This window comes from Magnolia sinica, chromosome 6 (assembly GCF_029962835.1).
Source record: "Magnolia sinica isolate HGM2019 chromosome 6, MsV1, whole genome shotgun sequence".
NCBI lineage: Eukaryota > Viridiplantae > Streptophyta > Magnoliopsida > Magnoliales > Magnoliaceae > Magnolia > Magnolia sinica.
Window position 1 is genome coordinate 44002237 of NC_080578.1, and position 72089 is coordinate 44074325.

The 72089-nt window shown below is 40.5% G+C and overlaps 2 protein-coding genes and 1 non-coding gene across 6 annotated transcripts; 2 read left to right on the forward strand and 1 right to left on the reverse strand.

Annotated features, from left to right (window-relative positions):
- Window positions 1-11249: 11249 nt before the first annotated feature.
- On the forward strand, window positions 11250-50015 carry LOC131248716 (uncharacterized). 3 transcript variants are annotated; one of them, XM_058249132.1, is made up of 7 exons: window positions 11250-11433; window positions 11586-12067; window positions 47803-47937; window positions 48405-48447; window positions 49296-49367; window positions 49524-49654; window positions 49752-50015. In XM_058249132.1, the coding sequence occupies exons 2-7, from the start codon at window positions 11724-11726 to the stop codon at window positions 49888-49890; spliced, it is 864 nt and encodes a 287-aa protein (XP_058105115.1). In that variant the 5' UTR covers window positions 11250-11433; window positions 11586-11723; the 3' UTR covers window positions 49891-50015. The 3 variants fall into 3 exon arrangements, with proteins under 3 accessions (XP_058105115.1, XP_058105114.1, XP_058105116.1); XM_058249131.1 differs by having other exon boundaries at window positions 11253-11433; window positions 11705-12067; XM_058249133.1 differs by having other exon boundaries at window positions 11261-11433; window positions 11705-12067; window positions 49524-49638.
- On the forward strand, window positions 14341-15141 carry LOC131248717 (uncharacterized). Of its 2 annotated transcripts, none has more exons than XR_009172369.1 (2): window positions 14341-14813; window positions 15008-15141. XR_009172369.1 is itself a non-coding variant. In XM_058249134.1 (2 exons), the coding sequence occupies exons 1-2, from the start codon at window positions 14417-14419 to the stop codon at window positions 15043-15045; spliced, it is 336 nt and encodes a 111-aa protein (XP_058105117.1). In that variant the 5' UTR covers window positions 14347-14416; the 3' UTR covers window positions 15046-15136. The 2 variants fall into 2 exon arrangements, 1 of the variants encoding a protein (XP_058105117.1); XM_058249134.1 differs by having other exon boundaries at window positions 14347-14714; window positions 15008-15136.
- Window positions 50016-58041: 8026 nt separating the features above from the next.
- On the reverse strand, window positions 58042-58148 carry LOC131250351 (small nucleolar RNA R71). The gene has a single exon (XR_009173272.1). It is a non-coding gene; the product is annotated as a small nucleolar RNA R71 (small nucleolar RNA).
- Window positions 58149-72089: the final 13941 nt, after the last annotated feature.

A 72089-nucleotide genomic window follows, 5' to 3' on the forward strand; every position in this document is an offset into this window, starting at 1 on the left:
TTTCCAATGATGTGGTCCACTTGGGATTTGGATCGATCTCATTTTTGAGCTGACCTAAATGAGCTAAAATAAAAAATAAAAATGATGTCACGGATATACAACACCTGTACCAAAGTGGGGACCTTGTAGCGCCCATGGCGGGGGCCTCACCCACTGAGCAGTTACCCACTTACCTAATCCATCCCTCTGAAATCCACCCTGACCTTCATCCCACGATTACGTAAATTAACCTACAACTAGAGAGATATATCCATCATTAATTTTTACAGGGCCGATGGTGATGATTATATGAAATCCACTCCACTCATTAAATAGCCCATGAAAATTAGTTAACAGGTTCGAAAATCGGGCTCATTCATGGTTTAGGTAGAACACACCAAGAAAAATAATTTGCAGGGGCAGCAATGTCTTGCACGTTGTTTCCAATTGTATAATTCATTTGAATCACCGTTGGAGACCCAGGCTTAAGAGAGGGTTAGTCACTGACGGACGCTGATTTCCTGCTAAAGCCTTCCCCAGTTCCCGCGCATGGATGCTGGGTGGGGTCCACCGCAATGTTTTTGAGATATCCACCCCCTCCATCCATCTGTTTTATGAGTTCATTTTAGGACGTGCAATCAAAACTGAGGTGTATCCAACACTCACGTGGGACATAAAGGGGAAACAGTGGGCATTCAGTGAGCACCGTTGAAGCATTCTTATGGCCATAAAAGTTTTGTGTCAGGCTATAATTTTAGTATTTTCACTTAATCCCATTGGGAATGACCTTTTAAACGGTTTGGATAGCATAGAAACATCAACGTGGAACCTAAAAAGGTTTCAACGGTGGAAATTTCTTTCCCCAATTTTCCCTCTCGTGTGACACACCTGAGTGTTGTATCCACCTCATTTTTATTTTACTTTCTAAAATGAGATCACAAAATGGATGGACGGAATGGATTTGTCATGTACATTGCAGTGGCCCCACCAAGCATACTTGGCAGGAACTTCCTAAAGGCTTTTAGCATGAAATCCGCGTCCGTCCGTCACTAGCAGGTGGATTTCACATAAACGTATATATAGTACTGGGGCTGCCTAAGCCAACTACTCCTTGCATGCTTGAGCGATGGACCTCATTTAATAAATCTAATGAAGGTACTTAATAATAATAATAATAATTACTTTGATTAATGACGAAACTCATTGGAACCTTCTTTAAAAAGGTTCTAAGGTAAGGGGTTTTGTATTTAATAAAATAAAGGGAAATTGATGGTACTGACCTCGATGTATGGTCAAATTCCTTAAAAAGATTCAACCATCCAAATATTTTGATGGTGGCCTTCTGGCAAGCTTCGAAAATTATTTAGATCAAAATGCCCTTTGTCTTTAAAAAGATTCAACCATCCAAATATTTTGATGGTGGCCTTCTGGCAAGCTTCAGAAAATTATTTAGATCAAAATGCCCTTTGTCCTCGATTCTTGTACGGTTTTTCAGTGAATAAGAAGTTACTTCGTATTTAATGACATGTACAGAACCCTTTTTTGAGCCTGGGCAAGGCCCAACTCATGGGGCCCACACTGATGTATGTGTATAATCCATGCCGTCCGTCCTTCTTGCCATGTCATTTTAGGGCTAGGGCCTAAATATCAGCCTGATACAGTGCTTGTGTGGGTCAGAAAATAGAAAATAATGGTAACTGTTGAAACTTTCTAGGCTCACTGTGATGTTTGTTAGAAGTGTACACTACCCATGTCAGGACTTTTTGGGCCCACGGCGAGCTGGCTGACAAGGTAGATGGATTAGATCACCCCATTTTGGGCCTTAAGCTGTGGTGCCAATGGTTTGGTAGAAGAGGAAGTGAACATGTGGATATCACGATCCATGTAACATGACAACCACGACCTATATAACATGACAACTACGACCCATGAAAACAACGACTCATATGAGCCCATATTGATGTATGTGTATAATCTATGCCACCCATCATTTTTGTAGTGTCATTTTAGGGGTAGGGCCCAAATATCAGCCTAATCTGATGCTCGTGTAGACCAGAAAATACAAAATAATGGTGATTGTAGAAACTTTTCAGGCTCATTATGATGATTCTTAGAAGTGGATACTACCCAAGTCAGGACTTTTTGGGCCCACGGCAAGCTATCTAACAAGGTGGATGGATCGAATCACCCCATTGTTGGGCCTTAAGCTATGGTACCAATGGTTTGGTATAAAAGGAAGTGAACATGTGGAAACCACGATCCATGCAACATGACAACCACGACTTCTATAATACGACGACTACGACCCATGCAAACCACGACCCATATGGGCCCACATTGATATATGTGTATAATCCATGCCGCCCATCCTTTTTATTGTGTCATTTTAGATGTAGGGCCCAAATATCAACCTGATCCAATGCTCGTGTGGGCTAGAAAATAGAAAATAATGTTGACTGTTGAAACTTTTTAGGCTCACTGTGGTGTTTGTTAGAAGTGGACACTACCCAAGTAAGGACTTTTTGGGCTCGCGGTAAGCTGGCCGACAAGGTGGATGGATTGGATCACCCCATTGTGGGCCTTAAGATATGGTACCAATGGTTTGGTAGAAAAGGAAGTGAATACGATGCAAACCACGAACCATGCAACATGACAACTACAACCTATATAACATGGCAACTACGACCCATGCAAACCACGACCCAAATGGGCCCACATTGATGTATGTGAATAATCCATGCCGCCCATCCTTTTTGTTGTGTCATTTTAGGGGTAGGGTTAAATATCAGCATGATCCAGCACTCGTGCGAGCCAGAATATAAAAAATAATGTTGACTGTCGAAACTTTCTAGGCTCACTTTGATGTTTGTTAGAAGTGTACACTACCCAAGTCAGGACATTTTGGGCCCACGGAAGCTATCCGATAAGGTGGATGGATCGGATCACCCCATCGTGGGCCTTAAGCTACGGTACTAATGGTTTCGTAGAAAATGAAGTGAACACGTTGCAAACCACGATCCATGTAACATGATAACCATGACCCATATAACATGACAACTACAACCCATGCAAACCACGACCCAAATGGGCCCACATTGATGTATCTGTATAATTTATGCCACCTACATTGATGTGTATGTATAATCCATGGGCCGACTGTAATGTTTGTTAGAAGTGGACATTACCCAAGTCAAGACTTTTTGGCCCCACGGCGAGCTAACTGACAAGGTGAACAGAACAGATCACCACATGGTGGGCCTCGACTCCTATTATTTAAAAATAAACAAGTGGATGACAACCCATTCGAAGGGTCGTGGTTCACATGCACTATAGATCGTTGTTGTCAACCACAACCCTTTGTGGATGAAAAACACGATCTATTGTGCATGTGAACCACAACCCTTCAAATGGATCATGGTTGTCATGTAGCAAGGGTCGAGGTTGTCATGTTATATGGGTCGTGGTTGTTATCTGGGTCGTGGTTGTCATGTTATATAAGTCGTGGTTGTCATGTTATGTGGATCGTGGTTGTCATGGGTTGTGGTTATCATGTTATATGAGTCGTGGTTGTCATGTTATATGGGTCGTGGTTGATATAGGTTGTGGTTGTAATGTTGTATGGGTCGTGATTGTCATATTATATGGATAGTAGTTATCATGTTATATGGGTCAAGGTTGTTATGTGACGTGTGCAGTTTGTGGTTATAACATACTAAGGGTCAATGTTGTTATGTTATAAGGATCATGGGTCTTGTTGTGATTTATGTGTTAAATCCAATCCATCCATAGGATTTAAAATTTTATTTAACGTCATGGGCCAAAAAATGAGTTACATCCAAAATATTTATGTCTCAAGAGGCTTTTAATGGTAGGCTTTCAATTTCACTGCTTTCTATGGTGTGGTCCACATGAGCCTTTGATATGCCGCATTTTTGGGCTCGTCCCTTAAAATGATCTTTCAAAATGAATGGACGACATAGATAAAATATATACATTATAGTGGGCTTAATAAAACCATTCATCTCTACATATATAAGGCCACGTAAGTCGAGTAATCCGACTTACTAAAATAACCTTCCTGAGGTCTCGGAAGTTCGGACTCCTCCGGCTAATGTGACTTACTAAAATGAGATCAAAATTACACGAGTCCCACAATTATGTATTTATTATATCTAAACCGTTCATCAATTTTTAGAAATTATTTTAGAGCATTAGCCAAAAAATGAATCATATCCAAAGCTTAAATGGACCACACTAAAAATAGCAGCAGGATAATGATTTTCACTGTTAAAAAATTTATAAGGCCCACCATAACGTTTGGATATAACACATCCCTCATGATGGGACCCACAAAACTTGTTGACGTCATTACAACAACTATATAACTATGTGGTACACTAGCCAATCGGCTTTCATGTCCCGGATACGGAAGCTGATTAGAAAGGATGCGGATTAGCTACTGACAGGTTGAGTAGCGAGACTGGCTACTGAAGTGACATCACCAAGTTCTGTGGGCCCCACCATGATGTATGTTTTGTATCCACATTGTCCATCCATTTTTAGAGATCATATTAGGGAATTAGCCAAAGAATGACTCAGATCCAAATCTCGAGTGGACCCCACCACAGAAAACGATGGGGAGAGTAACTCCCACCATTAAAAACTTCTAAGGGCCACAAAATTTTTTGATCAAGCTGATATTTTTGTTTTCCCTTATTTCGTATTTGAGTTAACACATGAATAGGTTGGATCTCAAATAAACATCATGTGAACCTTAGGAAGGTTTCAATGGTGGATGTTAATCTCCCCACTGTTTTCTGTGGTGTGATCCACTCCAGCATTGGATATGCTTGATTCTTTGGATAATACCCTAAATTGCTCTCTCCGAATGGATGGACGGTGTGGATACAACACATACATCATTGTGGGTCCCAAAGAACATGGTGATGTCACTTCAGTAGCAAGTCTCCTTGCTCAACCTATCAGTAGTTAATCCGCGCCCGATTAGATAGGAAACAGATTGGCTACTCCCCCTGCCACTAGCTGGTGCTTTGTGGGCCTCACCATGACGTATGTGTTTCATCCATGCCATCCATCCATTTTTATAAATCATTTTATGGTATTACACAAAAAATGAGATATATCCCAATCTTAAGTGGACCACATTAAAGGAAATGGTGTTTAATGAACATCGACCATTAAAAACTTTTAGGGGGCCATAAAAGTTTTGGATCATGCTGATATTTGTGTTTTCCCTTCATTTAGGTCTTTATGACCTAATCAACAGATTGGATGTCAAATAAACAGTATAGTGGGCCTATGAGGATTTTAATAGTTGATATCCAATCAATATTGTTTTCCTGTGGTGTGGTCAACCCAAGATTTATATCCCTTTCATTTTTGGTATAAAGCCCTAAAAGGATCTGTAAAAATGTATGAATGAAATGGATGACATGGTGTGGCCCACATAGCACTGACCACCAGCCACGGGGCTGGTGGCAAAGGGAGTAGCCAATCTATTCTCGATTAGATACGAACAGGTCGAATAGCGAGTCTGGATACTCAACTTGTTAGTAGCAATCCGCGCAGGTTGAGTAGCGAGTCTGGATACTCAATCTATCAGCAGTAATCCGCACCCGTTTTTCTTTCCCTCGCGCAAGCTTTTTCCCAACATAAGTTGCGCTCGAGAGAGGAAATCGGATTGAGTACTCAGTTGGGCCCACCTTGAATGTATGTGGTCTATCCATGCCGTCTATCCATTTGTCCATCTAATTTAAGGGGTTGAGCCCAAACTTGAAGCATATCCAAAGATTAATTAGATTATACCACGGCCAAAATCTGTAACCTTTGATCTATTTACACTGCAAAAAAATGGATTGTGGTTGTCATGGGTCGTAGTTGTCATGTTATATTGGTCATGATTGTCATGTTATATGGGTCCTAGTTATCATGGGTCGTGGTTGTCATGTTATATAGGTCGTGGTTGTAATGTAGTAAGGGTCGTAGTTGTCATGGGTCGTGATTGTCATGTTATATGAGTTGTGGTTGTCATGGGTCGTGGTTATCATGTTATATGAGTCGTGGTTCTCATGTGATATGAGTCACGGTTGTTATATATTCACTTCCTTTACTACCAAATGAAAGGATAGCCATTGGTACCATAGCCTAAGGCCCATAATAGGGTGATCCAATCCATCCACCCTGTCAACAAACTCACCGTGAGCCCAAAAAGTCTTGACTTGGGCAATGTCCACTTCTAACAAACATTATAGTGAGCCTGAAAAGTTTTAGGAGTATGTGCCACTGTAACCATTATTTTCTATTATGTGACCCACACAAGCACTGGATCAGGTTGATATTTGGGCCCTAGCCCTAAAATGACACATCAAAAAGGATGGGCGGCATGGATTATACACATACATCAATGTGGGCCCATATGGTCGGGGTTTGCATGGGTTGTAGTTGTCATGTTATATGAGTCGTGGTTGTCATGTTATATGGATCATGGTTTTCATGTGTTCACTTCCTTTACTACCTATCCAATGATACCATAGCCTAAGGCCCACATGAGGTAATTCGATCCATCCACATTGTCGGCCAGGTCACCGTGGGTTCAAAAAGTCCTGACTTGGGCAATGTCCGCTTCTAAAAATATCACAGTGAGCTTGTAAAGTTTCAACAGTCATTGTTATTTTCTATTATGTGGCCCACACGAGCACTGGATCAGGCTGATATTTGGGCCCTAATCCTAAAATGACATAGCAAAAGGGATGGGTGGCATGAATTATACACATACATCAATGTGGGCCTCGATGTATGGTCAAATTCTCGAGTCATGATTGTAATGCAGTACGAGTCGTGGTTGTAATGTAAGACCCGTATCCCAACCTGTACCGTTCCGTAGACTTCCGCGATCTTCCCGGTCGAATTTTGGTAACCTTCGACCCTTGACCGGTATTTACGCGCGACCCTGCGTCACATGCCGTCAACCCGAGTCGACTCAATGCAAGACTTGTACCCCTGTGACCGCGCCATCGCCGCGGTTCCGATGCCGCATCTCACGCGCCGAGACGATACCCGAACCAAGAGATGTTGGCTCGCGTTCAGTTCGAGAAAAAATACCCCGCATTTGCAAACCCAAGAGAAGATTTCAAATCATGCCCATCAATCGCATTAATTACACCTCATGTCAAGTATACATCACCCCATCCCTAAGCAACCCCTAAAGTCAACACTCTCTTACACAAAGTACACCCATCACTCACTTCACCCATCACCCCATCACTCACCCATCTCTCTCTCTCTTACAACCACTCTCTCTCATCTCTCTCTCCCTCACTCTCCAAGCAACCCACGTCCAAGCTTCCATGAGAGAGAGCATGTGTGGCCCACTTCCTATCTCCCATCCCCACCCTCCAAAACCAATCTCGACCGTTGAATCTCAACCGTTGGAATGTGTTGATAGAAGAAGAAATCCAAGAAGATCAAAGGTAGGTGTTTCATCATATCGGTTTTTGACTTAGGGCCCACTTGAAATGGGACTCATTTGATGTATGCGTTGTATTTTGAGGGACCCATAGTGGCGGGGTCCCTCCCATCTCCACCGTCCCCTTTTTCTCTCGCCTTCTCTCTCTCTCTCCATTGTGATGGGTGTGGCCCACTAGATCCACACCATTCAGACAGTTTCGATGTCGCTGGATAGTTTGGACGGTGCTGTGAAGGCCACACCATGATGTATGTTTTGATCCATTCGTCCAGCTATGGACCCACCATCACGATATATGAATTTTATCCTGTCCGTCCATCATCAGGACATGGACCCCAATATGCTGTATCTGTCCACCCAAACCGTTCATTTGCTTGGTCCCATGCAGCAGGCAGTTGCTGCTGCCCTGGACGCCAGCAAGCACCGTGGATCCACCATGATTTCCATATTTTATCTAACCGCCCATCCGCAGCACACAACTGCTGAGTAGACGTCACTGAGCTCTAAGGGTCCCACCAGCGGGTATGTGTTATATCTAGCCATCCTGATGTGGGCCCACCCTGCACGTGTCACACGTGCAGGTGGTGGGACGCACATTAATGTATTGTTTCATTTACACCGTCAAAGGTGCTTGACGTTGCTGAGGACCCCACCATGACGCATGTGTTTTATCCCCTACGTCCATCCATTTGGCAAGCTCATCTTGAGGCTTGGGACAGAAAATGAAGTAGATCTAATGATCAGGTGGGCCACACCGCGGAAAAACAGTGTAGGGAGTGAAAGTTCATCGTTGAAACCATGGGACCCACCTTCTGCTGGGAGCATATTGGTTGGTTTACCACACCGGCTATATAGCTGGTGTATTGACGTCACCAAACTCTGAAGGCCCCACCATGTCTGGTATATCATCCAGACCGTCCGTAGTTATGGGTCGTAGTTATCACGTTATATGGGTCATAGTTCTCATGTTATATAGGTCGTGATTCTCATTTTAGGGCCAAGGCCTATAAAATGAAAACTACGATTGATATAACATAACAACCACAACACTTATCTCATGACAACCATGACTCATATATCATGAAAACTACAACCCATGACAGCTACGACCCATGACAACTACGACCCTTACCGTATTACAACCACCTGATGTGACTTATGCTATTATATAGATATTGTTTGCATGACTATGGCATGACTTGTAATAACTTGGTGACTACATGGGATAAACATACATAAGATCCTTATTGTCCATCAGATGAAACGATCTATTTACACCGTGGATACTAAATTTGATTCAAATATAAATCTTAAATGGACCATAACATAGAGAATGAAGTAGAATTTTGAGTAAAATTTTCAATCTTAATTGTTTCCCATGGAATAGCCCACCTGACCATTGAATCATTCTCATCTTTGGGTCTCAATCTAAATATAAGGTGAGGCATCTAACAGATGGTGTGGATCTTATCCTCATGAAGTTATACCGTACAAAGTTAGAAAAGTAATGTGCCCATCCATACCTAAGCTAGCCTGACGTTTTTCGAATATGAGATGACTATCGATAGACTACAGGAGTAGGAAATGCAGGTTATATGGGTCGTGGTTGTTATATTATATGGGATGTGGTTGTCATGTTCTATGGGTTGTGGTTTATGGTGAGGGTTGTAGTTGACATGGGTTGTGGTTGTCATGTTATATGGGTCGTGGTTGTCATGGGTCGTAGTTGTCACGTTATATAGGTCGTGATTCTCATGTGATATGGGTCGCGGTTGTTATATGTTCACTTCATTTATTACTTAATGAAAGGATAGCCATCAGTACAATAACCTAAGGCCCATAATGGGGGTGATCTGTTCTGTTTACCTTGTCCGCTTGCTCGTTGTGGGCCTAAAAAGTTCTGACTTGGGCAGTGTCCACTTCTAACAAACATCACGGTGAGCTTGGAAAGTTTTAACAGTGGGTTCTATTGTCACCATTATTTTCTATTATGTGATCCACACGAGCTCTGGATAAGGCTGATAATTGGGCTCTATCCCTAAAATGACATAACAAAAAGGATGCACAACATGGATTATACACATACATCAATATGGGCCCCACTAGTTTGGTCCTTGTCTACGCGTAAAAAAGGATTCCTTATACATTACTTTTTGGCATTAAATATGACTTAACTTCTTATTTCCTAAAAAACCGTATAACTACTAAAATAAAGATAAGGGCATTTTAATCTAAATAATTTAGATAAGCTTGTTAGAAATCCACCCTCAGAATATTTGAAAGGTCGGATCTCGTTAGGAAATTTGACTGTACATCAAGGCCAGTATAGCCAATTTTCCTGAAATAAAATAGGAGAAGAAAAGAAGCATCTGAGTGTCCTTTGCTAAAAGTCCACGGTGGCTTAAAGAATGTTATTCTGCTTTTTCGAGCGAGCAAGTCTGGGATTTGAAAAATCTATTTTAGCCCCCCAGTTGGATGGTTAGGATTATCATAATCCATGCCACTTTTGCACCATGGCCCATTCTTTAGGGTGCCCTCAGATTTCTACGGTGGAATTTACCGGACGCGGATTGCGTACTACCCCCACCGGGATAATTAGAGACGGGCGGTCCTGTCAGGAGCTGTGGGGCCTACCATCATGTATATGTTTTATTCACACTGCACATCAATTTTGATAGGTCGCTTTAGGGCATGAGCCCAAAAATAGGCGGATCGAAGGCTCAAGTGGACCAAACCACCTGAAGCAGTGGGGATTGAAAGCCTACCGTTGAAATTTTTTTTGAAACGACAGAAGTTTTGGATCAATCTGAGATGTATGTTTTCCCTTCGTCCACATCTAAGTGAGCTTATGCACGGGACGGTGGTCCTTAGGAAGTTTTCAACTATTGGAGTTCAATTCCAACTACTTCATGTGGTGTGGTCCACTCTAGCCTTTGATCTATTTCCTTCTTTGTTCATACCCTAAAAAGATCTGTTAAAATAAACGGACGGCATGGATAAAAGATATACATCACGGTGGGACCCACAGAACCCCGACGGAACCGTTCGTCTCTACCTTGGTCCTGGGGGGTAATAGCCAATCGGCGTCCCGATTTACGGTGCGTAAAATCCTTTTCCGCTCGGCGGGAAAAGATCCCGTCCCTATCTGCCACCTTCTACTGTTACATGAACGAGTAGACAGTAAATCAGGACCGTCTGTAAAGTAAGTTCCGTCTTAAAGATGTAACATCAATCAGTCAGTGCAATTCAATCGTAGATTTCTTTCACCTATCTGCTTTTAGTTTCAACCATTAGATTTTTTAATTTTTTTAATTTTTCGTTCTATTTGAAAGCCGATAATAAGACACTTTGAAACATTCCATTTGTAAATTTTTTTAACCGTGGACCTTCATTAAAAAATAGACTATCATCTAAAAGTTCAAATCAACCATCAAAATTGAGGATGTACCATATTACGGTGAGACGAGACTGTCATGTCTTTCTCAGTATGCCTTTCAGCATTAAAAATCGCCACGTGTCACACATCCATAGTCCGCCGTACCTACATATGAGGGTCCCAATGATCAGATCTGCCCATGTTCTGTTGCCTATGCTCTACAGAAACTGTTGGAAAATTACAATAAACGGATGATTGCAGCTCGTATTTAATTATAAATATCAAAGGTTATGATCATCAAGGAAACATAATTTCGAGGAAACAGCAAATTCATGGTTGTAAAGTGAACATGGACAGTTAAAACCGTCGGATATCTAAGCATGTGGGTACCATGGGCAGCGACAGACGCTGGATTATGAGTCGCGACAGAGGAAAAACCCAGAAAAGAGGATAAAGAGACGCCGACCGCGACTCGCTAAAACTCGGCGCCGATTTCAACGCCAAATGTTTCTATCAAAACCGCGGCAAGAGAAGATGGGAAGACGATCTTCGCGTTAAAACGAAAAAGAAAAGAAAAGAGAAGAAAAGCTTGGTGCGTATTGCGCTACATCTTAGTATCTCTTTCTTCTTTCCTTTTTTTTTTTTTCCATGTGATAACTTCACGTATCTGCCGATTTTGTGATTTTCGCAGTTGATGTTATTCCATTTCTAGGTCAGTGATTTGAAAATTCTGTTTTTTTTGAGGTTTTGCTGTTTTCGCCTTTTGTTAAATCCGGCTTTCATTTCTACGCGGAAGTTTCAGAGCTGAGAGTTCGGGTATTTTGGATTTCGATGATATAACAAATTTCAATTTGCGACTGTAGTGGCAATACTGTAAATATAATGCAGAATGATGGGCCGGAAGGGAAAGGTGCTTTGGATAGAGAATCCGTCGTTTGCTCTGACATCGAGAAGCAGGAGAATTCATCGCGGGAGGAGGATGGATGTGCGAGCTCAAGTGGGGAATCTGTTGATAAAGATGTGTCGGCAGTGGCAGTGGCATCGATCGCCATCGTGATCTCCCGTGCGGATGCGTGCGATCAGTCCTCGGCAGTTTTGGATGTGATGGGGAATGGTAGCAAGCTTACGGGCGGGCTGGAGAAGGATGGGAGGGCTGATGGAGTGGCGGCGATGGCTCCCAAGAAAGGGTTTTTAGTGAGAATCGAAAGTTATCACGAACAATGCAGGTATGTTCTGTAGTATTATTTGTTTATTTTTGGTTCTTTTGTTGGTTTCTGGATTGGAATTGCATTGGTGTTGATGAAGGTTCTTGTTGTTGGATTCTTTGGTATGGCAATTGCTGTGCTCTTACTATTGTTCTTGATTGAGGTGTTGTGTTGTCGTTGTTGTTGGTTTTTTTGTTTTTTGTTTTTTTTGTTACAAAAATCAGATTGGTTGTTTGGTTGATTATTTATTGGATTGAATTTTACCTGATTGTAAATACCACCATGCTCCACAGTTGATGTCCATGCTGGCCCACTTTGTGGCTCATTCTGGCCTCTTTTCCAGGTAGCCCTTGTTGGAATATTCGGTTGAATCAAATAGACTATTTAAAATTGAAACCCAAAAAGAAAATAAAACTGAGATAGAAGACTTATAGAGTTGAGTTCAGGTGTGACGTGAGTCACTCGGCTTGAAATTGAATTTGCTCGCCTTGGACAACGTACCAAGTGCAACAGGTTTCCAGAGCAATTGACCTCCAAGATACGACTATGACCTGGTCTCAATGGTGCACTCACTGTATGCGGGCTCGAACCACTTGCAGTTTAACCTGAAAGTGCTGAGTTAACTCAGTGACGAACTCAGCAACCAACTCGTAAACTAGAAAAGGAACAAAATGAGTTTTTCACAGGAAAGCATTTTTTTTTTTAATAATTAAAACGCAATGGAAGTCCTTATATAGACTTCGGAGTGGTGCATTAAGCACCATTTCAAAAGGGTTTGGTCCGTTGGATTTAAACCCAACATGTGCAACCAACCGACCAGTCACATCTCTCTATTTCAAAATGAAAAGGCGCAAGTGCGAGTACACTGTCGCATGAGTACACCCGCGGCCGGCCTAGTGCACATGAGCACACGCACATGCACTCGCACTTGGCTCGGCGCATGCATGTGTGGTCATTGACATACATTAGAGTTATTAGCATAGGCGCACCCCCCCTTGGGATCAAATTCACATGCCCCTTGAATGTGGCTCAATTCCCAAGGCAAAAGCCCATCTTATATACAAGAAAACTTTCTTGGGCAAATCCGATGTGGAACTAAACTCACAACTCAAAAGCAACATAAATTTCAATTTTGGAGGGAAATCGAAATATTTGAAATTCTCCCCATTTTTTTCAAAAAAATTTGAAACAAAATACAACAACCCTTTCTACATTGAGATTGTTAGTAGGATAGACAACAAACCTACCATATATTGTTGTACTATATATTGCTGTAATTAAGGGCTGTAATTAGGGGATATAGATGCTGTAATTAGGGGATATAAATGCTGCTGTTATGCTGTAATTAAGGGCTGTAATTAGGGGATATAGATGCTGCTGTTATGCTGTAATTAAGGGCTGTAATTCGGAGATATAGATGCTGCTGTTATGCTGTAATTAAGGGCTGTAATTAGGGGATATAGAGGTTGCTGTTATGCTGTAATTAAGGGATATATTGTAAGTAGGGAAAATGATTTCTATATAAGAAAAGGACTACTCGATTGAGGGTCATTGAGCAAATCTGACATGGTATCAGAGCCACTCTCTACAACCTTATCTTTAGTCCAATCTTCGTGGTTCTAGGCTCTGGTTTTCTGGTTTCTTGGGTGCGGGTTTTGGTTTGCAGTTTTTTTTGGTGCATTTCGAGAGATTCTAGTTATGGCTAACAACTTCAACTCAGAAGTCTTTCAAACTCGGTTTACAGGGAAGAATTATGCTGCCTGAGAGTTTCAGTTTCAACTTTTTGTCATGGAAAAGGAGTTGTAGGGTCATGTTGATGGGAGTGATCCAGTGCCTACCGATCCTACGACGTTGGTTCAATGGAAGGTGAAAGATGCTCGCGTGATGACTTGGATTCTTGGGTCTATTGATCCACCGCTTATACTCAATCTAAGGCCGCACAAGACGGCTAAATCGATGAGGGAGTACTTGAAAAAGGTCTATCATCACGATCATTCCGTCCGGCGATTTCAGTTGGAAACTGATCTTGCTTCCTATTTCGAAGGTACACTCTCTATTCAGGAATATTTCTGTGGTTTTCAGAATCTTTGGGTTGAGTTTTCTGACATTGTATATGCCGACATGTCGACCGAGTCCCTCTCTGCTGTTCAAGCAGTTCATGAAGTTAGCAAAAGAGACCGGTTTTTAATGAAACTAAGGCCAGAATTCGAGTTTATTCGCTCCAACCTGATGCATAGGGATCCTTCACCATCTCTTTACGTGTGTTTTGGAGCACTTCTTCGAGAGGAACAACGTCTTCTTACTCAATCTTTGCTTCCACAAGAGAATGCTGTCGCATACGCTGCTCAAGGCAAATGGAGGGTTCTAGTCATGCGTACAGTTCAGTGCTACAGTTGCAAAGATTATGAGCATATTGCTGCCCATTGTGCTAAAAAGTTCTGCAACTACTGTAAACAGAAGGGGCACATCATCAAAGAATGCCCAACACGTCCTCAAAACCGACCCATGAATGCTTATCATGCTACTGCTACTGGCCACACTTTAGATGGGGTAACCAGCACTCAAAATCTTACTTCAGTGTCATCTTCCACTGCTGCTACACCTGCCCTTACACCAGAAATGGTGCAGCAAATGATTGTATCGGCATTTTCCGCTTTAGGGCTGCAAGGTAAGGGTACTATACGTACTATACCCTCTCAATCTTAGCTTGTTGACTCCGCTGCATCCAATCACATGACCAGTTCTCCTGATATGCTTAGCAATGTTCGTAAGTACACTGGTTTTTCTAATATTCAAGTTGCTAATGGCCATCGTTTACCAATTACTGGGGTTGGTGATATCGCACCATCACTTACTAATATTTTTGTATCACCTGGGCTTTCTACGAGTCTTATCTCGGTTGGACAATTAGTGGATGATAATTACAATGTTCAGTTTTCTCGTGATGGTTGTCATGTGCAGGATCCGGTGTCGGGGAGGACAATAGCGAAGGGGCCTAAAGTTGGGAGACTGTTTCCATTATACTTTTCCATTCCTAGTATCATTTCTTTGGCTTGTACTACTGTCTCCAATAATTGTGAAGTATGGCACAAACGCTTAGGCCATCCAAATAATGTAGTTTTATCTCATTTGCTAAATTCTGGTTCGTTGGGAAAAAAAGATTCTTTTTTGCCTCATGCTTTGTCTTTTGATTGTTTTACGTGTAAAATCGGAAAAAGTAAGATTCTTCCCTTCCCTTCTTCCGGGAGTAGGGTAAAGAATTGCTTTGACCTTGTTCATAGTGATGTATGGGGCATTACTCCTGTCATTTCTCATGCTCATTATAAATATTTTGTGACATTCATAGATGACCATAGTCGGCATACTTGGGTATATTTTCTGCGCTATAAGTCTGAAGTCTTTGCTGTTTTCAAATCGTTTCTAGCATATGTTGAGAATCAATTTACCACTAGCATTAAGACTTTACGATCTGATTCTGGTGGAGAATATGTCTCATGAATTTCTTGAGTTTCTTCGTTACAAAGGAATTGTTTCTCACCGCTCGTGTCCTTATATTCCTCAACAGAATGGCGTGGCTGAGCGCAAAAATCGACATTTGTTAGATGTTGCTAGGACCTTGTTACTTGCATCTTCTGTTCCTCCTAAATTTTGGGTTGAAGCTTTAGCTACAGCAGTATACTTGATTAATAGGTTGCCTTCTAAAGTGCTAAATTTTGACTCTCCATTCTATCGTCTGTATAAACAATACCCTAGTTTTCTTGACTTACACACTTTTGGCTGTGTCTGTTTTGTGCATCTACCTCCGCATCAACGTCACAAACTCTCTGCGCAATTTGTGAAATGTGTCTTTATGAGATATAACTTATCTCAAAAAGGATTTGTGTGCTATGATGCTTTTTCCAATAAATTTCATATATCTCGTAATATCGTTTTCTTTGAGCATCAATATTTCTTTCCTAGTTCTATTAGATCATCTCCCGCAGTTTCTGTTCTTCCTCACTTTGATGATTTGATGTGCCCTCCTGAACGTTTCAAGCCTGGTTTTGTGTATGAACGCCGTCGACCAACTCTACCCCTTCCTGAGTCTGATCTGCCACCTGATCCTGTTTTGCACCCTCCTCGACGATCTGGCCGTACTTCTCATCAACCGGATAGGTATGATTTCCCTCATACCTCCTTCACGGCTACCTTATCAACTGTGTCGATTCCTAATTTCTACTCACAAGCTGATAAACATGAGTGTTGGAGAAAGGCTATGCAGGAAGAACTTCAAGCTCTTTAAGAAAATCAGACTTGGGACATGGTCCCTTGTCCTTCTCATGTCAAGCTAATTGGGTGTAAGTGGGTTTTTTCTGTGAAACTTCGGCCTGATGGATCTGTGGACCGTTATAAGGCTCATTTAGTTGCCCTTGGTAACCGCCAGGATTATGGGGTTGACTATGAGGAGACCTTTGCTCTTGTCGCTAAAATGATAACTGTGCGTACTATTATTGCCATCGCAGCCTCTCAGGGATGGTCCCTTTGCTAGATGGATGTGAAGAACGCATTTCTTCACGGTGATTTATAGGAAGATGTTTACATGACCCCTCCTCCTGGCCTCTGCTCGTCATCAACGTCAAATGTGTGTAAGCTGAAGCGCTCTCTGTATGGTTTGAAACAGGCTCCCCGGGCTTGGTTTGATAAGTTCCGGGCTACCTTACTTTACCTTACTTCGATTTTCTTTCATCCAAAGCCAGTATGATTCTTCGTTGTTTCTTCGAACGACTTCTATTGGTATCATTCTTCTTTTAGTTTATGTCGACGACATTGTCATCACTGGGACTGATTCTGCCCTCATTTATCAACTCAAGCAAAATCTTCATGATTCATTCCATATGAAGGATTTTGGTCCTCTCCGGTATTTCCTCGGTTTGGAAGTTCAGTCCGATTCCTCCAGAGTTTTCCTGCATCAGCATAAATACACGGTGGACTTGATTTCCTTGTCTGGTTGGCAGGACTCCTCTTCAGTGGATACCCCTTTGGAAGTGAATGTTAAGTATCGACGTGAGGATGGGGATCTCCTTCTTGATCCCATGGTGTTTCGACAGTTAGTTGGTAGTCTCAATTATCTCACTATTATACGGCTTGACATCTCCTTTGCTGTCCAGCAAGTCAGTCAATTTCTACAATCTCCTCACCACCTTCATCTTGCCGCAGTCCGCCGAATTATTTGATATCTCCGGGGTTCCTCTCACCGTGGCTTGTTCTTCTCTACTGGTACTCCTCTTCGCCTTGTGGCTTTTAGTGATGCTGATTGGGCAGGATGTCCTGATACTCGCCGGTCTGTCACCGGGTGGTGTATGTTTCTTGGTGATTCACTTATCTCCTGGAAGAGTAAGAAACAGGATCGTGTTTCCAAATCTTCGACCGAGTTCAAGTACCGTGCCATGTTGGCAGCTTGCTCGGAGATTATGTGGCTCCGTGGCTTACTTGCTGAAATAGTTTTTCCTCAGTCTACTCCCACTCCTCTTCATGCTGATAATACGAGTGCTATTTAGATCGCTACCAATCCCGTCTATCATGAGCGTACCAAACATATTGAGGTGGACTACCATTCTATTCGGGAAGCTGTTGATACTCGGGTTATCTCTCTTCCACATGTCTCAAGCGATCTTCAGATAGCGGACGTCTTCACCAAAGCTATGAGACGACTACGTCATCAATTTCTTGTTGGCAAATTGATGCTTCTTGGTCGACCAGCATCGATTTGAGGGGGGATGTTAGTAGGATAGACAACAAACCTACCATATATTGTTGTACCATATATTGCTGTAATTAAGGGCTGTAATTAGGGGATATAGATGCTGTAATTAGGAGATATAGATACTGTTGTTATGCTGTAATTAAGGGTTGTAATTAGGGGATATAGATGCTGTAATTTGGGGATATAGATGCTGCTGTAATTAGGGATATTATGCTGTAATTAGGGGATATAGATGCTGCTGTTATGCTGTAATTAGGGGATATAGATGCTGCTGTTATGCTGTAATTAAGGGCTGTAATTAGGGGATATAGATGCTGCTGTTATGCTGTAATTAAGGGATATATTGTAAGTAGGGAAAATGATTTTTATATAAGAAAAGGACTACTCGATTGAGGGTCACTGAGCAAATCTGACAGAGATGTCATGGCGATTTCACTTTGGTTGGTCTAAGCAGCCCTTTTCAATCTACAATGGCATGTCCACTGCACTATGGTTGTCCAAGTAGTCCTTTCCACATCTAGGTGGCTTTCACTCTGGCCTAGGTTGCGCTTTCCATAGGTCACCCCTTCCATGACTTGAACCTAGCCAATATGCTAAAAGCCCTAGGAGTAATAAAACGTGTCTCGCTAGGCCCTTAAACTGGATTGAAACAGTCTATATAAGAATCTCCTCTTGATAGTGTCCCTCAAATGTAATGTGATTGCGATTTGGAGCAGCTGACCAATTATTTACACCTCATTTTCAGGTTATCGGACCAATTGGTGCAATTAATTTTGATGGTGCATCCAAACACACCTTAAAATATTAGGTGATGGGTTGACTAAGTGTAAAAGATGTTTAGCACATTGAAATGATAACAGATGATCTTTTACTTTTTACCGTTTGGATGGGGATAAAACATTTGGAATGGAGATGTTTCTATTAAGGTTGCATTTGAAATGGAGATGTTTCTATTAAGGTTGCATTTGGATGCACTCATGCACTCATAATGGCTGTAGATTCTTTGTTTGGAATCATAATCCTCATGAGAACATGATTGATTATCCAACTCATAACGATTCATCTAAGAGGCTCACATATTGGTGAATCATAGTAATTGATCAAATCTCCACTAGGACCGTAGGTCCTTTCAAGTCTACGGATAAGCGCAACAAGCATAGGAAGTGCAAGCTAATATTAGTCAGTTAAATCCATCTTGACTTCCTAGATCTAGTCAATGTATATACATGCACACACCTACACACGTGTGGGGACAATGTCCCATGATAGAGCCTCACTATACGCACAACAGTCACACCATGTATAGTGGCCCATGGATTAAGTTATCCTGACTTCTCCGCTTGCATTCTAGGTCTATGAAGAACTGAACAAGTTAGGCATCATGATGTATTTTACATAAAACTTCTCCTACTTGATTCCCTAGGGATATAAATACCTTGATGGAGTCTCCCAATGAATCCATCCTAATCACATCCATTCCATGTATACACAAAAACCATGAGCAATAAACAAAGTATTAATGAAGAAAGTATATATGATTTATTGGACTAGAAGGGCATATTTTCCAATAATCTCCCACTTATACTTTAGGTCCAATATGATACAAATCCAACTCCTATTGCATTAACATGCCTAAAGAAATCTTTGTTTGGTAGTCCCTTCATAAAGGGATCAGCTAGGTTATCACCAGTGGTAACCTTTGCAACTGAGATCTCTTGATCATGCACATACTGCTTAAAAAAGATGACATTTCCTCAAAATATGTTGCCCCCTTGTAGTTTTTGGGTTCATTGGCCTGAATTATGACAACAATATTATCACGGTAAAGTATAATAGGTGTATCCATGGAGGGAACAACATGTAGTTTCATAAGGAACTTCCTGAGCCAAACTACCTCTTTGCTACCATTGTACTCGTAACATATTCTACTTCCATGGAGTCAACAGTACACTTCACACTCCTCCAAGACACTGCTCCACCTTCCAAAGTGAAAACATAACTCGAAGTGATCGATAATCATCTTTATCTGACTGAAAAGATATATCAGTATAACCGACAGTTGACAACTTCTCAGCAGTAAAAACCAGAATGTCATTTGAGTTATTTTCAAATATTTCAAAATAGTCTTTACAACTATCTACTGTTCTAAACCAGGATCACTTTGATTGTTAACAATACTTACTGCACGACATATGTTAGGCCGTGTGCATTACATAACGTACATCAAGCTTTCAAATGCAGACACATATGATATTCTTTGTATCTTGTTATTTTCTTCATGATTTTTAAGACACTAGTTCCTAGATAAGACAACACTGTGCTTACAAGGCACCTCTTTCTTTGTTGAATCAAGCATGGAGAACCTTTCTAAGATTTAATGAATGTAGGCGGATTGGGATAGCCCAATTATTCTAGCATTTCTATCTTTGTAAATCCATATGCTTAACATGCAATATCAAACAGTTTGGCAAGCCAAACTTCTGTAGAGGTAAGCATCTCAACATCATCACCAATTATGAAGATATCATCCACATAGAGAAGAAGAAACACAATCTTACTCCCACTCACCTTAAGATGTATACAAGGTTCCTCTGAATTCTGAATGAAATTAAAGGCTTTTATGGCCTCATCGAATCTGCGATTCCAGCTGTGAGTTATTTGCTGCAATCCATAGATTGACTTCTGCAGTTTGTAAACTTTCTTTTTTTAACCTAATGGTGTGAAGCCTGCTGGCTAATATATGTATATATCCTCATTGAGGACACCATTAAAGAGAAGCTGTCTTCATATCCATTTGCTAGATATCATAATCATAATGATCAGCCAAGGCTAATAGAATCCTAATGAGTTTCAGTATAACTGTTGCAAAAAAAGTCATGTCATAACTTTTTATATGTAATCTTTTTCCACTAGCCTAGCCTTAAAGGCTTCCAACCTTTTCATCCACACCAATTTTCTTCTTGTAGTTCCAATAGGCTTGGTATTCTCAGGGAGATTTTTTAGGGTCCACACATCATTGGTACACATGGAATCCATCATAGATTTCATTACCTTCTTCCAATTATTGGCTTTGGCATTCGTAATAGCTTCGGTGTAAGACATTGGATCCAAATTTGGTTGAGCAGATTCCATACAATAGAGGTCTTCTATATGTAAGTAGTCTAATTGTCTACTTGAAGCTCTCCTGGTGTGAATACCTCTGCGTATAAACGGTTTGCTGCATTGCAAGCGCATTTGTAGGCAAATCATCAAGAGGAACTATAGGTTCCTACGCAAGCAACACTGTTTCCTTAATTTGAGCTTCATATTGCTAATGATCTCGTCTAAGTTAATCCATTGTTTCAAAACGTGTTTCATATATTTGCAACGCCGAATTCTCTTTTGAGGCAATTATATTATGTGGGAACAATTTCATCCTTATCAGAATGAACTATCTCATCAAGGTTAATGGGTGTCTCTATCAAATCCCTAAGGAAATCAACATCCTCTAAAAGGAATGCTCTCCCGGAATCAAAGACCTTTTGATGGGTTGGATTTTAAAACTGATGTTGCTTGCTTCATTTGGGATAATTGATGAAATAACAAAGCTTGGTTCTAGATGATAACTTAGTTGAGGTTAGATAATCTTAAGAGAGAGAGAGAGAGAGAGAGAGAGAGAGAGAGAGAGAGAGAAGAAGAAGAAGAAGAAGAAGAAGAAGAAGAAGGATCCTACCACACGGGTGTTATAGTTTTAGGCGTTTTTGTTCTTTTTTCTTATTTCAGGGGCTTTATTGCACTTTTTTTCATCTTTTTGTTATTTTTCTTGTTTTCAGGGGCTTTAGTGCACTTTCACTTTTTCCATAGCTTATATATATACGTCGTGAGAAACCGTATTTTCATTATTATTGAATGAATAGAAATTCGTCTATTTTTTTTCTCTTTATTTACGAGATTAGGGTTTTAGGATTGACCCTTGGGTGTTGAGGATTTGATCCCGATTTCAGGTTTCCTCCTTTCTAGATCTTCGAGGTGCAGGAAAAGGTAAGAATCATCCTCTTTCTTTTCTTATGATGATAAAAGGGCCTGTACTTTCTTCATCTCGAACCCTTAATTCTTCACCCTTTTTGTTCCTCTTTGGATATCCCTTTTCTAGTTTGAATGGAAAAGAGGGATGGTTAGTCAGTAGAATTAGATCCAAACTTGACCGTGGACTGACTGATGCTAAATCTGGGAGCATGATCCTGATGGAATAACCTTATCTTTGTGTTGAGATTTACCTTATCTCCTTGATTGGAAACAATTAGTTAATTGATGTATTTATTTGAACATTCTTTGACCTGATTATACATGCATCTAGGGTTAGGTCATCACATGTCCCTACATCAAATTTGGTATTAGAGAACAGTTTTAGCGTAGGTCAGTTTATTGTCAGTCTGTCTTTGTACGTGATCTGTACGTGATCAGCTCTGCGAAGGGTTCATATTTTGTCGAGTTTAGTTAGCCCTTTTTTCTAAGTTTTGTTGAGTCCCCATATAGATATAGGCCTATAAGGTAGTCGTATTGCATTGGTATCATCGTTTTTACCCCTTCTTGCACATAGATCTAGGATCATTCACTTGTCATTCTTGGTTTATGCCCATGCGCATTGGTCGTGGATTTGGTCTCCATTACACCATGGACTCCGATCAATTTGCTAAGGCTATGGAGGGCCTAACTAAAAAAATGGATCAACGGTTTCGAACCTTGAGGGATGATATCACGCAGCAGTTTGCGCATTAGGATGGTAGGTTCACGCGTCTAGAGGAGTGAGTTGTGCATCTAGAGGCTGGTATTCTAACCGCCACTGTAGTTGGAGCCTAGGCGACCACCGACACTGGGGTTGTCGATTAGTTCCAAGTTGTGGGTCCTGATCCGCCTAGGGATGGTTTGAGCGCACGTTAGGTCCGTGGGCTTGGCAACAGATACGATGGGGTATATCCATTACTACCTACACACAATCGTGATCTTATTCTTCCCTCCCAATGGGAGGGTCATGATGGGGTGTGTCGTCAGCACCCCTAGAGATATCATGAGCACAAGGGCTCTGTTTTTAGGGTCATGAAGGGCATCAAGGTTGACGCCCCCAGTTTTGATGGGAGATTAGACCCTAAAGTTTTTTCTGACTGGTTAGCAGACATGGACTACTTCTTTGAGTGGCACGGTCTGCTAGACCCACGACGAGTCGGGTTCGCCAAGATGAAATTGGTGGGCTAAGCAAAACTATATTGGGGAAATGTGGAACGTCGCCATGAATAATTTGGAGAGTGGCTAGTTCTCTTTTAGATTGAGATGAAAGAGTTGTTGCGAGAGAAGTATGTTTCCCTTTCTTACAGGCAGAGGTTATTGGATCAATGACACATTTTGAATGACACATTTTGCGCCAAGGATCCATGACAGTGATGGAATACATCGCCAAGTTCGATGAATATATGATGGGGTGCGATGTGGATGAGGACCATGCTGTGGTTCTCTCTCGTTTCCGTATGGGCCTCAGGCTTGAGCTTCAGCGGGAGCGCATGCTTCACGTGGTCACCAGTTTGGAATATGTTTACCAGGTGGTGCCAGAACTGGAGCACTGTGTGCACCAATCCAATGTGAGGGAGATTGATTTTCGACCTATTATGCCTACAGTAGCTCCGCAGGGAGTGAGATCCGAAGTCGGAATTTAACTCAAAGCTCAACCTGATACCCAACTAGTCAATAGAAATCGAAGTAATAATATGACTGGACCAAGTACTAGGCTCGCGATGCTAGGGTAGTGCTACTGCTGTGGTGGCATGGGTCACATCGCTGCCGAGTGTTCAAATAAGGGTGGACGCATTGCCTTTGTTTCCGAACACTCCATGGAAGAAGAAGTGGCAGATAAAGTTGATGGTGACCAAGATGATGAGGAGGTCATTATCCCCTCCCTTGACCCAGCTAGTGACGCCGATGATGATACTGTGAAGACTATCCTACTTGCAGTGGTGAGGTGTGCCTTGACTCAGATGAAGGAAAGCGAAGATTGGCGCATAATCACCATTTTCTATACTTACGCCAAGTGCGGAGAAAAGAGCTGCAAAGTGATCATAGACAGTGGGATCTGTGGCAATGTAGTTTTCCCAATTACTTTGAGTCGCTTGGGGTTGAAGCAAGTCCCTCACCCCAACCCATACAGAGTTTCCCTCCCTGTGACTCAGCGATGCCTTGTTCCGATTGAGTTTGGACCATACAAGGACAAGTTGTGGTGTGATGTGGTCATGATGGACGTTGGTTATATTATCTTGGGAAGGCCATGGCTCTATGACAAAGATGTGACAATATTCGGGGGTACGAATAATTTGTAGTTAAGCACGAAGGAAAGAAGCTTGTCTTGAGCCTGCTCCTTCCCAAATCATCAACAGGAGCGAAAGATGTTGCGTCCCCAGGCGGTCCGAAGAGTCAAAGGGCGCCTCAGTCGAAGTCTCTCCACATCATAAATGCTAAGGAGTTTGAGAGAGAGACCAAGGCGGGGACTATGGTGTACAACCTACCGGCTAGGGAAAGTACACCTGAGGTTGCTATGGGAATACCCCAGGAGGCTCGTCTGGTCCTAGAGGAGTTTCGAGATGTCTTCCCTGAGGACTTTCCAGATGAGCTTCCACCGATGCGAGACATTCAACATGCGATCCATCTCGTCCCAGGGGTGACCCTACCAAACCTCCCTCATTAAAGAATGATCCCCACCGAGTATGCCGAGTTGAAGAGGCATGCAGATGAATTGCTTAAAAAGGGATTCCTTTGTGAGAGTCTGAGCCCGTGCGTCGTGCCCGCGCTTCTTACGTTCAAGAAAGACATCACGTGGCACATGTGTGTTGATAGTAGAGCCATTGTTCTCAAATGCGTTGCATATGCGCATACTGTGGATCGAATCGCATATGCCATGATCCTGGCAAGTATGCTATGGCATACTTTTATATGCGACCAATATGTGATCGCATATGTGAGTATGCAATCGCATATTTCCTAATAACCAGAGTGGAAGCAATTTTTTTATTTTTTATTTTTTTAATTTGGAGAACTTTTGCCTATAAATAGACACTCATATCCCCTCCATTTTCACTATTCTTTACTCCAAAGCTCTAAATCTCTTACTCTTTCTCTCTTACACTAATCTCTCTACAATTATTTCAAGTATGTTTATTTTTTGTATTTTGTAAGTTGTGCTTACTTTTTGTAAATTAAGTTGTAAGTTATAACTTGTAAGTTGTTTCAAGTTATCCATTTTTCAGTAAAATTTCTTTGTTTGAAGTTTATAATAATTAGTTCTCTTTTAATGTAGCTTGATTGTTTTGTTATTTATTTTTTTTTTTTGAAAGATAATGATTTTATATATAAATAAGAGAGAATATAAAAACGGCATTACAGCAAAACAACGAAAAAACCGAAAGGGCTTCGCTGAGATAGCGGAAACCTTTACATATCAAGAAAAAGCAAATCTACATCCCTTGAGGAATCAACGTGGGTGCCCCATTCTATCACCAGACTTTTGGAATTGGACGCTACAGCCTCGGCAGAAGAACAGAGATTTCTAAAGCACCTATCATTTCTTTCTAACCAAACGGACCACCAAATAGCGAGAATGACCATTCTCCATAACTGAGTCTTCTTTTTCCCAATCTCAATGCCATGCCATGCTTTGAGAAAGAGATCCACCAAGCCTGATATGCAACATTTGATGTGGAATCGCCCAACAAGATCTGCCCAAACATGAGAGATAAGGGGGCAATGTAGGAGGAGGTGATCAACCGATTTCGCGTTCTTCATGCAGCATAGGCATATATAGGGGTGTACATCAGGCCGAACTGAGTCGAACTGGGCTTAACCCGGCTCGGTCACCAGCCAAACCCAGCCCGAACCCGGCCTGGCCCGGTCATCGGGCCAACATGTCCAGCCTGAACTCGGCCTGGTCAGCAATCGGGCAAGTTCGGGCCAGTTTCGAACCTTACAACAAGTTCATGGGTCGGGCGGCGTTCTCACTTCTCTGTCTCAAATGGTTAGGGTAAGGATTTAGGTGTATATATATATATATATATATATATATATATATATATATATATATATATATATATATATATAGTGGGGCCGAGTCAGGCTAGGTCGAGTCGTGCCGAACTAGGACCTGTTCGAACTTGGCCCGAACTTAGTTTCGAGCTGAAGAAAATGGCCCGTCATGGACCGAACTCAGTTCCGGGTTGGGCTGAGTCGAGCTTTTTCGGGCTGAGTCGAGCGAGTTAACCGGGCTAGCCTGGTTCGTGTACAGCCCTAGGCATATATTAGGCAGGACCATCGCTCTTTTCCTAAGGTTGTCAATAGTCAGGATCTTTTTGTTAACAACCAGCCAAGCAAAGGCCACTATCTTAGGAGGAGTTGAATAAAACCATAAATGGGCTAAGGAGTTATCTGTGATGGGGTTCTGATTGTAGAAAGATTTAATTGAGAAGTTGGAAGACTTCTCCCGACTCCAAATGATTATGTCAGCAACATCAATGTTGGGACTGAACTTGCAGATACACTCTAGCAGATTCAGGAGCTCGGGAATCTCCCAATCTTTAAGGTTTCTTCTACAGCGGAGATTCCATTCCATCTTACCATCTTTGAAGCAGTAGCAGTCAGCGACAAGGATATCTTGATTGGCGGCCAACCGAAATATCGACGGGAAAATGTCTTTAAGAGGAATTTGTCCAGCCCAGGGATCCTTCCAAAATCTGATTCTGTTGCCCTTGCCCAACTCCAACCCGACACCTTTGAGGACCTCTTTGTTGAGACGGGTAATGCCCTTCCAGATGGCGGAAGCCCTATAAGCTGACGAGGGATTTGTCCACCATCCCCCTGGGGATCTGCCGTATTTGGACTTGATGATAGTGTTCCAAAGACTATCGCTTTTCGAGCCTAATCTCCAAATCCATTTCCTGAGAAGGGCCCTGTTCATCTGCTTGAGATCCTTAATACCTGCTCCTCCCTCTTTGAGGTGCTTAAAAACCTGATTCCAACCCACCAAATGGAATCTTTTCTTATCCTCTTTGCCATGCCACAGGAAGTCACGCCTTAGTTTGTCTAAGGAAGCTAGAACAGAAGACGGGCATCTATAGAGCGACATAAAATACAGAGGGATATTTGAGAGAGCAGACTTGATGATGGTTAAGCGGCCTCATAGCGATAAGAACCAGCATTGCCATTTGGCAAGGAATTTGTCAACCCTATGAAGAACCTTGTTCCAAGTCGATTTGGGAGGAGAGCTGACGCACAACAGGAGGCCTACGAAGGAGGTAGGGTAGGAGCCTGTAGAGCAGCCAAAACGAGATGCAAAAGCTAGGGTCTCCTCTTCTTTCAAGTTTACCCCATAAATTTTTGATTTGCCCATATTCACTCTCAAGCTAGAAACTACTTCAAAACATCGAATTGCAGTGCGCAGATTGACCATCTTTACTGTGGAGGCATCAGAAAAGATGAGGATGTCGTCGGCAAACTGAACATGCGATATCAGGTTGATCATGCCTTTCATCCTAATGCCGCTGAGAATGCCTTCATCTTGACCTTTTTGTAACATCTTGGATAGGGCCTCACCCACAATGAGAAAGAGAAAGGGGGACAAGGGGTCACCTTGTCTTAGGCCCCTAGAGCTTTTAAAGAAGCCTTTAGGGGAGCCATTAAGCAGAATAGAGAAGAAAGGCGACCCAATGCATTCAACTATCCATCTAATCCATCTAGCACCGAATCCCATCCGCTTCATCATGTAGAGAAGAAAGCCCCAGTCCACGTGGTCATAGGCCTTTTCGACGTCTAAGCTACAGAAGATGCTTTTCGAGCCTGACTTACTGCTGGAATCAAGGCATTCATTGGCAATGAGTGCACAGTCGATAATCTGTCTTCTCGGGATGAAGGCGCATTGATTTGGAGAGATAATGGAACCTATCACCTTCTTCAGATGAATGCCCAGCACCTTCGCGAGAATCTTGTACGGGCCTCCGATCAAACTGATTGGCCTAAACTCGCTAAAAGAGGCAGCGCCCGAAGATTTGGGGATGAGGGTGATGACCCAGGTGCTGCGACCCTTTATGGGCAAGTTTTTAGTTGTGTACTTTGATGATATCCTCATCTATAGTACGTCTCCTAGCCAGCACATCGAGCACTTGAGGCAGGTCTACAACGCCTTCTGCGCAGAAAAGCTCTATGCGAATCTCAAGAAGTGTTCCTTCCTGATCTCCCGTGTTATTTTCTTAGGGTTCGTTGTATCGTCAGAGGGTATGTCTGCTTACCCTGAGAAAGTCAAGGCCATTGTCAATTGGCCTGAGCCGCATACCATACACGACGTGCGAAGCTTTCATGGCCTAGTTATGTTCATAGCTACGTTCTATCGGCGGTTCATCCGTGGATTTAGCTCGATTATCGCTCCCATCACAGATTGCATACGAAAAGGGGAGTTTCAATGGACTAAAGCCTCGGCACGAGCTTTCTCGGAAATTAAAAAGAAGATAACAGAAGCGCCAGTCGCCAGTCATGCGTCTACCTGACTTTACCAAAGCCTTTTAGATAGCGTGTGATGCGTCAGGAATTGCCATAGGCGGAGTGTTAAGCCAAGAGGGGCATCTTGTGGTCTTTTTCAGTGAGAAGCTGAAGGAGGCTAAACAACGCTACTCCACTTATGACAAAGAGTTCTATGCGGTTGTGCAATCATTGCGCCATTAGCGGCATTATTTATTACTGCAAGAATTCGTTCTGTTGTCTGATCATGAGGCCTTGAAATATTTGAGCTCTCAAAAGAAGTTGAGCCCTATGCATGCCAAGTGGGCACAATTTCTTCAAGAGTACACGTTTGTGCTTAAGCACAAGGCCGGAAAAGAGAATAAGGTTGCTGACGGGCTAAGTCGTCGTATCATGATGATACGGTCCATGAATATTGAAGTTACAGGCTTTGAGCAACTCAATGGTGAGTACTCAAACTGTCTTGATTTTGGGATCATTTATGCCTCATTGTCTAGTGACCTGCCCTCGAGGAGTGCGGACTTTTTCCTTATTGATGGATGTCTTTTTAGAGAGGACAAGCTCTGTATCCCACGAACATCCCTCCGCGATTTTCTAGTTTGGGAGCTGCATGCTGGAGGGATGGCAGGTCACTTTGGTCGAGATAAAATAGTTGCTCTTGTGTCTGATCATTTCTATTGGCCTAATCTCCAGTGAGATATGGCTAAGATTGTAGGGCAGTGTCGGACATGTCAATTGGCGAAGCAGAGGAAACAAAATACAGGTTTATATACTCTTTTGCCAGTTCCACATACCCCATGGCAAGATGTCAGTATGGACTTCGTGCTTGGGCTTCCCAAGACTATTCATAAGCACGACTCCATACTTGTGGTTGTTGATCGATTTTCTAAGATAGCCCATTTCCTACCTTGTTATAAGACCTCAGATGCCTCCCATTAAGTTATTCTTTCAGGAGGTTGTGCAACTCCATGGAGTACCTAGATCCATCATGTCTGACAGAGATACTAGGTTCACTAGTTATTTTTGGAAGACTCTCTGGCATCTTTTGGGTACGAGGCTTCAGTTTTCTTCATCATATCATCCCCAGTCAGATGGTCAAACAGAGGTAGCGAATCGTAGCCTAAGGAATTTGTTAAGATGTCTGGTTGGAGACCACCACAGGACCTGGGACACTGTTCTTCCCACAACAGAGTTCGCATATAATTCTTCAGTGAACAGGTTCACAGGAATGAGCCCGTTTGAAATTGTTTTAGGTCTTAGACCTCGTGGCCCTATAGATTTGATCCCCATGGCTACCCCACAACGTCCTTCAGAGTTAGGGGAGTCCCTCGCCTAGCATATACATGCATTGCATAATGAGATTAGGAGGAAGATTAATTGAAGTAATGAACATTATAAACTTTCTGCTGACACTCACAGGAGATTTAGGGAATTTCAACCTGGAAATGACGTCATGGTTCATATTAGGTCTGATCGGTTTCCGCCTGGATCCGTGAAGGACCTTCATACCTATAGCATAGGCCCGCAAAAAGGTTAGGGTCTATTGCTTATGTTGTTGATATCCCTGCTACTATGGGCATCAGTTCCACATTTATTGTGGAAGATCTAGTTCCCTTTCACGAACCATTACCTCTATCCTCTAGTTTTTTTGTTTCTTCCCAAACCCCCCTATATATGGACCTTGGCCACAACCTGATCTTCCTGTACTTATCTTACCTTCTCTTCCATCTGCACCGAGAAGAGACGAGATAGAGGAAATTTTGGACTTTGAGGCAGTTTCCACTCGCTCTGGGGGTTTCCAGAAATTCCTTGTCAAATGGAGGAACAGGCCCATTACAGATAACTCTTGGATCACAGAGACAGAGCTGCAGCGCATCGACCTCGATTTGCTCGAGAGATACAGGAGTTCACTTTCGTCAGGGGTGAATTCTTCCTACTCGGGGAGAATTGATGTGGACATCAGTGGTGTACCCTTTAGAGTGTACCAGAGGAGGAGGTGTCGATGATAAAGTACTGGAGCAGATGAGTTGATGTGAATGGACGTTGGGTCCATTAGACCCATTTTCTAACGCTCTACAAGTGCAGGAGCGGCATGACCGTACCCTGGCCATAGATCCACGGGTTGGATTTCACACTCTACCATACGGCTGTTTTAGTTTTAACCGTTTTTGTTCTTTTTTCTTATTTCAGGGGCTTTATTGTACCTCCTTTATTTTTTTCGTCTTTTTGTTATTTTTTTTGTTTTCAGGAGCTTTAGTGCACTTTTTCTTTTTCCATAGCTTATATATACGTTGTGAGAAACCCTATTTTCGCTATTATTAAATGAATAGAAATTCGTCTATTTTCTTCTTCTTTATTCAAGAGATTAGGGTTTCAAGATTGGCTCTTAGGTGTTGAGGATTCTACATCGATTTCAGATTTCCTCCTTTCTAGATCTTCGAGGTGTAGGAAAAGGTAATAATCATCCTCTTTCTTTTCTTTTGACGACAAAAGAACATGTACTTTCTTCATCCTGAACACTTCATTCTTTACCCCTTTCATTCCTCTTTGGATATCCCCTTTCTAGTTTGAACGGAAGAGAGGGATGAATAGTCAGTAGAATCAGATCCAAACTTGACCGTAGACTGACTTATGCTAGATCTGGGATATCCTCATATTCCCATGTCCTCCCTTTTTACTGTTTACGTGATCTTATGCTAAGGGGCATGATCCTGACGGAATAACCTCATCTTTGTGTTGAGATTTACCCAATCCCTTTAATTAGAAACTGTTAGTTAATAGTTGAATTTATTTGAACATGTTTTTTAACCTGATTATACATGCATCTAGGGTTAGGTTATCACATGTCCCTGCACCAATTTCACCAAGTATTGCCTATATTAGCCCCGTCAAGTGTTAACAATCTTCATTCACAACACTTGTTCAACTTTTCCTTCTTTTTCTTTGGGAGTTGTTTATCCACATTGATAATGGCTTCATTTTGCACATCAGATGCCTCGTCATGTTACTTGAATAAGTCCGCCACATTGAAAGTCGGTGAGATTTCTATGATATCTAGTAACTCGATTTCATAGGCATTGTTACCCAACTTCCTCTTAACTCGGCATGAACCAATCTTCTTAGACTTGAGCTTATTATAAGTTCCCCTTGGAAACCTTTCTTTGCGGAAATAAATCACAACTAAGTCACATTCATTTTATATCTTCTCACGCCGATGTTCATTTGCAGCTTCTTAGTACCTGGTAATCTTCTTCTTTATTTTAGCTTGCAAGTCTTGGACATGCTTGGTGGAAGCATCAACATCTTCGCTCACTTGATCTTATATTGGTAATGATATTAAGTCTCACTGGGATACATTGTCGCCTACAATACTTTTCAAGAGGTTACTAAGGGTCCTGTTGACTTCCTCGGTTTGGCTGTCTGTTTGAGGATGATATGCACTAGAGAATTGAAGCTTAGTCCCCAATCGCTTCTATTAAGACTTCCGGCCCACAAACTTTGAATCGCGATACAAAGTTTCCAAATTTCCCAAGCGGGAGAGTTTTCTGTAAAATCTTGCCTCTTGGATGAGAAGGCCCACCCAAGTAATTGAAATTGCACGTGATGGGCCAACGGGCTATGCATGGAAGCTTGACGGAGCTATAAAATGAAGGCTATGTCTTGGAGGAGGGGTGATTAGGACCAAATAAAATTTTAATCAATTAACATACATTTGCTTACTTAACTAATATGCCATTCAAGTTAAGTAAAGGAATTTAACACTAAGGCTTCCTAGTTATTAGTGGGTCCAATCATATAAACTACATTAGATATGCTAATGAGGCAACTAGTTTATAAACAAGATAGTGTACATGTGTGTCTGAGATGTGCTAACTATTAACTCCTAGCATTCATCTAATTGTGCATACATATAATTCATCAATTAGTCATAAGCATAATTAACAAGTGCTCAAAGACAATACCAAACACAAGCATGTATAATGGTTCAGTTTTCTTACTCTACTCTCGACAGACGCACTCAACACATGATTGTACTGGATTTCACTATCGGAGGTTTTAAATCAGGTTTACCTTTAACCTTTACAATCCTGCACAAGGATCGGCTCCCTCGAAGATTTATGTGGTTTTTTATAGGCTCGTCACGAATCTCAGTCCTACATAAGAACCTACACATACACACCCGTATTAGTGGCCAACACAAGGACTTGATTTATGTCCTACATAAGAACCAATGTCCTACACAAGAATCTAATCGAGTTTGACAATCAAACTCTTATATTCAATCCTACAGAAGGAAGGAGTGTGCATGGACTAGACAAATGACAACCTTACTTGTCGGATTGAGCCCCGTTGACGCGCCGTCTCGAGATGCTTCTTCAATGCTCTTCCGTGCTTTGAGTCAACTTCTCATTGCTCCCCCAATCATTGATGCTGATGTGTTGTCAATGCTTTAACTCCATGATCAAACGCCTTACATGTGATGCTCATTTGTTGTGATCAAGGTGATGGGAGGTTGGGTGAATCTCCTATAAATAATGGAATATTGTAATGCCTAAGGGATTCACCTAGAAGGGTTTTCTAGAGAGTTTAGACAATGATTTGACTATAGGTATAGTGTCTAATCTCTAGAAAGGTGAGAGTTCATCTACCTTTTCAAATAGGAGCATGGAATGCTCATTAAAATGAAGGATCACAAGAAGATTGACATGAATCTCTTTGGATAATGGTCTAGGATGTGTGGTATGAGTGGGAAAACACCTAGCATCTATTTGCACTGAAAAATCCCCTCAATTGTCCAAAGATCCAAAACAATGTTTATAACAAAACGCTTCAACGGTTCTCTAATGGCTAGGCTCGAGTAATTGAGCTAGGCCGAAAATCATCTAGTAAACTCGCTGGACTGTTTTGGCCCTATTCGATCGATCACTCGATCGCTTGAGAGGAATCGAATATTCCTCGATCAATCAAGCTCGTGCTTCGAGCGCTCGAACTAAATCACATTTAGGCCAGATGCTTGCTGGACCTTTTTTGGCCATGTTTGGTCGCTAAGACTCTTGGTTTTGGGCAGTTTGATTTCCAGCAGCTCGATACCTATATAGCTTATCTTATCATATTTCAATAAGCCGATCATCTAGAGGTTTAGGGTTGTTTTGGGTCAAGGGTTGTTGGGTCAAGGGTTAGGGTCACCAAGGCACCTCATATACCTATTCTTTGCTCCTTGATGCTCGAGCACACCACTGGGACTGTTGGTTTTAGGCAGTTTGATTTCTAGGAGCTTGGGACCTATCTAAGCTATCTTATCATGTTTCAATAAGCCTCCTAAGGCCGAGGGATGATCACACAACATTTACCTATTAAGGTTAGGATCATCTAGAGGTTTAGGGTTGTTTTGGGTTAAGGGTTAGGGTCACCAATACACCTTATATGTCTGTTCTTTGCTCCTTGATACTTATGTTCACTTGTGTCTTCGGTGTTCAGCTTCCAAGGGCTCAACCGACTCCCTGACACAATGACTCACGTGATTAACAAACAAGGTACACAAATCAGTGCACTAATAGTAACCATCTATAAGGTCCATAATTGAGACAGGGAGCTTTAAATCTATATCTTAAAGAGATTGAAGAAATTTAAGCAAATAAGGTTGGCTGCCTTGTATGAGAGAAAGAGATGACTAATTGATTCGACTCTTTTCTTCCAAGTGAAACATATATTATGGACAAACCCTTTTTTTTTTTTTTTTTGTAGATGTCAGTCATGAAGATCTTGTTTGCCATGTTATTCCAAATCGGTTACGTAATGGCTGTAATGGCTATTATAGAAAAAGCGAGTCATAACGGCCCCGTAACGGTTCTTTAATGGTCCGGAAATAATTTTTCCAAAAAATAAAAATAAAAGTGAAAAGGGCCGTAACGGCCTGTATTGTAATGGTAACGGTGGTGGTCGTTATGGCCACCGTTACCGTTATGGAACACCTTGCGCATCCCTCTAACATGATGCCTCCATTTGTGAGGGAGTGAAGTCATTCTACTCTCTATCAGGTCATACCAAGTAGATGGAGGTGGATTTGAGAATGCTGATATGGTCTTACAGGTTTCACCAAGACTAGTTGCTTTTGATTGGTTGCTAGGGGAGGATAAGATTCTTGCAGTAGGTCGGTTGTGGAGTTGATAGATAATCATTCACAATTTGTGTATCTTGTGCCTTAAGAGTGTGTAGTCGGTGGTTCATGTACTTAATTTACTTGGTTTATCTAGTGGATGTGTTTTGATCTTTTAAAGATAGATTGGGTGATGCCTTGATCCTTTGGAGCCTTGCTTTAGGTGTGGGATGTGGGTTGCCCAGGTCTGAAAAGAAATTTGTGGCATTTGGAGACTAGCCTTGTTAGCTTGCTTCTGGACTATATGGGTTTAACGCAATAAAGAACATATTGCAACAAAGAAGGCTTGATGGAAGAGATTTTTCTTCTCTTAAGGCTAAGATGAAGGTGGTTGAATGGGCCGGTGGCCTAAGTGCCTTTACTAAATGCTCTTCGGGGCAATTCAAAGGTAACTGGGAGCTGAGTCCATGTTGTTTCTTATAGATGATTCCTCATCATCCATCCCTGTAATGTCGCCTTTGTCTTCCTTAGTTTCTGTTCTATTAATAAGTTGCGATTGGCACTAGAGAAAGGATTATAGGCTGACTATATTATTATCTTTAGTTCACAAGGAGTTTTGCGTATTAGATTTGACGATCTTAATAGAAGTTTAACATAATTATTGAGAACAAAGATACATGTTAATTGTTTTTTCATAACCTGACTATATTATGGCATTAAAGATTATCTTTAATTGGCATTAGAGAAAGGATGGTAGGTTGACTATATTATGGGCTTTAGGGCATAAGGAGTTCCACTCTATTAGATTCGATGATTTCTTATAAGTTTAATGTAATTATTAAGAACAAAGATAGAGGTTGATTATTTTTTAATGAACAAAGAAGTTGATAGTTTTGAAAAGATGGAAGCCTTTGCCTTTTTGTTCTTTTCACGTAGTCTGAGTTTGATGGTTTCTCTGAAGATACATCTGGCAAGCTTACGACTATTGAGCAGGGTTAGTCCATATAGATATGTTGGACCTCCTTGTGCAGTGGAATATAAAATTTTGTGGATCGTCTACCATGGCATGCGGAAGCTTGCCGGAGCTTAGAATTCTGGCTAAGTCCTAATGATTGGGGGGTTCTGAATAGGACCACTTAAAATTCTTTGCCTAATTAAACAATTTACCAATTAAAACAATTAAGGTAAGAAATACTTAGGCTTTTAAGCCAAGTGGGTCCAATTGCATAGACTACAAAAGATTCAAACTAATTGAGCTACTAGTCTATGTGTGAGATAGATATCTTGTGTGTGCCTATGCAATCAATTAGATGCCTAACATGCAATCTATTCAAGCATTCATGTAATTCAAACGATTAAACTCATAATCATGAATATAAAAGTGTGCATAAATGACAATTGCAAACACAAGCATATATAGTGGTTCGCCTACTTGCCTACACTCTTGGTGGACGCACTCCTAGTGGATGCACTCTGCTTAAGTGTAATGGATTTCACTATCTCGAAGGTTTTAAATCAGGTTTACCTCGAACCTTTACGAGCGTATACTCCCGCCGGAGGCCTACACAAGAACTTACATTCGTGTCGGTGACGATCCTACATAAAGACCTACATGTACTCACCCGTGTTGGTGGCTCTCGCGGAAACTTAGTTGGTTTTTTATCACCCAACCAACAACCACTATGATCCTAATCCTAGGACCTACGTATATTCTTGCTGGAGGCTCCTAAGGAGACCAACACGTACGCACCCGTGCTTGGTGGCGGTCCTACACAAGAGCCTAAGTACACTTTCGTTGGAGACAATCCTACACAAGGACCTATCAAGTTTGGGTCACAAACTCCATACTCAATCTTTCACAATGAAAGAGTATATGAACTTTAAATTGGCAACCTTACTTGTTGGATTGAGCTCCTGTTGATGTGTCTACTTGAGATGCATGATCGATGCTCTCTCGTGCTTCAATCAACTTCTCAATTGCTCCCACGATCATTGATGTGGATGCTTTAGCTCCTATGATCAATCGCCTTGCATTTGATGCTCCAATGATGTGACTAGGGCAAAAGGGGGGATGGGGTAATGGTAAATCTCCTACAACTAAGGCTTAGTTGTTTCCAAAGAAGGGATTCATTTAATTGGGGCTTCTAGGTTGTTTAAACAAGGATTTACCTATGAGTATAAGGTCTAAACTCTAGAGAATTTAAGAGATCATGCCTACGATCAACTTGAGCTTGGAATGCTCATACCAAGTGATGAATCACAAGGCGAATGTCATGAACTGAATAGATTAGAGGCTAGGATTAGGTTATACGAATGGGAACACACCTAGGCTTCAAATCTACCAAAAAACCCTCCCAAATGCCTAAGGTCCGGATGGCCTTTATTAAGAAATCGGTTTGCAATGGCTATAAGACGGGCAAAAATGATACCTTCGATTGATCGAGTGCCCCTTCAATAGGATAGAGAAATTCCAGAAATATGTAGTTTGGTTGCTGGACTGTTCTGGCCATGTTCGATCGATTGAGGTTCGATTGATTGAGACCTATCGGCGGCCTGTTGGGATCAAGCTCCTATCGAAAATTGCTGTTTGGCTTGTTTGTTTTACAGCAGCTTAACACCTCTTCAAGGCCTAACTTAATATATTCATGAAGGGTCTAAGGCTTGGCTTAGATGAATCAAATGTTTACCTATGAAGGGAATGATTTAGAAGTAGGTTGTTTTGAAATCTAAAGTGGTCTAGGGCTAGGTTTAATAAGGCACTCGTGATTTACCTGTTGTCTTCGGCCTTGATGCTTCAAGTCTTCGAGTCTTCGAGTCTTCTATCTTCAATGTCGTCCTATGGAGGCTCAACCAACTTAAGACAACCTAACTCATGTCATTGACAAAACCGAGGCACTAACAAAATCGGTTTTTGAAAACGAAGATTAGAAATTTTTTAAAAAAGAAAAAACAAAAAAGAAGAAGACAATAATCTGCTTCCACTACATGAGGAAGGAAATCCTTGTGCCTGTATGGATTGACACTGCTCAGCTGTTAGCTGTTGTCGGTCCTTTTGATTTAATTTAAGTTCTTAACAACAATGGCGAACTAAGCCTTATCTTTGATGATTACTCGTTTAATATCTAGGTTTGAAAGGTATTGCGGTCCAAGACCATTCGGGTGGAATGAGGTTGATTTCTTAGAGTTGTCAGGCATTATAGATTTGAATAAGGTGGAATTATTTCACTTCTTCGTGGTATTGAAGCTTTCATTTCCTCCGTTTTCCGTTGAGGTTGAGATTGCCTCGATGTTTGTTTATCAAGAAAAGCCCTCAATGTTATTAGACAGGTGAGCAAAGGTGATAGGTACCCATGGAGATTAGTGAACCTGATAGAAGATGTTTGGACTTTTGTGGTTGTCTTTTCTCCATTGTTCTCAAAGAGGAGGCTGATATGGTTGCTTTGTAGGCTGTTTCATACCTGTGCTTGCTTTGTAATGCTTGAAGTCTCTTTGTATTTTATTTTCTGCTCACGGAAGCTCATTACCTTTGCATCACTAAATCATTATCCATTAACAAAAACTTTTAAGTTTTCTACCAAACTTCATAGAGGCTTTTTGGGCATGTACCCATGCCATATATTTTTTCACTCATATATATATCAGTCTGGTTCAACTGAAATTGCAGGTTCATGGGGTCAGTTGCCACTAGGAAGCAATGGGTGCTGATTGGCCAATCCTTCCTGTTCATTGATGTATTGGCCACTCTATGCTGCCTGTTTTTTCGTGTTAAAAGAAATAACAATGAAGAATCTCATTCCTAGCTTTTTTATTCTCACCCTTTTTCCTTTTCTGTTAGAAACCAATAGCTAATTGCTTAAGTTGGCTTATTCGAGAGAGTCACTTGGAGATGAGTGAAGTTAACTGGATGGATGCTTGGAGACTATTGGAATCTTGAATTAACTGGAGGGCATTGGGGACACTCCTGCTATGATTACAGTAGCAGGCAATCAATGGAGGTAGTGGGGAGTCAGTAGGGATTTCACAAGCAAACAAACAGTTTTTTCTCCCTAATTGGAAAATGGTGTCTTAGGTTGCTGAAAGCGCCCCCCCTTTTTTTTTTTTTAAATATCTTTGTTGCCAATATTCCTTTTAACCATGTTGCAGAAGATTTAACATGATCTAGACTAAATGTCCTCATCAGATCATCCAGAACTATGATGGATCTGTGGGGATTCTTCTTCTCTAAATTCTAGGGTTGCATTAAATCCCATGACATTGCTTTGTTTTCTATTTGTAGAGGATCAAGCTGTGGAAGGCTTTGACGGCAGATCCCTAACCCTATGGGTGTAGTTTCCAAACAAGGGCCTTGATATAGAGTGATAGAATTTTGTAGGAAGATATAGATTCACACCACTATCACACATGTCCAAAGAGATAGGTTTGTGGTTTCCACTTTAATCCCTCTATAAGGAGATAGTTTCTCCTAAAAGAACTACTAAAACTTGAGATGTTCTCCCAAGGCCCTGTTTCGGGTCAGGGAAATGAGAATATGAATTTGATAAATCCATGGTCTTGCCAAATTTATGGATTTGCACTGGATTTGGATTTGCCCTTATGAATTGATAAATCCACGGCCTTGTCAAATTCATGGATTTGCACTGGATTTGGATTTAGCAAATCCAGCAAATCCCAAGGTCCACTGTTTGGGAAACAAGCTACAAATCCATGGTTTTATTTTATTTTTGTATTTTTTCATAGTGCTATAAATCCATAGACTTGGGAGCATTTATTGGACTGTCAGAGCATTATTTTCAATGAAAATTTGAAATCTGTGAATTTCACAAATCCCTGCACCAAACCCACAACCCCTAAAAGAACTACTTAAACCTTTTCTTTTCATTGTTTTTTGGCTGTACTCACCCACATGTGATGGCATGTGTTTATAACCCACTTAGACTTAATGCAACATCTGAAGACTCCAAAACTTCAAATGCACCCACCCAAAAATTTGATGAGGACATCGTGCACACGCACGCCCGCACGCCACCACCCCTACGCATGTACGTACGCAGAAGGAGGACCCCACCATCGATCTGGCTCGATGACGACGTCCAGGGAGGGCCTCCTAGCTAGAAGACAAGTTTTGGTTCAGAAAAGTGGGCCTGATAGTCAAGAAAAGCCCATCATGGGATCTCATGATCGTGGCCCACTCGTCGGATTGATTTCATATTTTAGGATTTGTTTATTATTATTATTTAGAACATTGTGAATGCCTTAGATTTCTCTGTTTGATTTTTATTTTAGTTTACTTTATCGCCAAGTAATAGGTTGCGCACATGTTGCGAGTTTTGGGGTATAGGATTTTCCCTATAAATAGGCACCCTTTGTAGTTCTTTTGATTCATTGAAGTTAATAAAAAAATTCTTGCTTTATTTTTCTGCTCTCTTCGTGAGTTGTAGAAGAATTCAAAAGTGGGTGCGAAACCCTCCCTTTTCGAAGGGCTAACTACTGTGGTGCGAAGCCACATCAATCCCGATTTACCCCCATCCTCCATCATCTTTTTTTCCATTTTCCTCTATCATCCGTACTTCGAATTCGTCCTTTTGTTGCATCAGATTTCTTCATTACAGCAGGTTTCCAGATTTCGGCTCGCAGGCGAGCTGAAACTTCGGCAGAGCACCACGCACAAACCGTACATCGGATCGAGCTGAGATTTGGGAGTTTTGGAGACCATCCCTGGCCGACCAGGGCCAAGGTGGCCTTTTTCTTAATAGTGGGCCCCACACACGTGCGGCCGAGATCACATGCACGTCCGTTTGGCCATTGTTGCTGTCCACACGTGGGATCGTCTTTTGGCTCAGGTTTTTATCCTCTTTTATCCTCTTATAGCCGTTTTTCATGAATCCTAGCCCTAGATTACGTTTTCCCTAAGTTATTTGCCAATTTTCTTACCCTAGGGTTCCCCGAATTGGAATTTCTGAATCCCTTGAATTAGGGACTGATTACTATGCATGCGTGGATGATTATTTCTTATCTTTGAGTATTGTTTGGTTTATAATTTTTATTGATCCAGCCCTATCATGTGTAGGCCTGGACCCGCATAGATTCTCCTTAATTGAATGTTTGGACTTTCATGTGGGATATGAAATTTGTGTAATTGTTTCTGAACTAAAGTGATCTTAAGCCTGAAATCTCGCATATCATATTTAATTTTCATGTCTTGCATCAAAATTCCTAATTCTTAGTAAGTTCCTAATTTATTGGATCTGACAACAGTATTATACTTATTTGCCTAAACAGATAAATACCCAATCCAAAGACTTGATTTTTATACTGAATCCTAGAGTCTGTGGATTATCTGTAAAAAAATTGCTTAAACAAATTAGTTCCCATTCCTAAAGATTAACAATATTTAGAAAGTCTTGTCTAAGAAACCTAGCCACCATTTAGTTGGAAGCTGATACTAAATAACAATAAATTTTACCTAATTTAATATGGAGTCTAATCAACCCCTATCTGAATCTCGCACATCTTTTTTTCAGTACTATTTCACATGGGACTCCTACTTCCTAAAAGATATATGATAGAGCTCACAAACCCACAAAAAATCAACTCTGCAACTGTGCCTTAACCCCTTTAATAAAGAAAAACTCTTATAAAATTGTGCCAATTCCTTTTAGATCATAATACCGTTATATGCATTAAACTTCTTTTTTATTATTATTAAAATCTCTCCATAATTTACTCCACAATTAGTCTTACCCTGAAAAGACAGTGAATTACTTAACTAGCTCTAAGCCCTAAGATTTTGACCCTTAATCATAAATAATTCTATTAAAATAACTTCAAGTTATGAAGGTGGAGCAGGCATTACGTAGCGTGACTCGATGAATTTGGCCTTGTTAGGAAAGTGGTTATGGAGATTTGGCTCAGAAGAAGTTAATCGTGGAAACACGTTGTCTCTTGAAATTATGATGTAGCTGAGGATGGTGGTGCACCAAACCTTCTTCCATATATAGTGTTGGTTGCTTAGAAGTGGATATTTAGCGCAATGAATTTGTCTAGGAAGGAAATTAGATTTTTCATGGGTGATGGTTTAAGAGTCAGATTTTGAGAGTATACATGGTGTTGAGATCTCCCACTTTTGCTCATATATTCTAGATTGTGATAGCTAAGGACCTGTTTGTGGATTCCTACTTTTGCTTAACGGGGAAAGTCATTGTGTGGGCTCCGGCATGTTGCAGGAACTTAAGAATGAAGAAGTGGACAACAAGATAGGCATGATAATGATTGACTTGCTCCTTAGATCCATCCCTTGACCCATAATAGAGACGGATGTGTCTAGAGTGGGGGGAAATTAGGCAAATTCTGGGTTTGATCTTTTTATGATGCTATACGTTTGTCTCCTTCTCGGCCGGAGTGTTCACCAGCATCATTCATTTGGTCCTATGGAGGATTGCCTTCCTTAGCTTGGTTGGTGGGCAGAAATAAGGTTCTTACATGAGATAACCTTGGAAAAGACCAATTCTCATCACCATTGTATGCATCATGTGCTGCTAGAATATTGAGTCTTTGGACCATCTCTTCGTGCATCGGTCATTCTCAAGGAAAGTGGGAAATTTTCCTAGAGCTCTTCAGGCTTTACTGGGTGATGCCGCTCTCAATTGAGGGATTTCTTTCATCTTGACATGGGCTTGGTGTTTGATGGCATCGAACTGTCAAGTTCAACAACTCAAGATTTCTGCACTTCGCAATCTCGAATTTCTTGCTTCATCACTTGGTTTTGGATCTTGGACTATTGAATTCTTCAATCTTGACCTCCAAATATCCAATCCTCACTTTGGTAATTCTTGAGCATCAAATCCATGATTTTAGTATCCTTTTCACTTTAAGCTCTCAAAATCACCTAGTAAGACAAAACATGTATAAATAGATCGATTAAGCCTTATTATGTTCATAAAACCAAGATATAACTAGGGAGAAATATGCAGTATTTCACACTCAACACTTCGCCTGGATCCAAAAGGACTACGCCATGGAGGTTCGTTCTCATAGCAGGTTTTCGGTCTATAGTTGAAAGTCGATTTGTTTCAGGTTGTTAGGTTTAGGGTTGTGGTGGGGAGTGGGTGAGGCTTTGGGAAGATGTATGGTGCAGTGAAAGTCTTTGTTTCTTGATCCGCGCTAACGGTGAGAATGGGTCAACTCAATTTATACATTAATATTGAAACATTCATGTGAACATGGCAGTCGCGATTTAGAAGTGTCACGATTCATGTTGAACAGAAATTCAACATACCAACGATTCAACATGAAAAAAGATAAATATGCTGATTGCTTTAACAGTTGGACAAGACTACAGTTTGCATGTACTGCTATTTATAGATGGTGGTGCACATGGCATATATGTATGTCTATCCGGACCGTCCGAATCATGGACCCATTGTGGATGGAGCATAACTTGAATATTCAACATCATCATCATCGTCTAAGCCTAATCCCAACCACTTGGGGTCGGCAACATGAATCCTTTTATGCTATTCCACTTTATCAATTTAAATATGACACACTTAGTAAGTGACACTTAACAGCCTAATTGGTATTTTGTTTTGTTTTTTTGTTTTTTGTTTTTTGTTTTTGTTTTTTTGTTTTTTTGTTTTTTGAGAAGAAACAGTCCAATTGTTGGCTGGATGGTAAAAGTAAAATGGCCAGTTTCCCAATTGAATAGGCACAATGTTACCTAAATCACCAAACCTCCGATGTTTCCTGTTCCAAATCACACAATCCGAATTATGGATCATTTGTGATCTAGATCACTATTTTTAGTGATCCAAAAATGTAGTTCTATGCTCTGATGCTGGGTTTATAATAATAGCATTCATCATTTCGTATATAAACTGCAATATGAATTCATAATATAAAACTATGTTGCATACATTGGTGTATATATGGGAGCAACCCTCATAATCGTACCCCTAGCATCCCACGTATTGGAGGAAGTAGCATATCGTGTATCTGTTCCCGTGCCATGTACCAAAGAGACTTGTGATCCTGGCATTTAACAGGCATAATCAGATGTTAAAGATCATCCAATCAATATGATTTTCGGGCGACACTTCATTCACGACAGGCCCTACAGTTTGGACAGTCTGGATTGCTGCCATGTTTACCACGTATATGGAAGATGAGTTGCCACCACTTAGAAATTGGTGGTGAACACATGCCATAGTCTACCCATTAGTGGCCATTTCTATTTTAAGAACTGTATGTATTTTATCTTAATGTTGGAGAATAGAGTACTTAATGTTTTTCTGTATACTGGTTATAATGAAGCAATTACAATCCAGCATGGTAGTGCTTGCTCTAGCTCCCATAAAGGAGTGTTGATGTTAGGCAGCAAGTGGTCATTGAACTTTCGCCGAGCAATACCGTAAAGCCGGCCCTTATGATGGAGCAAAATAATGGCAACCTGAGGAAATTGCTTCCAAAATGTCTTTTCTTTGTAGTATTATGATGAGCCACTCCTGTCTTGGATGAATGGGTATCACCTCAGCATATTGGGGTGGATGACTATTGGTGGGACCTAACCTTGGCATGCCATGGCCCAAAAATTAAGGTGATCAGGCAGTCCTAACTTTTTGATCAATAACATTTTGTCTGTAGGATGTTAATCTCTATTGTTTTTACCTTACACTCGTGTGTTTTGGTTTATATGATCACAAAGATTTCAGGCCTTGAAATCCTCTTGCATATATAGATTAATCTTCCCTAGAAAATTCATATCTTGTGGAGATTCTACAATCATCATCATGATCATCTAAACCTTATCCCAACTAATTTGGGTCAGCTACGTGAATCCTTTTCTGCCATTCCATTCTATCAAGGCCATAGCTTAAGTTAGACCATAGGTCATCAAGTCTTTAAAAAAAAAAATACCTCCACTCATGTCCTTTTGGGCCTCCCCCCTTGCTCTTTTGGAGTGTTCAACTTGTACCAAGTCACTCCTAATAGGTGTAGTTCTTGGTCTCCATTGCACATGACCTAACCAACTATGGCTACTTTCCCTCATCTTATTACCTATTGGATTCTGTCTTACCACTCATCCCTCTCAACATCCTCATTCTGTTCTCTAAAGCATGGCTAGTGTTACAGCCATCGTCTTATAGCCATCCTATAAAAATTTCCTTTCAGTTTGAGTGGTACACGGTGATCGCATAAACTCCAAAAGCACATCTACATTTCTTCCACCCTGCTTGAATTCTATGGGCAGCATCCTTCTCAGTCTCTCCACTCTCATGAATTATAGATCCAAGACATCGAAGGTGGTCATTTTGGGAAACTTCTTGGTCAGCTATCCTAAATAATTCCTTGTCCTCACTCCTATTGTTATTACAATAAATTTTCACTTAAAATGGAAGATGCAAGGATGGATGAGAAAATATACAACAAGAGTGACTGTTGAAATGTTCTTGACAAACATGTATGGAGGGAAGTGAATTTCTGTGAGTGCACTCTTGAGGCATATGCAGCCCACATGTGCCAGGTGGTGTACATGTGTGAGATCAAGATGCTTTTCAGGTGAGCCACAATGTAGATATCTTCCTTGGGCCAAAGTTCAAGCTAGTCCACTCAGTTTGGTGGACTACAAAAGCATGCAAGATGTAAACTGTTTTAGTTAATTGTTGAAACCAATGTTTTAAATATGGTATCGGCAGGCATATAGGCTGGTCCAAAAACGATACGATATGGTGTGCTGCGGACTGTATCAGCCAAGTTTTTTTTTTTTTTTTTTTCTAGCACAAAAAATTTTAGGAAAAAAAATCGGAAAATAGGAACAAAGGTAAAACATATATCTGTGTGCGTACGTACATATATGTGTGTGTGTGCGCGCGCGCGTGTATGTGTACAAATGCTCACACACAACTACTAGTAAGTCCAACTAGTTGGCATGTGGGGGCTGCCATGGTGTTTGTATGACATCTCGTCTGCCCAGCAAGGTTCTCCCACCATAAAAATAGGATGTCCCAAAAATCAGGACGATCCAACCATGAAAATAGGATGCTCCACGTGAATGTGAAAATTTTAGGTGTTGTTTCATGGTTTTCCATGGTGTACCCAACCTAATAGTTGGATCAACCTGATTTTTGGGGCATCTCATTTTCACGATGGGATCATCTTAATGGAGGGGCAAGATGTTGTACAAACACCATGGTGGGCCCCACACGCCAACTTGTTGGACACATAACTAGTTGCGTGTGAGCATTGCTCTCTCTCTCTCTCTCTCTCTCTCTCTCTCTACATGTGTGTGTATGTGTGTGTGTGCACATGCGCGCGCACACACCCACACACATATTCGACCCTTGCTGCCCAACTGGAGAGCAGATGGCTAGTGCGTTCCACTTATTGAATATGGTCTATGGTCGGTTTGTGACCCCTGGATGCCGAAGTTGTCCTTGGAGTGATCTTGTAGTTCCTACGGGGTGGAGACGATGATCCATATCTGTGGAAAAGAAAGAGATAAAAATAAGAGGGAAGAATTATTTCTACAGTAAAAAAATCATTCATCTCAGTTATTCCGGAAGAAGAAAAAGGAAAAGAAAAAAAAACAAAGGGCCTGTTGAATTTCAAGCCAACCACCCCATGAACTGTTTATCCCTAAACGGGTCATGAAAGGGATAATGAACATACTTTGTCTCCACATTGGATCAAGAATGAGGTCAAGAGGGATACAAAACTGCTAATTTGTATAAAGCCATCGAAACGGCCCAACCAGAAACTATAGCTGTTGTTTTTGTGTTTTTAACATGTATTCAGTGGTGTATCGGCATTCTTTGATAAGAACATCTGTTTGCTTGACCTGCCGAAACCCGAAAGTCAACCAAATAGGTCCTAATCTAACACGAATCAAGCATTTGGTGGATTAGGGCCAATTATATATGAATACACAAAAAAGAAGATTAAAAAAGTGATGATTTACCCTTATGATATTTCCCAAAATGGTCAATTTCGCTTCAATTTGTCGAATCCTAGTCAAATCTTATGCTTTGATCCTCAAAAGATGCCTAGATCTATCAAAAATTAGTTTCTACACTTCCTTCATGGTTGAAATGAAAAATTGGAAAAATAAGAGAAAATTTCAAAATGGCACCTTTACAGATGCATTGGCATGTGTTAACGTGTAATTAGTGTTTTAAATAGCAGTAGCGTGATGCGTAGCACTCAGCCCTCTATAGCGTGTAGCGTAAATATGTAGCATGTAGCGTAAGCTACACGATACTTCTATTTTTTAATTTAAAAATAGGACATATGATAAATAGTGAAAAAAGGAAAAAAAGATAAAAATTCTTAAAAGATGATTCATTTTATCAAATTATAAGCATGTTCAAAAAAGTTATTAGTTATCATTTATCAAAAGGCAATCCACATATATCAGCCAAATTAAATAATTATCACATCAACAACTTTCTAAGCAAACCACCTTAATGAATAATGTCTAATTGAAACCACAAGTCACAATTATGAAAAGAAATAAAAATCCCATAGGTTAAAAGTATCAAGTACAATACAAGTGTCACATTCCTCAACATTAGAAACAAAGAAAACGTGAAAAAATAATTTAAAACTAAAATAGTAAAAAAATACATTTTAGCTTACGCTACGGATGCTACGCACTACGTAGCTGTAGCATACGCCACAGGGGATTTACTCTATTTGGGACGCTATGGCCACGCTATGCTACGTAGCGTACCCTACCGCTACGCTATGGGTGCTATTTGAAACATCGCGTGTAATGGCTCTATATCTGTGTTGATAAAGAGCATCCTATACAGGCTAGTATGACAAATTTTTTTTTTTTTTCTTATCGCACCGTTTCACCCTCATAATGCATAATGCGTGTGACCAATACGGTCGCATAATGGTCAATACAGCTATAACGTAATGGATAGTCGCAACCATGTGCTGTCCATTTCTTTGGTAGACAGTGGGATGGAGCCCCTAGCTCAATGGTAGAAAGGTTGTATTTCAACATTATTGAGGTCTTGGGTCCAAGCCTTACCTACCTACAGAAAGAATTGTTGACATTGTCCATTTCTTTGGTACATTTTTGGCCTACCTGCTGTGCAAATCAGCCCGACTTTTGTGCCAGCCCATCTAAAAGACAATGTCCTGCCTGATGAATGCCTGGATCTCACATGTTGTCCACATTGGCACCTACAAACCATGAATGTACTAACTAGGGCTGAATGTTGGATAGAAGATTTTATGGGAAGGTGAAAATGACCAAGACTTCAATATGTTAATGGAAGACATCATGACCATGTTTAGTTACTTGATTATTGCAGAGGAATTGAATTATTGAGTTTTATTTTTGAACTTATGGAAATCAAACATCCTTACATTGTATGTTAATTTTCTCAGAGTTTGTCAGCAACAATCTGAAGAAACACTGATGGATCTTGGATGCCAATGTCGAGGTGAACTTGCAAAAGCACACCGGTCCTGCATAGAGCTTTGGTTTCGTACTAGAGGTTCTAATAAATGTGAGATCTGCCAGTAAGTTGTACACTGCCTTGGCTCAAAACTCTGTTACCTGATCTCAAATTACAAGGTTTGCTAACGTCACACGCGCATGCAACCCTAACCGATGTGTATTTGCACATGTTCCGGTGTGGATGCATGTTGTACATTTGGCATTTCCATCTGGTGGGTCCAACTGTGTAGATGCCTTGGCTTAAAGTCAGGGGGTTCTGCTTATATGGTGGCTCATATGAAACAAATGGATGCCTGCATGAAGTGTGTTTAGCCGGCCAACATTGATTAGTGAACCAGCCTGATTTTTTGTCGAAGGCATATAAACCATGAGCCTTAGCTGATGGATTTGCCCAGAATGTCATGCATACATGCCACATTGGCACATGTGGAGGCATTTATTGGGGATGGCCTTTTTTTTTTTTTTTTTTTCGTGTGGATTAGCAAAACCCGTTCAGAACACATGTTAACTTCTCCAAATCTTTGTACAGGCAAGTAGCTGCAAATGTTCCAAATCAGGAGTCCCAGCCAACTGTAAGTATCATGTTAATCATGCATATCTTTTACCGGGCAGAGATTCATGGCTTCAAGACCTGTCTGAATCGGCTGCGACTCAGACGAGTTGACTTGGATATGGTGGTATCCGATCAGGTTTGATAATCAAGGCGTGTCGTGACTCGACTCAGGGCCAAAATTGGTCCTAGTCTCCAGGTCTTAAAACCATGCATGGATTGTGTTTGTAGCACATGCTGACACAGGCATGACCAAATGATATCTTGCCCCCTGATTTGTACCACACAATATCCCCACACACAATCTAACCTAAATGGCTATCTCTAAGGGTCTGCTTGGATACCACCAAGTAAGTTACTTTTTCTACCTACAGAAGTAGATAAGTAACTTATTTCAGATGAGTATGGTTTATGGTTAGTTATAAGTAACTTTTTTACTTAAAAGTACATAATCACTTAAGTTAATTTTTTTTTAGCTTTTCTACTTTTCATAAGCTGCTGAAGAGAGGCATTAGGAGAGATGAAAGAGAGGAGAAGCTGATAAGTATGTTGTTTGCCAAACATACTTATCTTCTTAATAAGTAGAAACTAAGATAAGCAAGCTACTTGTGGAATAAGTAGCTTATCTTAAGCAACTAACGATCCAAACACCCCCCAAGTATACAATTGAGTTATTGGGTAGGTGTGCCCTGATTTTTGTAGCATTAGGCTTCCCCTGATTGGTGTTTCACCCTCTTTTCCATATATTTAACATTGCATGCAAGTTCATTATGTTGTATGATCTGGGTATCTATCCGTTTCTATTTACTGATGACTTGCCTATATGGAAAGTAATATTTATATTGTATATTTGTGTTTTTCATGGAACAGTCAAGTTACTGGATTTGGAGGGTTGACCCAGCCTTAGGAGGATCTAATTCTGTTGAGACAGAACAGGAAAGGGTATGATTAATGTTACTCTGGTCAAGCCATGAAGGACTAATGAAAATATCATTTTCATCCCTTCATCTGATCATGATTCCTACACCACCACTCAGAAATCAGGTTTTTACTTCATTTTCTTTTCAGTTTTATCTTATCTTTTATTTGTTCCATCAGGGTTGCTTTAGTCCGCTTTGGGTTGCGTTCTCAATTCTTATCGGGGGACTTCTATTGGATGTGCTGATATCTATTTCTCTCGGTGTTTCTGCACTGCCTGTGAACATCATAATTGGTATCATCTGTCCATTGTATAAGCTTATTCCGTTATCTTGCATATGGACATTGTCTATTGAAATCTAAATACCCCGATAAAAGCTTGCCGACTGATATGAAGGATGTGTGCAGGTGTACTTGTCGTGTTGGGATTGGGAACTGCGCTTCGGCTAGCGCTGGAGTGCTGCCACGAGTGGAGTCTGAGGAGATCGATTCGAAGGGCAGATACGGATATAAATCCTGGGTACCATCCAGCAGTGTAAATACATAAATGGATATAAAAATCGAATACAATTGTTTTATTTGTTCCTTTCTCCACGTCCAAAATACTCACCACCGCTTGATGGGCGATTGTTGTGAGGGTGCTGTTGTAATGTTGGCGCTATGTTTATCTCTTACATCTCTCTCTCTCTCTCTCTCTCTCTGAAGATGTGCATATCTCTCTTATGTCTCAACTTTTTTAAATTTCATGTTGCTTGTGCAGATCGGATAATCATAATGGTTGCTTGGTTACTCTGTTTTTTTTTTTTTAAAATCTGAGTACCGCTACTAAGGCAAGTGAGCTTCAATGGAGATGTAGGCTTGCTCATCTCCTGCATCACTGCGACACATGTGGTACACTTGTAGGGAAATTGGAACCGTTGATTGATGGGCCCTACATGAAGGTCTGCAGCCCAGAGATGGCAGTAATTGGGTTTCTTAGCTATCACATTAGTGGTTGGGAAATGGGTGGTCAGGACAAACTAAACAGCAATCATCAGACATTCGGTGCCCGAAGTTTGCACTGTTTGGACGTAGTGCTGTAAAACCACAGACTTCTGGGCTACGGCCTGTTTGCTTGGAGACCAGTAGATGAGATTGGTAGAGAGAGAGAGAGAGAGAGAGAGAGAGAGAGAGAGAGAGAGTTAATGGAGGCAGCCCAATCACTCATCAAGAGGCTCAAACCCTAATTTCAAGCAAGTAATAAAAAAAGAAGAAAAAGAAGCTAATAAGAGTCGTAACAAACCTACAGCCCGAGCCAAACAACTGTTTTACGCAGCTCCATCATCTGTGGGACCCACTATGTTGTAGATGTCAGTACACTCCATCGGGTGGGAACCCTTATTTGAACCGTACGTACAAAAGCTCAGCCTGATAAAAAGCGCAACAATGTAAAATTGCTCCTAAATCTGTTCATACGTTGTAGTCCACCATAGTTTTGAATCTGGCTAATTTTGCATGTTCATTTCATCCTGGTGAGTTAGACCTGATTAGCGGGTTTGATGGAAGGTATACACCAAGGTGACCCCACACACAAACCTATGGTTGGCATCCTATGCCCATTGTTCCCCTTGGTGAGGCTCACCTGATTTGTGAATCCGGCTGATTTTTATCCACACGGCCTAGAATAGGAGATAGAACCTGATGTTCGGTGTAAATTTCACACACCAAAACTCCTGGGCCCCCAGAGCTCAGGGTGCAGAGGATTCCGGTCGTTATTACAGTAGAGAGTTCGCCCACGTTGGGCCCACGGAATGTGTACATATATTCTTATTATGTTACCATATGTTAGATTTGTGGTAGGGCTTTTTACGCAGGTAATAAAACATTAGATACCGTATGGTAGATTCTACGTATCTTTGTAATATATATAATACAAATAAGAAAACATTTTATACTATAGCAGTGTGATGGATGATATGCAGCCGCTTAGAAATTCCATACAAATAATTCAAATTAAACTATCCAAATTATGGTTTTGCTTTAGATGTATCTTGAACCAAAACTCATGTTTTTCCGATTATCCAGCCGTTGAATTGTTAAAGCGTCTACAAATCAGAGGTTAGGATATGTTAGTAGGTGTGGGTGTGTATGGATGTAAGTAGTCTTGGAATATATATATATATATATATATATATATATATATATGATTAATAAACGAAGCGGGATCCACTACACAGCTATGTAGGTTAAGCTGAACTTACACTGGGGTTAGTTTCATCTTTTTGCAAAGGAGTCACAGGAAGACAAAAAGCAAAAACCCTACTCGCAGCATGCGTGGGTAGGGAGTCAGATGAAACTCTATATTGCCTCATTTGCCGTTACTCTATTCGTTTATTATGGCTATACCCTTAAAATTGGCGGAGCATCTAAAAGGTTGAAATGAGGACCATTAGTTAATGATCGACATCATTAATCAAATTTTCATCTCCTTTTATATCATTGGCCAAAAAACCGTAAAAAGTATCATTAAATGTCTATTGGTGCAATCAATATTTTGATTTTTTCATATGCTGCGTTCCACATAAGCTCTAGATATGCTTCAATTTTGGACTACACTCGTAAAACAAGCTGAAAAACGGGATGGATGGCATCGATAAACCACACGTATTCACGGTGGGCCACTAAAGGAGTTTGAAGGGGCTACAATGTAGGTCCGTGCGGATCTATGTTGTTCGGTGTAGATTGATGTGAGGTCTAAGTGGCCCAGAGTTTTGATAATCTAATGTAGCATATTTTTAAGTGGATACACACCCATTTGTAGTTTAGTGATAGAGTTTGATGTGCATTTAAAAGGGCTGCAGTGTAAGTTGGAGTTAATCGGTGTTAATTGGAGGAGTCGGTGTGGATCGGTGTGTGTTGGTGTGGAGTTGGAATGTATCTAGAGTCTCCATACCCTGACTTAATGTCTTCTCAAGCGGATACGAACCCTTTCATAGCTTGATGAAGGATTTCAACGTGTTCAACAGGGTGCAGTGCAACTTGAAGTTGATCGGTGTTATTAGAGGGGTTTGGTGTGCATCGGTGTGTGTTGGTTTGGGCTTCGAGTGTGTCCAGAGTCTCCATACCCTGACGTAATATCTTTTTAAGAGGATACATATACATTCATAGTTTGGTAAAGGAGTTCGGCGTGCGTTCGAAGGAGCTGCAGTGCAAGTCATAGTCAATCGATGTTATTGGAATGGTTCGTTGTGCGTTGGTGTGTGTCAGTGTAAGATTTGAGTGTGTCCAAAGTCTCCGTACGCTAACATAACATCCTCTTAAGAAGATACACACCCATTCTTAGTTAGGTGAAGGATTTGACGTGCGTTCGAAGGCGGTCAATACAAATCCAAGTCGATTGGTGTTATCAGAGGAGTTCGGTGTGTGTAGTGTGGGGTTTGTGTCTTCAGAGTCTTTGTACCTGATGTAATGTCTTCTCAAGTAAATACATGCCTATTCTTAGTTCGGTGAAGGATTTCGATGTGGGTTTAATGGGGTTACAATGCAAGTTGGAGTCGATTGGTGTTGTTGGAGGGTTTCGTTGTGCGTTAGTGTGTGTTAGTGTGGGTTTGAGTGTGCTTGAAGTCTCCGTACCCTAACATAATATTTTCTGAAAAGGATACGCATCCATTCTTAGTTTGGTGAAAGGGTTCATTGTGCGTTCGAAGGGGCTACAATGCAATTTGGAGTTGATCGGTATGTGTGAATTGGTCTGGGTCGGTGTAGTTCAATGTGAGGTCTAGTGGGTTTAGAGTCTTGAGAATCTAATGTAGCTTCTTTTTAAGTGAATACACACCCATTCTTAATTTGGTGAAGATTTCAACATGGGTTTGAAGGGGTTGTAGTGTGAGTTGGAGTCGATCGGTGTTGTCACAGGGTTCGGTGTCCGTTGGTATGTATCGGTGTATGTTAGTGTGGGGTTCGAGTGTGTCCGGAGTCTTCATACCCTGACATAAGGTCTTTTCAAGTAAATACACAACCATTTGTAATTTAGTGATTGATTTTGACATGGTTTCGAAGGGGTTGTAGTGCAAGTTGAAGTTGATTGGTGTTGTTGGAGGTGTTCGATGTGCGTCAATTTGTGTCAGTGTGGGGTTCGAGTGTGTGTCAAGTCTCCGTACCCTGACATAACGTCTTTCGAAGAGGATACACATCCATTCTTAGTTTGGTCAAGGAGTTCGATGTGCATTCGAAGGGGTTGCAGTGTAAGTCAGAGTCGATCGGTGTGTGTGGGTCGGTCTAGGTCGGTGTGGATCTATGTGAGGTCTAGTGGGTCCAAAGTCTTAAGAATCTAATGTAACTTCTTTTCAAGTGAATACACTCCTATTCTTAGTTGGGTGAAGGATTTCAATGTGGTTTTGAAGGAGTTGTAATGCAAGTTAGAGTCGATCTGTCATGTCAGAAGGGTTCAATGTGTGTCGATGTGGGCTTCAAGTGTGTTTAGAGTTTACATACCATGATGTAACGTCTTCTAAAAAGGATATGCACCCATTCTTGGTGAAGGACTTCGACGTGTGTTCGAAGGGGCTGAAGTGCAAGTCAGAGTCAATTGGTGTTATCGGAGCGGTTCGTTGTGCGTTGGTGTGTGTCAGTGTAAAGCTTGAGTGCATTCAGAGTCTCTATACCCTAAAGTAACATCTTAAGAATATATGCACCCATTCATAGTTCGGTGAAGGAGTTTGACGTGCATTTAAAGGGGCTGCAATGCGAGTCAAAATCGATCGGTGTTGTTGGAGGGGTTTGGTGTTCATCGATGTTTGTTAGTGTGGGGTTCAAGTGTGTCCAGAGTCTCCATAACCTGACTTAACATCTTCTTAAGTAAATACACAATTGTTTGTAGTTTGGTAAAGGATTTCAACGTGGGTTTAAAGGAGAAACATTGTGAGTCGGAGTTGATCGGTGTTGTTGGAGGTGTTTCTTGTGCATCAGTGTGTCAGTATGGGGTTCTAGTGTGTCTGAAGTCCCCATACTTTGACATAATATTTTCTCAAGAGCATACACACCCATTCTTAATTCACTGAAGGAGTTTAAATGTATTCGAAGGGGCTACAGTGCAAGTTGGAGTCGATCAGTGTTGTTAGAGGGGTTCGTTGTGTGTCGGTGTGTGGTTCAAGTATATCCGTAATCTCTATTGTTAGTGCACGCATTTTTGCACCCTGGTTTGTTAATCACATGAGTTGTTGTGTCATATAGTCAGTTGAGTCTTTGGAAAGTGAAGACCGAAGACACAAGCGAAGTCAATGCATCAAGGAACCAAGAATAGGTAAAATAGGTGTCTTGGTGATCTTAATCCTTAACCCAAAATAATCATATAACCTCCAGATGATCTTGACCTAATAGGAATATAAATTTAATTATTTATTATCCTTAGTAGACCTAGAAAAACATGATAAACAAGGCTAGAAGAGTTACGAATCTGCTATATAGAAGTTAGCCCAAAACAACAGATTCTAAGCCATGTTCGATGGCATCGAGTTGCCATCGAATAGGTCTTCGATGACATCGAAGACCTAGCCGTTGACATCGATCGAGAGTCAGGGATGTCCAGCAACCAAACTGGATTTTTAGCTGAAAATCTTGATGGCATCGAGGATCCTTTGATGGCATCGAGGACCCTCTGATGGCATCGAAACTTAAGTTTCGATGGCATCGCAGTCCCATCGATGATATCGATCTGAGATCCAAAATTGCCCAGCAAGGTTTTAGATTTTTACTTGATTATCTTGGTGGCATTGAAGCCACTTCGATGACATCGAAGGTCGGGTCGGTGTAATCGAAGTGGGTCCAGATTTGTCTAGTAAGAAATCATCATTTTATTTAAAATTTTTGATGGCATTGGGGAACCCTTCAATGACATCGAAGGAATCTTCGATGACATCAAAGGAATCTTCAATGACATCAAAGAATTTGATGGCATCGACAGAGCCATTTTCTACCTATTTTATAGTCGTTGGAGCTCGAACTCTTTATAAAAGGCATTCGGTTCTTGGGCAATTTGATGGTTTTTTGAAGCAACCAAAGGTAGGGTGATTCCATATGCATATCCCTCATCCCATGCCTCTATTCCATTGAGTTTCAAATCTCCCTTGGGATTTCAACTCTAATGAGGATTCCAACCTTATTATTGGAGATGTGCTTGAACTCCTCCATTTCTTAGAGATTGGTATTGAGGGTCAAATATTGCATATTAGACCCCATTTATTACTTGGTTTTATGAACATGATAATGCTTAATGTACTATTTTAATCATGTTTATGTTGCAAGGTGAATTTAGGAGCTTGAATTGGAAAAGGTGCTAAAAACATTGATTTGATGCTCAAAGATCACCAAGGTGAGGGATGGATCATAAGAGACCAAGATTGAAGAATTCATATGCCAAAGATTCAAGGAAACCAAGTGATGAAGGAAGAAAATCGAAGACTTGAAGAGAAGACAAGGAATCCTGAAAATTGTCCTGAAAACAGATTCCGGGATTAAAAAAGTCTAATTCTGAAAAACTGCCAAAATCACCTTTGATACATATTGAATACCCTTCGATATATATTGAAAATTTTAGGATTTTTGAGCCAAACTCATTGGACAATTTTGGACCTTTTTCAATCATAACAAAAGACATTCGATGCTATCGAAGATCATATCGAATGACATATTAAATACCCATCGATATATATCGAACTGTCGTGCAGATTTTTCCGGACTGCGTAAATTTGAGGCGGTTTCTAGATCCTTCCAAGTTGGTGAGAAAGTTTAAGCCCTAAAATTATAAATAGGGGTCCCTAGGGCACCCTTAGGCATCATTTAGGGTTTGAAGAGTGGAGCAAAAGTGTGGAGAAGTCATTGCCAATAGTTTTTCTTCCTTTTTCTTAGTAGTTTTTATACTTTTCTTAAGAGATTTTTAGTTCAATCATGTCTATGGTTGGTTAAACCTCTTAGCTAGGGCTAAGAGGTGAAGCTTGTAGCATGATGGGATGTTTCTATTGCTTTGATCATGTTTATATTGAACTCTCTTTGATTCTAGTTTGATTATAAGGAATACTTTCAGTTTTTAATGGTTTGTTGTGACTCAAATTACAATGGATCTGTGATAGCTTTGAGTATGTTCTTTTCATGTTTTAGGATTGTGAATCTAGGAAATCCTGTTGTTCACCATCGTCCCTTGGGCATGGTTGGATGATGGAATCCTCCCTAACTTTCACAATTCTCTTGGATTAATTTTGGGATTGGTAAATCCTGTTGTGAGCCATTGTCTCATGGACATGGTTTTGTGATGGAATCACTTCTAGTTCTCACACCACTCTTCCATTGAGAATTAAGTCAAAGGAAGTTCAGCTTTGATTTTACTGAGATATCTTCTAATTGGATAAGATGGGACTCTGATTTGAATTATGTTCGTGAATCAAGCATAGATCTCCCTGATCCCTACAAGTGGATCCTTGGAAACCCTAGTTTCCTACCTTTAAATTTCTTAAGTTTTTCATTAAATCTCTCATAATTACTCTCTATACTCTCAGATTTAGGTTTTCATCTTTTTCTAGTTCTTCTTCTTGTTGCTTTTAGAATACTCACAAGATTAGTCCTGTGGATTCGACCTCGGTCTCATTGAGATTATTACTACATCACAACCCTACACTTGGGGTTGTGAACAAGTTTTTGGAGCTGTTGCCAGGGACTAACAGTTGCATTTTTTTGAGATTGACTGGTTTTGGAATTAGGTTAAGATCAGGGTTTTTCCACTTTCTATTTTGAGGTTAGGGTTTTTCTAAATTATTTTAGAAACTAACTTAGCTTTCTAATTCTAGGTGTAGAAACTTTCTATTTTCTGTTTTTAGATACTTTCCTTTTTCATTTTTAGAAACTAGTTTGCTTTCTTATTATTATTTTTAGAAACTAACTCATCTTTCTATTTTCATTTTTAGAAACTTTCAAATTTCAGATTTTTTGTTTAGAAACTAACTTGTTTTGTTTTGTTTTGCAGGATCTTAATTTAGGAACTTCTAATTTGGTAACTTTTTTCTAATTCCCTCTCCCTTTCTATTTCTAGATTTCTATTTCTCTTCTTTCTTTTAGGTTTAAGTTAGAAGCTGAAATTTAGGGTTGAGAGTGTTTCGTGCCCAAGTGGGTTCGTGACAACACTCGACGTCTTTTGAGTAAAGGAGGATTAGTTGAGGGGTTATCTATTCATTACAGGATTAGACACCACTTGAGATCCTCAGAATTAATTGAGGTTATGGCTGCAAATCAACCTGTCAATGAATTGGGAAGACAACCTCAACCTCGAGTTGAGGAAGTCCAGGATGAGAATGAGGTGCATCAAGCACCCCCACCTCGTACTTTACGAGACTATTTACAATTGGCAGGGGTGAGTACACATTCATGCATGATTTTTCTAGAAAATACGGGACATATAGATATCATGCTAGGGGTCATCCAACTCCTTCCAAAATTTTATGAGCTTGAATATGAAAATCCGTATCTACACTTGAAAGAGTTTGATGAAATCAAAACCACTCTATATTTTCCTAATGTGTCTGACGACACGGTTAGACTGAGACTCTTTCCTTTTTCTTTGAAAGAGAAAGCTAAGACGTGGTTGCATTCACTACGTCCTCGATCTATTGGTAGATGGAATGACATGACAAGGGAGTTCATAAAGAAAATTTTCCCATACTATAAGATGAACACCCTTAGAAAGTCGATCATGAACTTTGCCCAAAAGGAAGATGAAACATTCTTCCAATGTTGGGAATGGTTCAAGGATCTTGTCAGTTCATGCCCACAACACGGTTTTGAAACGTGGTGCATCATGAGTTTCTTTTATGATGGACTGACATCTTCTATGTACCAATTGGTCGAGACAATGTCTAATGGAGAATTCATGAATAAAAGTGTCGATGATGTGTGGGATTATTTTGACAAGCTTGCTAAAAACACACAATCATGGGACATCACCCTAAAATCAAGCACAACATTTAGGCCGACTCAATCCAAGGAGAGGGGCGGAATATATCTCTTGAAAGAGGACGATGATATTAATGCTAAAGTGGTTAATCTCACCAGAAAACTCAAAGCCATGAAATTAAAGAAGGATAAGGGTACTGAAAATTGCCCAACAATATATGACTTTCAAGAGGTACTGAATGAGCAATCTAATGTTGTAAATACTTACCAAAGACCTTTCAATGGGCCCACCTCTAATATGTATAACACCAGCTGGAGAAATCATCCAAACTTTAGTTGGAGAAACGGACAAACTGCTATACCTCAAGGATTCCCTAATTAAATTCCAATTCAAGGGAAACCTCAGGAGGATCCGATTTTAAAGCATCTTCAAAACCAAGCGATTTTCAATTAGGGTATGCTACAAGTCTTTCAAGACCTCATAAAGGCTATATAAGGACTTGAAACTAAAAGTGCAATTGGAAACAAGGGGAGCCTTCCAGCTTAACTTCTTCCCAATCCAAAACTGCAATATGAAGTTAGCGACCCGAGCTCTTCAAATCAGATGGAGCAAGCTAAATCTATTGCCACTCTTAGGAGTGGGAAGACTATTGGCAAAACCATTTCTGTTAGGGCTGAAAAGCCTAAGGACCCGGAAGAGGAAAATAATGATAGATCTGGCCATGCCCCACAAGAATTAGAACCGGAACCTCAAGGGAAGCCGATTGCTCCATTTTCCCAACGGTTGATTGCATTAAAACCTCTCTCTAACTCTCAGGACATTTTAGAGGTGTTGAAATAAGTGAAGGTCAATATTCCTCTACTTAATGCTATAAAATAAATACCTTCATATGCCAAATTTTTGAAAGACTTGTGCACGATCAAAAGACAACAAAATATTCAAAAGAAAATCTTTTTAACTGAAAAGGTGAGTGCCATCCTAAAGCAAGATGTGCCACAGAAATAGAAAGATCCCGGTAGCTCAACTATCGCTTGTGCAATTGGGAACTACCGAATTGAGCACGCACTTCTCGACTTAGGAACGAGTGTGAATTTGATTCCTTACTTGGTCTATGAACAAGTAGGTTCAGGTGAATTAAAACTCACCCGAACCATATTACAACTTGCTGATCGCTCAGATTGTGTTCTAAGAGGGATAATTAAGGATGTGTTGGTCCAGGTTGACAAATTCTACTACTCGGTAGATTTTATCATCTTAGATACTCAACATGAACACTCAAATTCCTGTCATTCTTGGTCACCCATTCCTTGCCATATCAAATGCAATAGTTAATTGTAGGAATTGAGTCATGAGTTTGTCTTTTAGAAATATGGCATTAGAGTTGAATATCTTTTTTAATATGGACAAATAGGTAGAGGATGATGATGATGCCTACGATGTTAACATGATTGAATCTTTCGTAGAAGATAAAACACTTTTGACCTTATCCTCTGACCCTCTAGAGATGTGCCTGACCCACTCCCATGATTTTGATGATGATATAATTAGGGAGACAGGTGTCATGCTTGATACTGTGCCTGTACTTGAAATTAACCGGTGGAGGCCACAATTTGAAGAACTACTCCAAACTGATGTGGTGCTTCTACCGTCTAACCTCAAGGCATCGAAGCTTGACCTAAAACCTTTGCCCTCTAATTTGAAATATGCCTATTTAGGTAAAGATGAGACATATCCGGTGGTGATTTCTTCCCACCTTGAGCAAGAACAAGAGAGGATGCTCATCTTTATTCTCATTGAGCACAAAGGAGCCCTTAGATGGTCGATTGCGGACCTTATGGGAATTGATCATTTGATTTGTACTCACCACATTCATCTTGAGGATAATGCGAAGACCTCACGACAACTATAATATAGACTAAATCTAAACATGAAGGAAGTGATTAAGGCTGAGGTTCTTAAGCTATTGGATGTAGGTATCATATACCCAATATTCGATAGCCAATGGGTGAGTCCAACTCAAGTGGTTCCCAAGAAGTCTGGAATCACCATTGTAGCTAATCCCAATTATGAACTCATGCCAACTAGGATCACTACTAGTTGGAGAATGCGCATTGACTATAGGAAGTTAAATACTATCACGAGGAAGGACCACTTTCCTTGGCCTTTATTGATCAAAATTTGGAAAGGCTAGCTGGTCACTCTTACTATTGATTCCTTGACAGCTATTCGGGCTACAATTAGATTGAGATAGCCCTTGAAGATAGGAAAAGACCACATTTACATGTCCTTACAACACCTTTGCTTACCGAAAGATGCCATTCGGGGTATGTAATGCCCCTGCCACTTTTTAGCGATGTATGTTGAGTATTTTTTCTGACATGGTGAGGCAATATTTAGAGGTCTTCATGGACGACTTCTCGGTCTTTGGTCTATCCTTCAATGAATATTTAGAAAATTTAAAAAATGTGCTGAAGTGATGCGAGAAAAAGAATTTGGTACTGAATTGGGAGAGGTGCCACTTCATGGTTTAAAAGGGAATTGTCCTTGGACACATCATTTCATCCAAGGGAATTGAGGTAGATAAGGTTATAATTAATCTTATCTCTAACCTACCTACATCATCTACGAGACGTGCGATCCTTCCTAGGACACGCTGGGTTTTACAGAAGATTCATAAAGGAATTTAGTCACCTCTCTCGTCCTTTATGTAATCTACTTTAAAGGGATGCACCGTATGAGTGGACTTAGCAATGCCAGGAAACTTTTACTAAGCTCAAGGGCATGTTAACCACTATCATGCAGCCACCCGACTGGAGCCTTCCTTTTGAACTTATGTGCGATGTGTCTGACTATGCTCTTAGGGCAGTTTTAGGTCAGAGAAAAGAAAAGAAGCTCTATGTTATTCATTACGTAAATAGAACTCTAAATCTGGCCCAAGTGAACTACTCTACTACAGAAAAGGAACTCTTAGTCATAGTGTTCGCTTTAGACAAATTTAGGTCCTATTTGATCGGATCCAAGATCGTCATTTACATAGATCATGCGGCGCTCAAGTATCTTCTTTCTAAGAATGATGCTAAGCCCCGCCTAATAAGATGGATCTTCCTACTTTAAGAATTTGATCTGGAAATAAAAGATAAAAAAGGAGTAGAGAATATAGTGGCTGACCATCTTTCCCGCCTTCATCTCTATGATTCCCTTGAGACGACACATGTAAATGACATGTTTCCTAACGAACAATTGTTCAAAGTCTCCCATTTACCTTGGTTTGCTGATATTGCTAATTATCTTGTCACAGGTTTCACGCCGACAAATTGGACTGCGTAAGATAAGAAAAATTTCTTCACCGAGGTTCGTAAGTTCTTATAGGATGATCCGTATTTGTTTAAATACTACCCAGACTAAATCTTAAGGAGATATGTGCCAGACAATGAATACTAAAGTGTCATCTCCTTCTGTCACTCTCAGGCTTGTGGTGGTCACTTTTCTGCCAAAAAGACCATGACCAAAATTATGCAGTGTGGCTTTTATTGGCCCACTATGTTCAGGGACACTCATGAGTTTCACAAAGCTTGTGAGCGTTGTTAGAAATTAGGAGCATTGTCCCATCAAAATATAATGCCCTTGAACCCCATTCTTATCATAGAAGCATTTGATTGCTGGGGCATCGATTTCATGGGACCATTCCCCCAATCCTTTGGGAATTTATACATTTTGCTAGCAGTAGACTATGTCACTAAATGGGTCAAAGCGATTCCGTGCCAAAACAATGATTATCAAATGGTCATTAATTTTTTAAAAGAGAACATCCTTTCCCAATTCGAAATGCCTCGAGCCATCATTAGTTTTGGGGGCTCACATTTCTGTAATCGGCTATTTGCAAACTTAATGAAGAAATATGACATCTTTCACAAGGTGAGCACTCCATACCACCCACAAACAAGCGGGCAAGCTGGGATTTTCAATAGGAAAATTAAACACATATTGAAAAAGATGGTTAACCATGACCTTAAGGATTGGTCAATTCGATTGACCGATGCCTTATGGGCTTATTGTACTGCATTAAAAACCCCCATTGGAATGTCTCCCTTTAGACTTGTCTATGGGAAGGCCCACACCTGTTTGTGGAGTTGGAACATAGGGCCTACTAGGCGATTAAAAATTTGAATTTTGGCTTGTTACGCAAACTTCAGTTGAATGAACTTGAAGAAATCCAGAATGATGCATACGAGAACTCAAGAATTTATAAGGACAGGATGAAAGTGTTTCATGACCGAAATATTTTTTAAAAATCATTCACACCAGGTCTGAAAGTCCCTTTGTACAATTCTCGATTACATCTCTTTCCGGGTAAGCTCCGATCTCGTTGGACTGGTCATTTCACTGTTACTAATGTCTATCCTCATGGGGCTATCGAGATAAAAGATCTGAACAATGGCAAAGAATTCAAAGTAAATGGACATCAATTAAAGCCATTTATTGAGAAATTTGATCCAGAGGACATTTCCATACCTCTGATTAATCCTGTTTACCAAGATTGACCTCCTAGTCTGACGGAGGTGTAGTTAGGTTTATTGCTTTTTGCCGTTCTAGGATAGTTTGCTTCCGCTATTTTAGGATAGTTTGTTTTCTGTTTGCTTAGGATAGTTTGCTTTTCAGTTGTTAAATTCCTGTGCTAACCCACCTTCACGTTGAGATCCTTTGGAAAAAGCTTCAAAATTCCTTCATCAGGTACTATCTTTCCTTCACTTCTCCTTCAAAATCATGCTTACTTCTTTTACATTGAGGACAATGTAGATTTTAGGTTAGGGGTGGGAGATTAGGTAAACTAATCAGTGTTTTCTCAGTTTTGAGCAAAATTTGTATTTTTTTTTTAAATTTCAATGTTTATCTATTTGGAAAGCGATAAGTTATGTATTTAGGAATGTTTTGAGTATGATGATAACATAGAAATTAAATTTTGAATTGCTGAAGTGTAATCATCTAAGTAATTTATTACCTAAGTTCTTGCGCTCAATTGATTAAGAGGAAGTTTGAATATCATGTTAAGCTAAATCATAAGACACGTTCAAATTGTTTTCTATGAATAATGTTAGAATTTTTGATTGTTAGTTTGTGAATCATTGATAGATGGTGAGAATCAAGTCTGGAGAATTTTATCCACCTTAAAAGATGAAAAGAACTAGTTAAAAAAACAAGAGATCGACAAAAAGGGTCATGTGTGGTGAAAAGATTGAAAAAAGTTTGAAAAAGAATGAAAAAAAAGCTGAAAGAAAAGAGAAAAGACTAAAAAGACTGAATGAATACAAATGACCGTCGATATAAAATCAAAAACTGAAAAAAGAAGGAAAAGAGGATAAGTTCAGAATCAATACTCGAGTTTTCAACCAATCTTTAAATGATGAGTAGGGCTAACATGATGTAATGATAGTATCCGTATAGAAAGTAAGTTGATCATCACTGCGCACATTGAAAAACTTGACATGCGAACTATGCTCTGACTTAATGGATAATGAACTTATTTGATTGATTGCTAATGTGATTCAGCTTTGTGTTTTCAAAATCTCATTTTCTCATCTTGAGTCTACTCATTCATTCTTGATTACACAAAAGATTGTTTTCTAAAAAAGGTTTGAACATTGCGCATTAAAGTTCATTTTTCACATCCTTTGCTCAGGACTAGCAAAATGTTGGTTGGGGCAGGACTTTTCACATCCTTTGCTCAGGACTAGCAAAAGTTCATTTCGCATTAAAGTCCATTTATTACTTGATTTTATGAACACGATCATGCTTAATGTCCTATTTTAATCATGTTTATGTTGCAAGGTGAATTTAGGAGCTTGGATCAGAAAAGGTGCTAAAAACATGGATTTAATGCTTAAAGATCACCATGGTGAGGGATGGATCCTAGGAGATCAAGATTGAAGAATTCATATGGCAAAGATCTAAGGAAACAAAGTGATGAAGGAATAAAATCGAAGAATTGAAGAGAAGACAAGGAATCTTGAAAATTGTCCTGAAAACAGATTCTGGGATCAGAAAAGTCTATTTCTAGAAAACTGCCAAAATCACCTTTGATACATATCGAATACCCTTCGATATATATCGAAAATCGTAGGATTTTTGAGCCAAACTCGTTGGACTGTTCTGGACCTTTTTTGATCATTTCAAAAGACTTTCGATGCTATCAAAGATCATATCGAAGGACATATGGAATACCCTTCGATATATATCGAACTATTGCGGATATTTTTCCGGACTGCGTAAATTTGAGGCGGTTTCTAGATCCTTCCAAGTTGGTGAGAAAGTTTAAGCCCTAAAACTATAAATAGGGGTCCCTAGGGTATCCTTAAGCATTATCTAGGGTTTGAGGAATGGAGCAAAAGCATGGAGAAGCTGTCGCCAAGAGATTTCTTCCTTTTCCTTAGTAGTTTTATGCTTTTCTTAAGAGATTTTTAGTTCAATCATGTCTATGGTTGGTTAAACCTCTTAGCTAGGGCTAAGAGGCGAAGCTTGAAACATGATGGGATATTTCTATTGCTTTGATTCATGTTTATATTGAACTCTCTTTGATTCTAGTTTGATTATAAAGAATACTTTCAGTTTTTAATGGTTTGTTGTGACTCAAATTACAATGGATCTGCGATAGCTTTGAGTATGTTCCTTTCATGTTTTAGTATTGTGAATCTAGGAAATCATATTGTTCACCATCGTCCCTTGGTCATGGTTGGATGATGGAATCCTCCCTAACTTTCACAATTCTCTTGGATTGATTTTGGGATTGGTAAATCCTGTTGTAAGCCATTATCTCATGGGCATGGTTTTGTGATGGAATCACTTCTAGTTCTCACACCACTCTTCCATTGAGAATTAGGTCAAAGGAAGTTCAGATTTGATTTTATTGAGATATTTTCTAATTGGATAAGATGGGACTCTGATTCCAGTTGTGTTTGTGAATCAAGCATAGATCTCCCTGATCTCTACAAGTGGATCCTTAGAAACCCTAGTTTCCCACCTTTAAATTTCTTAAGTTTTTCATTAAATCTCTCACAATTACTCTCTATACTTCTAGATTTAGGTTTTCATCTTTTTCTAGTTCCTCTTCTAGTTGCTTTCAGAATACTCATGAGATTAGTGCCTGTGGATTCGACCTCGGTTTCACTGAGATTATTACTACATCGCGACCCTACACTTGGGGTTGTGAACAATTAGTCTTAAGCATCTTGGTAAATCATTGTCCAAATATTCTAGGAGAGCAATTCGGTTGAATCCCCTTGGATAAATAACTACTAATTAGTTGTAGGAGATTCAACTCATTCCTATCACCTTGGTCACGTCAAAGGAGCATCACAAGTAAGGTGATTGATCGTGGAGCTGAAGCCTTAGCGAAGCAGAGACAACATGATTGAGGGAGCATCGGGGAGCTGAATGAAGCACGGGAGAGTGGAGATCAAACAACCTAAAAGGAGCATCAAAAGGGACTCAATTTGACAAGTAAGTGTCATGTGTAGGAGTTCATGTTTGTATTCCTTCCTTATGTAGTTTGTATTCCTTATGTAGGTTGGAGTGCAAGATTTTGTTTTTAAACTCACCTAGGTTCTTTTGTAAGACCTTAGCTCCTCTGTAGGGCGTAAATTCCGTGGTTCTTGTGTAGGACCAAGGTTATTGGTTAACCAAAGGAAAAACCAACCAAAGTCTTTTTGTAGGCCTTTGGCGGGAGAGTACGTGTCGGGTTCGGGATTAGGACCCTTGCTCTTGTATAGGACATAAATCTTAGGTTCAGGAGTAGGACTTTGGCTCTTGTGTAGGGCTTAAACCACCAGGTTCTAGTGTAGGACCTTGGCTTTAGTGTAGGGCCTAAAATGTCAGGTTCGGGAGTAGGACCCTTGCTCTTGTGTAGGGGCATAAAGTCTAGAGCCCTTATGTAGGGCTATAAAGGTTAGAGGTTAACATGATTTAAAACCTCCGATAGTGAAATCCGGTACAGGTTGAGTGCATCCACCAGGAGTGGAGTAGGAAAGTAGCTGAACCACTACATATGCTTGTGTTTGGGATTCTCATTTGCACACTTGTTTATTATGCATATGTGTTTGAATGGTTAATTATACATGCATGATTAGATGAATGCTTAGTATTTGAATTGGTAGCACATCAAACACACACATATACACTATCTATATAGACTAGTTACTTGCATATCATTTGTAGTCTATATGATTAGACCCTCTATTGGCTTGGAAGCCTTAAAGTTATATTGCCTTAGTTTAATTGCATATTAGTTTAAGTTAGGAAATTTTTGTTTTTAATTGGCATAATTTTAAATAGGTCCTAATCACCCTCCCCGTCTATGACATAATCTTCATTCTCTAGCTCTGCCAAGTTTTCGCAATTAACACATTGCGGCTCAAAAATCACAATTTCATTTATACCCTAATGTAATGTCTTCTCAAGTAAATATACACCAATTCTTAGTTCGGTAAAGAAATTTAACATGGGTTTGAAGCGGCTGCAGTGTGGGTCGGAGTCAATTGGTGTTGTCAGGGTGGTTTGATGTGCGTTAGTGTAGGGTTCAAGTGTGTCTGGAGTCCCTTTACCTGACAGAACGTCTTCATAAGAGGATGCAAACCCATTCTTAGTTTGGTGAATTAGTTCGATGGGTGTTCGAAGGGTTTGAAGTGCAAGTCGGAGTCGATCAATGTTATTTGAAGGTTTCAGTGTGCGTCAGTATGTGTTGGTATAGGGTTCGAGTCTGTTCGGAGTTTCTGTATCATAACAGAATATCTTTTCAAGAGGATACACACCCATTTGTAGTTCGATGAATGAGTTCGATGTACATTTGAAGGGGCTACAGTGCAAGTCAAAGTCGATCAGTGTTGTCGGATGGGTTCGGTGTGCATAAGTGTGTTTTCGTGTGAGGTTTTAATTGTGTACATAGTCTCCGCACCCTAACAAAATGTTTTCTCAAGAGGATATGCACCCATTCTTAGTTTGGTGAAGGAGTTCAACTTGGGTTCGAAGGGGTTGTAGTGCAAGTCGGATTCGATCGATGTTATTAGAAGGGTTTACTATGGGTCAATGTGTGTCAGTGTAGGGTTCAAGTGTGTTTGGAGTCTTTGTACCCTGAGGTAACATCTTCTTAAATGGATACTGTTTGACCGTTGTCTTTCCCAACATAGGTGGTTATGCGCGGGCATGCTAGAATTGAACAACAATGACCTCAAGCGCCAATATAAGCAGACTAGGTGATATTCAGAGGGTGGGGTTCGTCTTTTAAAAATGAGTTACTCTTTTTCCTTCCATACGAAATGACTTTTTCAAGGCAGAAGAAAATGAAATATGGAAGAAAGCCTTACAGTTGGTAGTATAGAACAATGAAAGAACACCTTTACAATGATAAACTGAATCTACCATGCAAACTTAGATTCAAATTACAACTAAAGATACCACCTACTTGGTTACCTTTATGGATTACACTACATAATGTAAAACAGCAAGCTCGGGACGTAAAGATTACACTATCGAACGTAATTTTCTTAACAAGGAAAGTAACAGATTACACTAAGGAATGTAAATCGATAGGATAATTAAAAGATAGATTTGGTATGATTAGGTTGGTATGAGATGACTTGTTCTATTAAAATGTTCTTTTATTTATAGCCTTGATCCATCCATTCTGGATTTTTCCCATGTCCTGACGGTTATAGTAACCGTTCATCATTACTCTATCTCTAGATTATTCTCACATTCTTCGCTTCCTTTAATTTTTCTTTAGCCACCTGTTAAGTGATCATGCGACTTTAATCATTGCACACCTATCATTCACCTGTTTAAACTCGATTGCTAGCCCCTTTGACCACTTTAGTAATGTTTGATTGTGACTCCTATGTCGAGGCTCAATTTTTCGAGCCATATTCGTACATATCTCAACAAATTCTTTGATCGTACTAGTCATGCCTGTACAGATCATACGTAAACGAATTTAATTGGCTAAGATAGGGCTCGACCGGGATGAGTACAAACATTGCCCCCCTCGTTGCTATCCTTTCAATGAAGTGACAATGACGTTTGATGCTTCATTAATACTGTCATAAATGTCCGCACATGTTGCCTAATATGAACCACCTTTCTCCATTTTCTTTGTTATTGGCTACTTCGAATCGAGGTGTCAAATGAATCCCTTATTTACATGTATCCTTTCTAACCTTTCTACCAAAATAATCTTGATTTCGCGATAAATGCCTCATTTCCTCATGTCTATATATTCACTACTTTGAATCCGATTTCTTTACGCTTTCAAATTGCTTCTTCCTCTACAATTTCCTTCTCGAATCTCTTCTCTTTCTCTCTTTTCCCTTGCAATGACTGCTTCTTCATCGTCTATTCCTATGTTTAATTAGAAAGACATCATGGCAGTGATGCATCTACTTGTGAAGAAATACATGGAGGAGATTATCTTCGCATCTCCTTTAAGTGAAGATGTCCTTTGCCTCGGTCCTACATTTTCTTCGGATGTTTCGGCCGATGAAGTTCAACTCTTGGATCCATTCTTTCCTATTTACTCTGGAGAAGAAATCTTAATCAAATTTGGATCTATCTTTGATGCAACAAACGCATTGAAGACTCCTAAAACATGGCCGAAGCCTCTTCTAGAATCGAAGGATTAGTTTGTCCAGGTGTCGTCCCATCATGGAGAATCATGGAGGAATTTAGGCATCTTTGAGTACGTAAAGCTCTCTTTCTCAAGTATAAATTCAACCCATCCCTTCTTCTTGCACTTTCGGCATTCTTGAGCACCTTCACCATCACTTTTGTCTTCAGTTATTGTCCGATGAGTCCGACTATCAAAGACATATGCCACCTGACCGAAACTGTTACCCTTCAGGATGACGTATTATGTGAGTGCTGCCATGAAGTAATGTAAAGACTACCCAAGTAAGGAAAATAAAGGCTACAACAACTTCATAAAGGCCTATCGTAGATTTGAAGGTCTTGTCGAAGAAGATGATCACGTCACCTTCCTTCTTTGGATCTGCCAACATTTGCTATGTTTCAGTGCCTAGCAAGTCACCTCTGAATATATTGTCCTGACCGAATACCTCGCCCAAAGCCATTGAATAGCCTTGGCACTGTATGTTCTTGGTTACTTGTATCAGGCGGGGTCTATACGAGGTTACGCAAAAAGGTCTACACTTCACGTGAGGACCACTTTGGCTCCTATAGATGTGGTTCTTCGCATACTTCCGACCTTCTCTCTTCAATCATCAGACACAAATTGATAAGCCATATTCTTCCATTAACTACCGAATTATCCACATCCCCCTAGAGAAAATCACGGTCGAAGATTATCTTAGAGGATTTTTTTACCCTTGACAAATTCAAGGAAGAAAAATCCTTCGTGCCCTTTTTAGAGGGAAAATTCTATGGACCGGGGTGGCTTATGGGACGATTTGAGCCCAATGATGAGTACTTGACTGGCCGCTTGCATTAAGCCTGGACCAGCTATGTCATCGGTCATGATCTTGCTTATGGTGGCACGATCGAAATAGGTAAAAGTGCCAAGGCCGAGATCGAGTATTACCACCCATCACTGTTGCTCGGAAACTTGGCCTAGTTCAGTGCATCCCATGCCCCCTCACTTTTAAGACATGCAATCAACCTCCTTACAACAACTTGATAATGACCAGTGCCAACATCTACGTACCTCTTAGCAACTTGTATTGTAAGGAATCACTTGTCTTGATGATTCTAAGCTATCCTAACTCTCCTCAAGCAATGGATAACTTCATAGCATGGTGGGATCATCATTACACCAAATTCTTAGGCGGCAGGAATGTGATAGAGCTTACTTCCCAATTATGTTCCCAGCTAGGTATAATGAAGGATTAAAAAGAGGATCGCTGCAATACCACCTACTCTCACTGCTAAGAGGTTGACAAGCTGAGCGAGAACGAGGTCGGCTACTATTTTTTCTACCCCAACTTCAACAGTTAAAGTTCCTCTCCCATTGAGCCAGGAACTTTCAGAGCTTTCATCTGCTCGACCACAACGAATGGCTTCGAAGAAGATTTCAGACTTATGAGGTATCTTTAGTTAACCTTTAGAAATTCTTATCCTTACTTTCAGTGCATCGATGCCATTAAATCTTGTCCGTAAGAGATCAGCCACTATTTAGATCCAGTCGGTCATTAAGTACTTCCTCGACCAAGGCTATATCTACTTTCAAAAAATATTTTAGCACGAAGTACTGGCCTGGACTTACCATTGCAGATTATTCGCATGAAATCGACGAAGGCTTAAAACGCCACGAGGAAGCCCATTTCAATAAGTGTTGGAATAAATGGTGGTGGGATAGAGAAAGATTGAATAATCCCAGTCTCCCTTTTAATGAGAAATATCACACACCTTATCATCCTAATCTGCCACCATTCCCTACCACTGCACGGTCGTTGACGACCATAATAAAAAATCTTTAAGCTATGAAAGATTGCTCGATTGTCCATGCCCTTTGATCTGACTTAGGTAGAGATTGCCCACTTGTATATCTGCTTGAATTGAGTACTTGTTTATGCATCTTTTTCTTAAATCTTTCTTCTGCTCTTCTTGTAGTGACACAAGAACTACCACTGGTCGTAGTAAAAATGGTGATAGCTTAACGCTAGGATATGCCATCAATACCAGCAATCCCACCGACCGCTCCCTCCAACAATCGCGGCCTCAACAACCATGAAAACCATGGCTGTTGTCACCCCAGTGGTTTTGAAGGCTCTCTGGCCTGTGACTATCGAAGTCGTGTCTCTCGACTCGGAAACACAGTCAGTGTGAAAGAATCTCATCCCTGCAATCTATTAGGATTCATTACCATTCCCAATCATTTGGAGTGTGCGGGGCAATCTCCATCTAACCTCGTATCATCTGTTCAGGGAAGGATTGTGATATCACCTACCCGACCCTTCAGTCTGAAGATTGTTCCTGCTTTGCCACCTCCTCCAACGCTTATAGTGGTTGAGAAGGCTCTAACTTCGGTCCAGTCTGAAACTGCAGAGATGACTGAGTCGGTCAAGACTAAGAATGGTATGACCAAAGAAGACAAAACTACAGATGTCTCAATGGAGGTTGCTAAATCAATCTTGGTCGAAACTGGTGAACTTACTCAGTCGATATTGGAAAATCCTTTGCGGCCGGATGTTCACAACCCTAAGTGTAGGGTCGCGATGTAGTAATAATCTTGGTGAGACTGAGGTCGAATCCACAGGGACTAATCTCATGAGTATTCTGAAAGCAACTAGAAGAAGAACTAGAAAAAGATGAAAACCTAAATATAAAAGTATAGAGAGTAATTGTGAGAGATTTAATGAAAAACTTAATCAAAGGTGGGAAATTAGGGTTTCCAAGGATCCACTTGTAGAGATCAGGGAGATCTATGCTTGATTCAATGACGCAACTAGAATCAGAGTCTTATCTTATCCAATTGGAAGATATCTCAGTAAAATCAAATCTGAACTTCCTTTGACCTAATTCTCAATGGATGAGAGGTGTGAGAACTGGAAGTGATTCCATCACAAAACCATGCCCATGAGATAAAGAAAACAACAAGATTTACTAATCCCATAACCAATCATAAGAGAATCATGAGGATTAGAAGGATTTCATCACCCAACCATGCCCATGGGACGATGGTGAACAACGGAATTTCCTAATTTCATAATCTCAATACATGAAAAGAACATACTCAAAGCTATCGCAGATCTATTGTAATTTAAGTCACAACAAACCATTAAAAACTGAAAGTATTTCTTATAATCAAACTAGAATCAAAGGTAGTTCAACTT

Excerpts from the sequence above, each read along its gene's own strand:
- LOC131248716 (XM_058249132.1), top strand. The coding sequence starts at position 11,724 with ATGCAGAATGATGGGCCGGAAGGGAAAGGTGCTTTGGATAGAGAATCC. Across the intron at positions 47,938-48,404 it reads AATAAATGTGAGATCTGCCA|GCAAGTAGCTGCAAATGTTC; the intron begins GTAAGTTGTACA and ends ATCTTTGTACAG. Across the intron at positions 49,368-49,523 it reads TTGAGACAGAACAGGAAAGG|GGTTGCTTTAGTCCGCTTTG; the intron begins GTATGATTAATG and ends TTGTTCCATCAG.
- LOC131248717 (XM_058249134.1), top strand. The coding sequence starts at position 14,417 with ATGCGTACAGTTCAGTGCTACAGTTGCAAAGATTATGAGCATATTGCT. Across the intron at positions 14,715-15,007 it reads TTCCGCTTTAGGGCTGCAAG|GATCCGGTGTCGGGGAGGAC; the intron begins GTAAGGGTACTA and ends TGTCATGTGCAG.